This window comes from Pseudophryne corroboree, chromosome 3 (assembly GCF_028390025.1).
Source record: "Pseudophryne corroboree isolate aPseCor3 chromosome 3, aPseCor3.hap2, whole genome shotgun sequence".
NCBI lineage: Eukaryota > Metazoa > Chordata > Amphibia > Anura > Myobatrachidae > Pseudophryne > Pseudophryne corroboree.
In genome coordinates this window covers 141,530,454-141,601,423 of record NC_086446.1, presented here as the reverse complement: position 1 = coordinate 141,601,423, position 70,970 = coordinate 141,530,454, and the positions used below count along the sequence as shown (strand labels likewise).

Here is a 70,970-nt window from a genome sequence, read left to right as displayed (position 1 = left end):
AGGGGAAATGGGGAGTTGGAAAAATCAGAAATATCACAGCGGTGAGTGAAGACCAGATCCAGTGAGCTCCCATTCACATGGGAGGGTGAGGAGGTCCACTGGGAGAGACCAAGTGAAGAGGTGAGGTTAAGGAGTTTAGAGGCAGGGGATTGTGTGGGGATGTCAATAGGGATGTTGAAATCGCCTAGGATAATGGTGGGAATGTCAGAAGAGAGGAAGTGAGGAAGCCAGGAAGCAAAGTTGTCGATTAATTTGGAAGCAGTGCCAGGGGGGCGGTAAATGACAGCTACTCTAAGATGGACTGGTTGGAAGAGGCATATGGCGTGGACCTCAAATGTAGAGAATATAAGGGATGGTTCTGGTGGTATGAGTTGGTAGGAGTAACTAGAAGGTAAAAGGACCCCAACACCACCCCCATGGCGACCCCCAGGTCGGGGTGTGTGTGTGAATGTAAGGCCCCCAGCAGAGAGAGCAGCAGCAGAAGTAGTGTCAGAGGGCGTAATCCAAGTTTCGGTAATGGCTAGTAGGTGTAGGGAGTTGGAAATGAAAAGGTCATGAGTGGGGACCAGTTTGTTATAAACAGATCTGGCATTCCAGAGGGCACAGGATAGGGGGTATGAGTTTGTGGGAGAGATGTGAATTAGATTTTCAGGGTTGCTGTAGCGATGAGGTGGGATTAACTTTGAGGGCAGGGATGATGAGAGAGTAGTGTTGGTACGGGTGCCTGAGCTAGGAGGGGAAACTGCAGGAGGTGGGCAGGGAGGGAGGTCAGTGTGATGTGGATGGGGGTGTGGGGAGGTGACAGGGAAGGGAGAGAGGGAGCAGGGCTGAGTTGTGGGGTAGCAGGACCATGGGGCAGAGGTGAATGAAAGTGGGGTAACAGGAAAGGTGGGGGAAGAAAACAGAGGGATGGAGGGGAGACAGAGGAGGGGAGAGAGGAGGAGGTGGAGGAGACTAGGGGGGAAGGCTAAAGATACATTATTAGGTAGACACTGAGTGATGTGGGGAGTATAAGAAAACCTTGACATAGTGTTAAGTAGGTAAATAGGTTGAGGGAAAGTGGAAGTAGGAGAGGAGACTGTAAGGCAATCCGAGCAGAAGAATTGCAGAAATGCAGGTGAGAAAAGCAGTGTAGGCTCAAGGGGTGTAGATTTAGTATGAAATGAGTCAAAAGCATAGATAAAGTGGGTGCAGAAAAGTATTTGGAGTGTAAGAAATGAAAGGATTGTGAGAGGTTTAAGAAGCAATGGTAATTATGTTAGATGTTTTAAGTGTTTGCAGGTAAAATTGCATTGGTGCAGCTGTGCTTAAAAAACAAAATTACAATAATACAGATACAGGCATTTGTAGGTGAAATGGATGGTTTATGAAATGTCCAAGTAAGGTAGTTATGTGCTATGTAATCAGATGCAACAATCAGGAGGTGAGTGATCTGAGGAGTAAGTGACTCACATTTGTTATTAGTTCTTCAGTTTTCTTTGTTTTGTTAGATTGGTGTGCTTCTGTTTTCCTTCTTTTTCACTTCGATTGAACGCTGATTGAACACTGCTGTTATGTGTCAATTTTATCACGCTTTGATAAAAATGCACGCTTAGATCAATAAATGCACAGCCAAATGGCTTTGCACAGCCTACACCATTGGACTTAAGTAGAAGACTATCACAAGTGAAACCAATAATTGAAATCTGTAACCACACCCCACCCCCTCAAATGCCAGGCAATAAATTATCGTAAAAACAACAACCAGGCATTCCACAAAGATTAAACTGGGTCTATATCATTCAAAACTTTAAAAAAGTACTTCAAAATCACATACTATGCAATAATGTTTCAATTTGCATAACCCAGCAGAATTAGCTTTGCATATATAGATATAGTGCAGCAGAATATATTGGGGGTTGTAGTCAATTGTAATTACCTGTAGGTGACAAGAAGAGAAGAAACGTCAATTCACAATCAATATCAGCTGAAGATAAATTAACGCTGATTGAACGCTGCTGTTATGTGTCAATTTTATCACGCTTTGATAAAAATGCACGCTTAGATCAATAAATGCACAGCCTACACCATTGGACTTAAGTAGAAGACTATTACAAGTGAAACCAATAATTGAAATCTGTAACCACACCCCACCCCCTCAAATGCCAGGCAATAAATTACCTTAAAAACAACAACCAGGCATTCCACAAAGATTAAACTGGGTCTATATCATTCAAAACTTTAAAAAAGTACTTCAAAATCACATACTATGCAATAATGTTTCAATTTGCATTACCCAGCAGAATTAGCTTTGCATATATAGACATAGTGCAGCAGAATATATTGGTGGTTGTAGTCAATTGTAATTACTCAGCAGAATTAGCTTTGCATATATAGATATAGTGCAGCAGAATATATTGGTGGTTGTAGTCAATTGTAATTACCCAGCAGAATTAGCTTTGCAAATATAGATATAGTGCAGCAGAATAAATTGGTGGTTGTAGTCAGTTGTAATTACCCAGCAGAATTAGCTTTGCATATATATAGTGCAGCAGAATATATTGGTGGTTGTAGTCAATTGTAATTACCCAGCAGCAGCTCTACTGCACTCAACATCACCAGTGCTCACAATATATATAATGCTATATACTATGCCATAGTGGTGCTTACTATATAACACCTCCTACTGCGTTCCCCCTGGCAATGAGCATGACACCCAGAGAGTGAAACCCCTGGCAATGAGCATGACACCCAGCACGTGAAACTCTTGGCATTGAGCAGTTTTTGTAAAAGTAATTAGAAGCTTTACTGTAGGGCATAGTGTATCACAGATATTGTGGTGAGTGACATAATATGTTCCAAAGGGCATTAATGTGTGGGGCTTAACATGGTGGAAATTACTGTACTTTTTTCCCTGTGGTGGCCGAGGTCTGTTGGTGCAGGGTCAAGAACTGGGGTGTAAGGTAGTCTTTGCCTGCAAGGCTACGCCCATTTTATGGAGACCATACCCATTTTTGCGAGGTCACGCCCCCCCATCCCGTCCGGAGCGCTCACGCAAATATAGTTTTTTATATATATATATATATGGGGGAGGGGCACAATTTTTAATGCCAATGGTGGCGGGGGGCACGCATTTGAAGCCAAATTGTTTAGAAACACCCCTGCAAGAAAATATCTGCAAATCCAATGTTACCATAAGTGTGGCATATACCTGCGCTTGCTCGCGGGGTGAGAACATCTCCCTAATTGAATTCAGCGATATGAATAGAGGTTGTGCAGCAGCCACAGAAAGGGTTAATCTCTGCAGCTTGTCACGAAATTACATTGTTGCAATTTTAGCTGGGAGCTGCAATAATTACTCTAATACATAACACAGCCAACACTTCTATATTCACACAATATACTGCATGGTGAATATAGAAGTGGTGCTTACTAAACAGCACCTCCTACTGCATTCCACATCACCGCTGGTCACACTCATATCAGGCCCATAATGCTGTATACTATGCCATAGTGGTGCTTACTATATAACACCAGGTGCTGTGCAGTGGTCAAAACACACTAACTGGTCCCATGCTGTTGTTGAACTAAAGGCCTATACACACACGATGAGATTCGGTCTTTGCTAATAGGTTTAAAAAGGTTACATAAAAGCTACTTTATGTATTTATTCATTAAAGTTTTTAAGTTGTATTTTACAACCATACAATGATATGATATATAATGTATCGTATAATCATTACATAATGTTGATGGCATTGAATTGTCTCTGCCTTGACTAGTGGCAGCAGCTTCAGCACTAGGTGGAAGTGGATCTTGATCTTTCCCTATTTTCTCTGACGTCCTAAGTGGATGCTGGGGACTCCGTCAGGACCATGGGGAATAGCGGCTCCGCAGGAGACAGGGCACAAAAGTAAAAGCTTTAGGATCAGGTGGTGTGCACTGGCTCCTCCCCCTATGACCCTCCTCCAAGCCTCAGTTAGATTTTTGTGCCCGGCCGAGAAGGGTGCAATCTAGGTGGCTCTCCTAAAGAGCTGCTTAGAGTAAAAGTTTTGTTAGGTTTTTTTTATTTTCAGTGAGTCCTGCTGGCAACAGGCTCACTGCATCGAGGGACTTAGGGGAGAGAAGTGAACTCACCTGCATGCAGGATGGATTGGCTTCTTAGGCTACTGGACACCATTAGCTCCAGAGGGAGTCGGAACACAGGTATCACCCTGGGGTTCGTCCCGGAGCCGCGCCGCCGACCCCCTTGCAGATGCCGAAAAGTGAAGAGGTCCAGAAACCGGCGGCAGAAGACTTTTCAGTCTTCATAAGGTAGCGCACAGCACTGCAGCTGTGCGCCATTGTTGTCAGCACACTTCATAGCAGCGGTCACTGAGGGTGCAGGGCGCTGGGGGGGGCGCCCTGGGCAGCAATGATAGTACCTTATTCTGGCTAAAAATACATCACATATAGCCCCTGGGGGCTATATGGATGTATTTAACCCCTGCCAGGTCTCAGAAAAACGGGAGAAGAAGCCCGCCGAAAAGGGGGCGTGGCCTATTCTCCTCAGCACACAGCGCCATTTTCCCTCACAGAAATGCTGGTGGGAAGGCTCCCAGGCTCTCCCCTGCACTGCACTACAGAAACAGGGTTAAAACAGAGATGGGGGGCACTTATTTGGCGATATGACTATATATATTAAAATGCTATAAGGGAAAAACACTTATATAAAGGTTGTCCCTGTATAATTATAGCGTTTTTGGTGTGTGCTGGCAAACTCTCCCTCTGTCTCCCCAAAGGGCTAGTGGGGTCCTGTCCTCTATCAGAGCATTCCCTGTGTGTGTGCTGTGTGTCGGTACGTGTGTGTCGACATGTATGAGGACGATGTTGGTGAGGAGGCGGAGCAATTGCCTGTAATGGTGATGTCACTCTCTAGGGAGTCGACACCGGAATGGATGGCTTATTTAAGGAATTACGTGATAATGTCAACACGCTGCAAGGTCGGTTGACGACATGAGACGGCCGGCAAACCAATTAGTACCTGTCCAGGCGTCTCAAACACCGTCAGGGGCGTTAAAACGTCCTTTTACCTCAGTCGGTCGACACAGACACAGACACGGACACTGACTCCAGTGTCGACGGTGAAGAAACAAACGTATTTTCCTTTAGGGCCACACGTTACTTGTTAAGGGCAATGAAGGAGATGTTACATATTTCTGATACTACAAGTACCACAAAAAAGGGTATTATGTGGAGTGTGAAAAAACTACATGTGGTTTTTCCTGAATCAGATAAATTAAATGAAGTGTGTGATGATGCGTGGGTTTCCCCCGATAGAAAATTATTGGCGGTATACCCTTTCCCGCCAGAAGTTATGGCGCGTTGGGAAACACCCCTTAAGGTGGATAAGGCGCTCACACGCTTATCAAAACAAGTGGCGTTACCGTCTCCAGATACGGCCGCCCTCAAGGAGCCAACTGATAGGAGGCTGGAAAATATCCTAAAAAGTATATACACACATACTGGTGTTATACTGCGACCAGCGATCGCCTCAGCCTGGATGGGCAGCGCTGGGGTGGCTTGGTCGGATTCCCTGACTGGAAATATTGATACCCTTGACAGGGACAGTATTTTATTGACTATAGAGCATTTAAAGGATGCATTTCTATATATGCGAGATGCACAGAGGGATAATTGCACTCTGGCATCAAGAGTAAGTGCGATGTCCATATCTGCCAGAAGATGTTTATGGACACGACAGTGGTCAGGTGATGCAGATTCCAAACGGCACATGGAAGTATTGCCGTATAAAGGGGAGGAGTTATTTGGGGTCGGTCCATCGGACCTGGTGGCCACGGCAACAGCTGGAAAATCCACCTTTTTTACCCCAAGTCACATCTCAGCAGAAAAAGACATCGTCTTTTCAGCCTCAGTCCTTTCGTCCCCATAAGGGCAAGCGGGCAAAAGGCCAGTCATATCTGCCCAGGGATAGAGGTAAGGGAAGAAGACTGCAGCAGGCAGCCCATTCCCAGGAACAGAAGCCTTCCACCGCTTCTGCCAAGTCCTCAGCATGACGCTGGGGCCGTACAAACAGGTGCGGTGGGGGGTCGTCTCAAGAGTTTCAACACGCAGTGGGCTCACTCGCAAGTGGACCCCTGGATCCTACAAGTAGTATCCCAGGGGTACAGATTGGAAATTCGAGACGTCTCCCCCTCGCAGGTTCCTGAAGTTTGCTTTACCAACGTCTCCCTCCGACAGGGAGGCAGTATTGGAAACAATTCACAAGCTGTATTCCCAGCAGGTGATAATCAAAGTACCCCTCCTACAACAAGGAAAGGGGTATTATTCCACACTATATTGTGGTACTGAAGCCAGACGGCTCGGTGAGACCTATTCTAAATCTGAAATATTTGAACGCTTACATACAAAGGTTCAAATCAAGATGGAGTCACTCAGAGCAGTGATAGCGAACCAGGAAGAAGGGGACTATATGGTGTCCCTGGACATCAAGGATGCTTACCTCCATGTCCCAATTTGCCCTTCTCACCAAGGGTACCTCAGGTTCGTGGTACAAAACTGTCACTATCAGTTTCAGACGCTGCCGTTTGGATTGTCCACGGCACCCCGGGTCTTTACCAAGGTAATGGCCGAAATGATGATTCTTCTTCAAAGAAAAGGCGTCTTAATTATCCCTTACTTGGACGATCTCCTGATAAGGGCAAGGTCCAGAGAACAGTTGGAGGTCGGAGTAGCACTATCTCAAGTAGTTCTACGACAGCACGGGTGGATTCTAAATATTCCAAAATCGCAGCTGTCTCCGACGACACGTCTGCTGTTCCTAGGGATGATTCTGGACACAGTCCAGAAAAAGGTGTTTCTCCCGGAGGAGAAAGCCAGGGAGTTATCCGAGCTAGTCAGGAACCTCCTAAAACCAGGAAAAGTGTCAGTGCATCATTGCACAAGGGTCCTGGGAAAAATGGTGGCTTCTTACGAAGCGATTCCATTCGGCAGATTTCACGCAAGAACTTTTCAGTGGGATCTGCTGGAAAAATGGTCCGGATCGCATCTTCAGATGCATCAACGGATAACCCTGTCTCCAAGGACAAGGGTGTCTCTTCTGTGGTGGCTGCAGAGTGCTCATCTACTAAAGGGCCACAGATTCGGCATTCAGGACTGGGTCCTGGTGACCACGGATGCCAGCCTGAAAGGCTGGGGAGCAGTCACACAAGGAAAAAATTTCCAGGGAGTGTGATCAAGTCTGGAGACTTCTCTCCACATAAATATACTGGAGCTAAGAGCAATTTACAATGCTTTAAGCTTAGCAAGACCTCTGCTTCAAGGTCAGCCGGTATTGATCCAGTGGGACAACATCACGGCAGTCGCCCACGTAAACAGACAGGGCGGCACAAGAAGCAGGAGGACAATGGCAGAAACTGCAAGGATTCTTCGCTGGGCGGAAAATCATGTGATAGCACTGTCAGCAGTGTTCATTCCGGGAGTGGACAACTGGGAAGCAGATTTCCTCAGCACGACCTCCACCCGGGAGAGTGGGGACTTCATCGGGAAGTCTTCCACATGATTGTGAACCGTTGGGAAAGGCCAAAGGTGGACATGATGGCGTCCCGCCTGAACAAAAAACTGGACAGGTATTGCGCCAGGTCAAGAGACCCTCAGGCAATAGCTGTGGACGTTCTGGTAACACCGTGGGTGTACCAGTCGGTGTATGTGTTCCCTCCTCTGCTTCTCATACCTAAGGTACTGAGAATTATAAGACGTAGAGGAGTAAGAACTATACTCGTGGCTCCGGATTGGCCAAGAAGGACTTGGTACCCGGAACTTCAAGAGATGCTCACAGAGGACTCATGGCCTCTGCCGCTAAGAAAGGACTTGCTTCAGCAAGTACCATGTCTGTTCCAAGACTTAACGCGGCTGCGTTTGACGGCATGGCGGTTGAACGCCGGATCCTAAGGGAAAAAGGCATTCCGGAAGAGGTCATTCCTACCCTGGTCAAAGCCAGGAAGGAGGTGACCGCACAACATTATCACCACATGTGGCGAAAATATGTTGCGTGGTGTGAGGCCAGGAAGGCCCCACGAAGAAATTTCAACTCGGTCGATTCCTGCATTTCCTGCAAACAGGAGTGTCTATGGGCCTCAAATTGGGGTCCATTAAGGTTCAAATTTCGGCCCTGTCGATTTTCTTCCAGAAAGAATTGGCTTCAGTTCCTGAAGTCCAGAAGTTTGTCAAGGGAGTACTGCATATACAACCCCCTTTTGTGCCTCCAGTGGCACTGTGGGATCTCAACGTAGTTCTGGGATTCCTCAAATCACATTGGTTTAAACCGCTCAAATCTGTGGATTTGAAATATCTCACATGGAAAGTGACCATGATGTTGGCCCTGGCCTCGGCCAGGCGAGTGTCAGAATTGGCGGCTTTGTCTCACAAAAGCCCATATCTGATTGTCCATTCGGACAGGGCAGAGCTGCGGACTCGTCCCCAGTTTCTCCCTAAGGTGGTGTCAGCGTTTCACCTGAACCAGCTTATTGTGGTACCTGCGGCTACTAGGGACTTGGAGGACTCCAAGTTGCTAGATGTTGTCAGGGCCCTGAAAATATAGGTTTCCAGGACGGCTGGAGTCAGGAAAACTGACTTGCTGTTATCCTGTATGCACCCAACAAACTGGGTGCTCTTGCTTCTAAGCAGACGATTGCTAGTTGGATGTGTAGTACAATTCAGCTTGCACATTCTGTGGCAGGCCTGCCACAGCCAAAATATGTAAATGCCCATTCCACAAGGAAGGTGGGCTCATCTTGGGCGGCTGCCCGAGGGGTCTCGGCTTTACAACTTTGCCGAGCTGCTACTTGGTCAGGGGCACACCCTGGCTGAGGAGGACCTGGAGTTCTCTCACTCGGTGCTGCAGAGTCATCCGCACTCTCCCGCCCGTTTGGGAGCTTTGGTATAATCCCCATGGTCCTGACGGAGTCCCCAGCATCCACTTAGGACGTCAGAGAAAATAAGAATTTACTTACCGATAATTCTATTTCTCGTAGTCCGTAGTGGATGCTGGGCGCCCATCCCAAGTGCGGATTGTCTGCAATACTTGTACATAGTTATTGTTACAAAAATCGGGTTATTATTGTTGTGAGCCATCTTTTCAGAGGCTCCGCTGTTATCATGCTGTTAACTGGGTTCAGATCACAGGTTGTACAGTGTGATTGGTGTGGCTGGTATGAGTCTTACCCGGGATTCAAAATCCTTCCTTATTGTGTACGCTCGTCCGGGCACAGTATCCTAACTGAGGCTTGGAGGAGGGTCATAGGGGGAGGAGCCAGTGCACACCACCTGATCCTAAAGCTTTTACTTTTGTGCCCTGTCTCCTGCGGAGCCGCTATTCCCCATGGTCCTGACGGAGTCCCCAGCATCCACTACGGACTACGAGAAATAGAATTATCGGTAAGTAAATTCTTATTTTACCCTCCACCTTTTTGTTCTCCATTTTTTAATGTGTGGAATTATATGCCAGTAATATATCTGGAATTAGACGGTGGTAATGTCTGGAATTAGATACCACTAGATAGATACCAGATATCACTGCATACCCTCCAACATTTTACACACAAAAATCGGTACAAATTAGAAAAAGGGGCGTGGTCACAGGTAAAGGGGCGTGGTCACGCCCCTTTTCCTATACTTTCAATGGAAGTTTGGAGAGCCAAAAATAGGTACAGACCATGAAAAAAAGGTACTGTACCTATTAAAAAGATACAGTTGGAGGGTATGTCACTGTGACTGGAATGATGACATATGCACAGTGACAGGACACTACCACAGCACCCTACAGCAGCCATATGCGGCACAAGACACTGGAGTATTAGTAATGTACTGTAGTATACTGAGCACCACAAGACAATGAGCAGTGATACGGAGCACTGATGAGATTACTAGAACTGACACAGAGCAGCCAGATGCAGCACTGGACTATTAGTAATGTTCTGTAGTATACTGAGCACCACAATGCAGCACAAAACAATGAGCAGTGATACTGAGCACTGATGAGGATACTAGAACTGACACTGAGCAGCAAGATGCAGCACTGGACTATTAGTAATGTACTCTAGTATACTGAGCACCACAATGCAGCACAAGACAATGAGCAGTGATACTGAGCACTGATGAGGATACTACTGAGAACTGACACTGAGCAGGAGAGACACACTACAATTTCATCTTGCGCCTCTTTTTTTATTTATCTTTGCATCATGTGCTGTTTGGGGCTATTTTTTTAAGTGCCATCCTGTCTGACACTGCAGTGCCACTCCTAGATGGGCCAGGTGTTTGTGCTGCCCACTTGGGTCGCTTAGCTTAGTCATCCAGGGACCTTGGTGCAAATTTTAGGACTAAAAATAATATTGGGAGGTGTGAGGTGTTCAGAATAGACTGGAAAGGAGTAGAAATTGGTTATTGAGCTTAATACTATAGGATCAAAATTACCCCCAAATTCTATGATTTTAGCTGTTTGAGGTTTTAAAAAAAAATCACCCGAATCCAAAACCCGAAAGTGTGGTTTTGCCAAAACGCGTCCGTATCCAAAACACAACTGCGGATCCGAAACCAAAACCAAAACATGAAACACGAAAAATGCCCGCTGCACATCTCTAGTTAGGGGAGAAGCATGTAGCCTTGTAGACTATGCACAGCTATATCTAGAAAAATATACGATCTAATCTTTAACCAACCAATGCAAGAAAGTATTTAATGTGAAAATACGAAACACTAGACTAATTGGAGGTGCGCCCTAAAGCAAATTACAATGTTAGGATTAGGGGGTTCGGAAAGACCTCTAGTGTATACACTACTATATACATTTTAAGATAGGAAGGTACAAATTACATATTCACATTGCATCTATGGGCTGGATTCAAATGTCCCTTTCCTCCCTCAATCGTGCCCGTCAGCAGCTATTCTAATGTTGCTGCCAACGGGTGCGACATGTTTATTTCAGCTCGCTACCCCCAGGGGAAACAAGCTGAAATGTGTGCAAAGAGACCCATTTGGGCAACCAAACGGTGTCTTTTCACGATCGCGCCCATTACTTTATTCAGGTTTAGGTGCTTTGTGCACCTAAACCAGAGTGTAATGGGCGCAATAATTGAGGGCATTTGAATTTCCCTTATATGTGTGTGTGTGATATACACATAGACACACATACTGTATTTCTTTATATAATGGACACCTCAGTTTCTATTCATTCATGTCCTGCCCCCTACTCTGTCAGACCCCTTCCCCTCTACTTTTCTGACCCCAAACGCCACTCATTCTTGTTGAGTGCTGGTGGGCCCATTCAGAATTTTGCTATGGGGCCCACAAAGGTCTTGTTACGCCACTGGGCAGGGTTATAGAGGAGGCGGTGCAAGGCATCCTGGGAACAGTCAAAGCTTTAGCCTGTTGGTGCCTTGGATCAACATCCAACTCTACACCCCGATGTTAGTGTAGTGCCTTTTGGGGTTAAGGTTTTACAGAAAGTTACAGGTTTTTTTAATTTAGTAAAATATGCCCCATTTTAAAGATAGGGCATTTAAATTTGTTGCACCTGTGCAGTACATAGCAGCCTGCAGGGCATGTACAGTGGCTTCATTTGGGTGCACATACATTGCCGGCTCCTGGTCGCAAACTGAAATGATTGTGTGTAAGTGGAATAGCGGTGTTTATGTCATACAGGGGGGTGGGGGAGGTTTGTGGTTGGCGGGGGGCACGCTGTGCGATTATTATCCTGCATCTATACATACATGCGCTAACACCTGGACATACACTGATGTACCCACACCTAATATCCATACATACACGCCCTGACACCTGGACATACACCAACATTCCCACACCTGCATCTATACATACACATGCTGACACCTGGACATACACCAACATACAAGCACCTGCATCTATATATACACGCGCTGACAAATGGACATACACCGACGTACCCACACTTGCATCTATACATATATGCACTGACATCTGGACATACAAGCACCTGCATCTATACATACACGCGCTGACACCTGAACCTACACTGACGTTCCCACACCTGCATCTATACATACACATTCTGACACCTGGACATACACAGACGTACCCACACCTGCATCTATACATACACGCGTTGACACCTGGACGTACACTGACGTACACACACCTACATCTATATATGCATGGATGCAAATGTGGGTACGTCTGTATACGTCCAGTTGTTAGCATGTGTATGTATAGATGTTAGGTGTGGGTACATCAGTGTATGTCCAGGTGTCAGCACATGTATGTATAGATTCACATGTGGGTACGTTGGTGTACGTTTAGGGGTCAGCGTGTTTATGTATAGATGTTGGTGTGTGTATGTCAGTGTACGTACAGATATAGGTGTGTGTATGTATGTATGTATATGTATAGAGGAAGGTGTGATACATACATATAACACATACATGATAGATACATACATATATCACACACACGATAGATAGATAGATAGATAGATAGAACACATACCTACAAGATAGATACATACATACATACATGATAGAAACATATATACACACACATACGATAGATAGATAGATAGATAGATACATATATATATATCAAAAAATAGGGGAGAGTTTATTGCGCCACTTGTGTACAACACCAAATAATCTAGAGTCCACGTAAGAATTAACGACACTCCCTAGGAATTAGCACAGGGCGTCAGCTGTCCCCCAGAAAACACAGGGATGGTAGTTCCCTGAAACAACGAGTAATGCACACAGGGGGGTGGGGGATATAGCGACCGTCGGTGTCTTAAAAATAGTTCAGAAATTGTGGAGTTAAAATCGTATCTAAAATGAGTAACCAGATCTAGAAATTATTTAAAAAAGGGGGGTGATGTTTATTTAAACACTAAAACAGACAAATTAATTGCATACAATCTCTAAAATTTAAGCAGCAACAATTCTTAAAAAATGGGATAAAAACAATAAACACAATGCTATAAATACCAGTTAAAAGATATAAAACAATTTTAACTTAACTTGGTATGAGGTCACTGCCAGGTAGCGACCTCATACCAAGTTAAGTTAAAATTGTTTTATATCTTTTAACTGGTATTTATAGCATTGTGTTTATTGTTTTTATCCCATTTTTTAAGAATTGTTGCTGCTTAAATTTTAGAGATTGTATGTAATTAATTTGTCTGTTTTAGTGTTTAAATAAACATCACCCCCCTTTTTTAAATAATTTCTAGATCTGGTTACTCATTTTAGATACGATTTTAACTCCACAATTTCTGAACTATTTTTAAGACACCGACGGTCGCTATATCCCCCACCCCCCTGTGTACATATATATATATATATATAGAGAAAGCAATTCAGAGGGGGCACTCACCAGACTTCTTTATATTTTACCAAATGTTCATTTATTGAAGATAATACTTTACATGATCAGCAATTCCTCAAGCGCTTTCGGCCCAAAACAAGGGCCTTCCTCAGGAGGTACTGTATAAAGATCACCAATTCCACCAACCGTGAACAATGAATCCAGACATCCAGCAGCAACACTGGTTCTGCCTGACTGGCCCTAAATACCCCAATCACTTGAAAATAGCGCCAAAACCGAATATGATGTCATCAGAGAGCGACACAAGGTTTCTCCACTGTGTAATTACCCAACCCTATGAGGGAAAAAGATGCAACAAACTAAACTCACCCCCAACACAAGACACAGGTGAATAGGCTCATGTCCGCTTGGTCTGGAGCATCAAAGGATGCCACCATAGCACATCGTGCACCGCCGGGACTCTGGAGCGGCCACTTCCGGTCTGTGAAACGCACATGTCGCACGGCCGGAAGTGTGCCTATGGAACGCAAACAGGAAGTAAAGTTCCGTTTTATCGGACACCACTGAGCCACATCAGAATTTGATTCCAAATCAATCCACTGGGTATAATTAAAGTTATAGCGTCTATAAGTGATACAGTGCATATGACATGCACCCGTAGGGTACTAGAGCCAGGCAGTGCAGAATAGAGGATTCCTATTATAAAATCACATAACACATCAACAACAGACAGACAACATGCATATTTGTCCAGATCCTCAAGGTACAGTTTCTCCACTGTGTAATTTCCCTCATAGGGTTGGGTAATTACACAGTGGAGAAACCTTGTGTCGCTCTCTGATGACATCATATTCGGTTTTGGCGCTATTTTCAAGTGATTGGGGTATTTAGGGCCAGTCAGGCAGAACCAGTGTTGCTGCTGGATGTCTGGATTCATTGTTCACGGTTGGTGGAATTGGTGATCTTTATACATTACCTCCTGATGAAGGCCCTTGTTTTGGGCCGAAAGCGCTTGAGGAATTGCTGATCATGTAAAGTATTATCTTCAATAAATGAACATTTGGTAAAATATAAAGAAGTCTGGTGAGTGCCCCCTCTGAATTGCTTTCTCTATATTTGGATGCCTCGGTATCCGGGTTGACACCCCAGCGTATGCATAATTGGAAGATGTGAGTGCAATCATACATTGGATATATCTAAGGAAATGGCTTTTTAGAATAAGGACCGTCTCCTGATTAGTCACCCATCCGTTATTACACCTGAAACTACATCCTGGATAATTAGAGTCTTTGGACATCCAACACAGCAACTGCTGGTTTTTTGCAGTTGGTATTCCTTTTTGAATACCTTTATTTTTAACCAATTTTCTTGTTTTTGAGGTTTTTTTGCATCGGGCATGATAGGGCTAGTACCGTCCCATTGATTTTTATGTACTCTTTGTGATAGCAGCTTTTGTTTCATGATACATTGAATAGTGTCTATATTGTTTCTGTGGAGCTGAATGACTGCTATATGAAATGTCCCAGTCTGGCACGGTGGGTTTTGATGAGGGATTGTTATTTGCGGCAGAAAATCAGTTGGTATCACTAACTGACGATGATGCTGAGAAAGTATATTTCCATCACTTTGAGTTTACTAGCCTTCCAGCAGAAAAACCAATTGATCTCTTTCACAAGGTACTACGTTTAAAACGTAGAGAGGTGGAATTAACACTCCACGGCCAATTCTTATCCGAATACCACCGAACTAAACGCATACCACGTGGATTTCGAGTGAGCAACACCCCCACCATCGGTAGAACTAATGCAGCCTTCTGCAGTAAATGGTGTGGTGTTTTAAATAAATGCTCACTCGACTTAATCCTCTTGGTCATTGAAGAAGTGGGGATAGAATTGGTTAAAATCAGGGAGGAAATTGAGACCTTTGAGAAAAAATATCTACAAACCTTGAAGGCAGATAAAACGGAAACCTGGTGTGACAAATTGCAATCACAATTAGATACGTTCAAGGACCAGTTGGTGACTTTTAAAAGGAAAAAGTTACAAATTGTCACTCAGGATTACACTACCCATCAAGTCTATAGGTGGTTAACAGGTGGTACAGGGGTGACTAGACGCTTTAGACAGAATAGGCCCTATCACAATAGATTCCAACAGAATAGTGATTCCTCGACATCACAGTCAGCTTCAGATTCTGAAGCTAGAGGGACTCGCCCACCGAGTGGTTTTTTAGGCAGAGGTACGCGTCCACCTCCCTCAAGAGATCCAGCAGACCAAGAAGACCCCACCCAAGAAGAGGCAGCTTTAAAAAGAAGAGCGAGGAGAAAGAAGGATTGAACAGCATTTTCAATCTATCTGATCACGTTCTGACGAAAGGGGAGATTTCACTCCTGTCATTAGGTCTTTCTTTTGTACCCACCTCCAGACACGACGATTTCAACTTAGCGGTTGATCATTATAAATTTGGGCGTAAGCTGCGCTTACGCGAGTTCTTTGGGGACAAAATTATGAAAGAGGGTGTGGATTTAACTGACCCCAAAATACTTAAAAAACCCAGTCTGTTTGATCCCCCCTCATCCAGCCCAAGTATACGGACCTTTTTAAGGATGACCGAAAATGACTTTAGAAATGATACCTCTAGGGGATTCCCAAATTTGACACCTGACCAACGTACAGCTTTAAGATCTCTGAGAAATAATGATAAGATTATTATTCGGCCCGCTGACAAAGGCGGTGCCGTGGTGATTCAGAATCTTGATAGCTATGATGCTGAGGTCAGGCGGCAACTCGCGAATCCTGAAGTTTATTCTAAATGTACGCATAATCCCATGCCTCTGGTGAAAAGAAAGGTTGATACATTAATTGACAGATCGGTCAGCATGGGTTGGCTGACGGAACAGATGGCGACCTACTTAAAGGTAGATTTTCCTATCTGCCCGATGCTTTACACGCTTCCCAAGGTCCATAAGTCTTTGGTCAACCCCCCTGGCAGACCTATCATCTCTGCTAGGGGGTCGCTTCTACAACCTTTAGCCATATTCTTGGATGGTTTCCTTCAAGAATTAATACCATTTATACCAAGCTATCTTAAAGATACTGGTGACTTTCTGGACAGAATTGTGGACCTTGGGGACATTAAAGAGAATGTGTTACTTGCAACACTAGACGTATCGTCACTGTATACGATCATTCCCCATAGGCTAGGCCTAGAGGCAGTAAGGAATTTACTTGTATCTACTGACTTTGGTACCATTCCTATTGATTGTATTCTGGCATTCTTAGAGATGATATTAACTAACAATCATTTTATGTATCAAGGAGAGTACTATATGCAATGCTCAGGGACCGCCATGGGTTCAAACGTGGCGCCTGTTTATGCAGGTATATTTATGCATGAGTATGAAACGGTAAACATCATGCCGAAATATAGCACTAAGATTGTGTATTATAAGCGTTTCATAGATGATGTGTTTTTGCTATGGGACGGTACTGAACTTGAGTTTAATGAGATGTTAGAATATCTGAATAACCTGGATTCCACCGTGCGTCTTACGGGACATTCAGACATGAAGTCTGTCAATTTTTTGGACTTGACTATTTTTCGGGCCGGAACTAAATTGGGGACTACACTATTCAGAAAAGAGACGGACCGTAACACGATTCTGCACGCCACAAGTAACCATCCGCCAGCTTTAAGATCAAGCCTTCCAATCTCACAATTTATGCGAGTCTTGAGAAACAATACGAATCCAATGACTGCTGAAGAGCAGATTGAAGAGATGAAGGCTCGTTTTATTCAGAGGGGGTACAGCAATGACACCATCAGCAAATGTTTGGAAAGAGCACGATCACGCGTTGGTGAAGCTAAACCGACCAAAGAACAGCGGATGATATATGTCACACAATTTGACGCTAAGTCGCCAGCCATTAGATCATCACTAAGGAAGCACTGGCCTATCTTAAATTCAGATCCGAAATTTAAGAAAGTTTTGGAACATCCACCTATGCTAGCATTTAGACGTGGCCGAAACCTGAAACAGCTGTTGATGCACCCTACAAGACAGACTGGTGACTCGGCAAAGAATTGGTTACACAAAACAAGAAAAGGCTGCGTCAAATGTTTGGGTTGTGTGACATGTCGCTCAATGCTGGTCGGAGATAAGTTCCCACATCCGTTGAGTGGAAAACCAATTACCATCCGTTACCGGTTACACTGTCGGATGGACCATGTTGTCTATATGTTACTATGCCCATGTGGACTGCCATATGTGGGAATGACCACCTGTTCATTCAGGGAGCGAATGGCTAACCACCGCAGCTCAATTCATCAAGCGCTACAAACAGGCAGTACCGACAAACCGGTGGCCTTACACTTCCTGAAGGAAGGACACCAAGTGGCATCTTTAAAGTGCAGAATCATAGATTGGGTCCCCATCCCCACTAGAGGGGGAGATCGCTCACTCCTCCTTAGAAAACTTGAAGCAAGATGGATACACAGACTTGGTTCCGTAACACCGAATGGTCTGAATGAGTCCAACCCGCTTAATATATTTTTACGTTAGATTCTATTCTTAGGCCTTTTTTGCCCGATGCATGCTTTTTTATTGCTTTTTCTTTTGTAAAAAAATTTTTTATATATATTTTTTGGTGTTATTATACACAGTGTCAGTATTATAATGAATATTCCCACAACAGGGACACTGTATTGTGCTTATATAGATATATAAAAAACACTAAAAAATCTGTTTGGTTTTAATCATGCATGTTTGATTTGATCCCCTTGGTACAGTTTGAAATCTAGAAGGGTGCATTATATTACGGATTAGTAGCCCAGGAACGGGTGTATAAATTAATTAATAATAGCGGTGTCCGTGTTTTTACTGTACCTTGAGGATCTGGACAAATATGCATGTTGTCTGTCTGTTGTTGATGTGTTATGTGATTTTATAATAGGAATCCTCTATTCTGCACTGCCTGGCTCTAGTACCCTACGGGTGCATGTCATATGCACTGTATCACTTATAGACGCTATAACTTTAATTATACCCAGTGGATTGATTTGGAATCAAATTCTGATGTGGCTCAGTGGTGTCCGATAAAACGGAACTTTACTTCCTGTTTGCGTTCCATAGGCACACTTCCGGCCGTGCGACATGTGCGTTTCACAGACCGGAAGTGGCCGCTCCAGAGTCCCGGCGGTGCACGATGTGCTATGGTGGCATCCTTTGATGCTCCAGACCAAGCGGACATGAGCCTATTCACCTGTGTCTTGTGTTGGGGGTGAGTTTAGTTTGTTGCATCTTTTTCCCTCATAGGGTTGGGTAATTACACAGTGGAGAAACCTTGTGTCGCTCTCTGATGACATCATATTCGGTTTTGGCGCTATTTTCAAGTGATTGGGGTATTTAGGGCCAGTCAGGCAGAACCAGTGTTGCTGCTGGATGTCTGGATTCATTGTTCACGGTTGGTGGAATTGGTGATCTTTATACAGTACCTCCTGAGGAAGGCCCTTGTTTTGGGCCGAAAGCGCTTGAGGAATTGCTGATCATGTAAAGTATTATCTTCAATAAATGAACATTTGGTAAAATATAAAGAAGTCTGGTGAGTGCCCCCTCTGAATTGCTTTCTCTATATTTGGATGCCTCGGTATCCGGGTTGACACCCCAGCGTATGCATAATTGGAAGATGTGAGTGCAATCATACATTGGATATATATATATATATATATATATATATATGTATCTATCACAAACATATATGATTCATACATATATCACACACACATACATGATACATACATGAGAAAGACCTGGGATGGTGATGAGGCCCGGGCCCCCTGCTGATGTTGCGTTGAGGAAGGCAGTGTTCCAGGGCGGATGCCAGTCGGGGAGAGCGCCGCGCAGCCCGGGAAAAATACTGCTGAGGAGCTACATCTGGAAGAGCCCCAGGGAGGGAGAGTGTCACATGCCCCATCCTGCGCGGCACACTCTGCAGGCCTGCACATGGGAAGGGAGGTCTCTGGCCACACATACTCACCCTGCTGCTGAAGCCCCGCTGCTGTCCCCATCAGCGCTCTCCAGCGGGGAGCGGGGCCAGGATGAACCTCAACCTGTGAGAACTATCTTCATGATCAAGAGATCTCATATGCAAGATAAGTATATGTTGGGAAAGGGCTGGGGAGGGCGGCTGCTCGGGCACACCCTCGTCAAGTTAAGGAGATTTAACTCGTCTGGGGACAACAACTGCAGGGAGACCACATCTTTTCAGATGAACATGGGAGGGCGGAAGGCTGCCTAATACTGAAGCACCCTCAGACATTAAACCATATGCAACAACTATTGCAAGCATTCCTGGGGGAAGGTCTGCAGCAGACGGATTTGCATTCGGTGATGTCATCCAAGCAGTGGGCCAAAGTTGGCTGGAACCCTCATCTGTATATGAAAAGAGAAAAGGGGCATGCGGGGCATGGCGGTCTTTGCGGCGCTTGGATAACCCCAAGTTTGCATTAAACACCCCCACCCTCCTTCGGTGTGGGGCTCATGTTGGCCATGCCCAAGCCCCTGAAGCATTCAAGCTGATTTCTTGCAGCAGCTGGGCACTGTAACAGCTTCAGAGCTGCTCTACAAGACAAGTAAAAGGGTGTGGGCCCTGCAGCACCACCGGTAGTTTGCATACACACATATATAGGACAGCATCTCTTATATGCCTCAGGGTCAATAAAATAGTATCCTTGTCTAGGCTATCCATCCCCTCAGATAAGGCATTTGTCCATGCCGCTACAGCACTACACACCCTGGTCGACGCAATTGCCGGTCTGAGTAAGGTACCTGAATGTGTATAAATGGACTTCAGGGTAATCTCCTGTTTGCGGTCAGCACACTCTTTGAGGGTAGCCGTATCCTGGGACGGGAGGGCTACCTTCTTGGATAAGCGTGTTAATGCTTTGTCCACCCTAGGGGAGGATTCCCATCGTAACCTATCCGTTGATGGGAAAGGATACGCCATAAGAATCCTTTTGGAAATCTGCAGTCTTTTATCTGGAGATTTCCAAGCTTTTTCACATAACTCGTTCAGCTCGTGTGAGGGGGGAAAGGTTACCTCAGGCTTCTTTCCCTTGTACATATGTACCCTCTTGTCAGCGACAGGGGGTTACTCTGTGATGTGCAAAACCTTTTTTATTGCCATAATCATAAATCGAATGGATTTTGCCAATTTTGGCTGTAACTTTGCATCATCGTAATCGACACTGGAGTCAGAATCCGTGTCGGTATCTGTGTCACAAACTGGGATAGTGGGCGCTTATGAGACCCTGACAGTCCCTGCAACATAGGATCAGGCATGGGTTGAGACCCTGACTGTCCCAAAGCTTCTGCCTTGTCTAATCTTTTGTGCAATGAGTTTACACTAGCATTTAAAACATTCCACATATCCATCCAATCAGCTGTCGGCGGAGACACCACATTCATTTGCTCCCGCTCCTCTCTAATATAGCCTTCTTCCTCAGACATGTCGACACACGTGTACCGACACACCACACACACAGGGAATGCTTTTTCTGAAGACAGTTTCCCCACAAGGCCCTTTGGAGAGACAGAGAGGGAGTATGCCAGCACACACCCCAGCGCTATATAACCCAGGAATAAAACAGTAACTTAATGTTTGCCCAGTAGTGCTGCTGTATGTAATTTGCGAATTATGTGCCCCCCCCCCCCCTCTTTTCAACCCTCTTGTCTAACGTGGTATAAGCAGGGTAGAGTCCGGGGAGCTTCCTCTCAGCGGTGCTGTGGAGAAAAAATGGCGCTGGTGAGTGCTGAGGGAGAAGCCCCGCCCCCTCAGAGGCGGGCTTCTGTCCCGCTTAAACTGTAAAACTGTAAAATTGGTGGGGGCTCATACATATATACAGTGCCCAGCTGTATATATGTTATATTTTTGCGAAATTGGTTTATATTGCTGCCCAGGGCGCCCCCCCTGCGCCCTGCACCCTTACAGTGACCGGAGTATGTGAGGTGTATGGGAGCAAAGGCACACAGCTGCAGTGCTGTGCGTTACCTCAGTGAAGATCATGAAGTCTTCTGCCGCCTCTGAAGTCTTCTTTTCTTCTCATACTCACCCGGCTTCTATCTTCCGGCTCTGCGAGGGGGACGGAGGCGCGGCTCTGGGACGGACGGCGAGGGTGAGATCCTGCGTACCAATCCCTCTGGAGCTAATGGTGTCCAGTAGCCTAAGAAGCAGGACCTTGCAACTTGAGTCTGTTGCCAGCAGTGCTCCCTGAAAATTAAAAACCTAACAAAATACTTTCTGTCAGAAAGCTCAGGAGAGCTCATGAAAAGCACCCAGTCTCCACTGGGCACAGTATCAAACTGAGGTCTGGAGGAGGGGCATAGAGGGAGGAGCCAGTGCACACCCAGAACTAAAGTCTTTCTTAAAGTGCCCATGTCTCCTGCGGAGCCCGTCTATCCCCATGGTCCTTACGGAGTCCCCAGCATCCTCTAGGACTTTAGAGAAAATAGGATTTTAATACCTACTGGTAAATCCTTTTCTCTTAGTCCGTAGAGGATGCTGGGCACCCGTCCCAGTGCGTACTGTGTCTGCAGTTATTAAATGGCCCTTAACTCCAGAACATTTATGTGGAGACAACTTTCCTGACTTGACCATCTTCCTTGGATGTTTTCCCCCTGTGTGACCGCTCCCCAGCCTCGGAGGGTTGCATCCGTGGTCCCTAGGATCCCGTCCTGGATCCCAAACCATCGCCCCTCTAGGTGGTGAGAACTGTGCAGCCACCAATGGAGTGAGATTCTGGTCTTGGAAGACAGGATTATCCTCCGGTGCATGTGTAGGTGGGATCCGGACCACTTGTCCAACAGGTCCCACTGGAACACTCTGGCATGGAGCCTGCCAAACTGAATGGCCTCGTAGGCCGCAACCATCTTCCCCAGCAACCGAATGCATTGATGGATTAACACTCTTGCTGGTTTCAGAATTTGTTTGACCAGACTCTGGATCTCCAGAGCCATTCCACTAGAAGAAAACCTCTTCTGTGTCCAGTATCACTCCCAAAAACAACAACCGCGTCATTAGGACCAACTGCGATTTTGGCAAGTTTAGGAGCCAACCATGTTGTTAAAGAACTGTCAGGGAGAGTAGATGTTTTGCACCAACTGGTACCTGGATCTCGCCTTTATCAGGAGATCATCCAAGTACGGGATAATTGTGACTCCTTGCTTGCGAAGGAGAACCATCATTTCCGCCATCACCCTGGTGAAAATCCTCGGAGCCGTGGACAGACCAAACGGCAACGTCTGAAATTGGTAATGACAATCCTGAATTGCAAACCTCAGGTAGCTTGATGCAGTGGCTAAATGGGAACATGTAAGTAGGCATCCTTTATGTCTACCAAAACCAGGAAATCTCCTTTATCCCCCGGACTGGAGATCACTACCCTGAGAGATTCCATCTTGAAATTTAATTTCTTTAGGTAGAAATTAAGGGATTTCAGATTTAAGATTGGTCTGACTGAGCCGTCCGGCTTCGGGACCACGAAGAGGCTTGAATAAAAACCTTCTCCCTGCTGACTAAGGCTGATTTGAACAATCGGTGAGGGGGAACTTCTTGAAACCCCAGTTTGTACCCTTGGGACACTATTTGTAAAACCCACGAGTCCAGGTCCGAATGAATCCAGAACTGACTGAAGAGTTTTAGACGTGCCCCCCAGTGGTGGAACTAGCGAGCAGTGGGCCCATGTGCGACAAAATGGCTTGGGCCCCCCCCCCCCCCCATCCCTTCCCATCCAAGTCCACCCCCTCACCCCTGGAGAGGATCTGGTGAGGGGGGCCTGCTCAGGGAAGTGGATACCTAGCAACAGTGCCGTAACTAGACATTTTAGCAGTGTGTGCAAGAAACTGCATTGGAGCCCCACCCCTGCATGCAAAACAGGGGCAGTGCGCGCTGTAGGCGCGCGCAAAAAAACATAGTGGCGTGGCTTCGTGGTTAAGGGGTGTGGCCACAAAATAATACCAATTCATAAAACGGTGCACAGTAGTCTCCATTATTCAAATTACGCCGCACAGTAGCACCACTACACCAGGTAGAGACCCTTTTACACCTCACGGCGGACAGATTCCTCTTTTTACACATTACAGCAGACAGCGTCCTCTTTTTACACATTACAGCAGACAGCGTCCCCTTTTTACACATTACGGCAGACAGCATCCCCCTTTTTTACACAACGGCAGACAGCGTGCCCTTGTTACACATAGCGGCAGACAGCGTACATTTTTTTCACATAACGGCAGACAGCCTGCCCTTGTTAAACATAGCGGCAGACAGCGTACACTTTTTACACATAACGGCAGACAGCCTGCCCTTGTTAAACATAGCGGCAGACAGCGTACACTTTTTTCACATAACAGCAGTCAGCCTGCCCTTGTTACACATAATGGCAGACATCGTACACTTTTTACACATTACAGCAGACAGCTTGCCCTTGTTACACATTACAGCAGACAGCTTGCCCTTGTTACACATTATGGCAGACAGCGTGCCCTTGTTACACATTACGGCAGACAGCATCCCCCTTGTTACACATTACGGCAGGCAGATTCCCCCTTGTTACACATTGCGGCAAGCAGATTCCCCCTTTTTACACATTGCGGCAAGCAGCTTCCCCCTTTTTACACATTGCGGCAGGCAGATTCCCCCTTTTTACACATTGCGGCAGGCAGTCCCCCTTTTTACACATAGCTGCAGGCAGATTCCCCCTTTTTACACATAGCGGCAGGCAGATTCCCCCTTTTTACACATTGCGGCAGGCAGTCCCCCTTTTTACACATAGCTGCAGGCAGATTCCCCCTTTTAACACATAGCTGCAGGCAGATTCCCCCCTTTTACACATAGCTGCAGGCAGATTCCCCCTTTTTACACATAGCGGCAGGCAGATTCCCCCTTTTTACACATAGCGGCAGGCAGATTCCCCCTTTTTACACATAGCGGCAGGCAGATTCCCCCTTTTTACACATAGCGGCAGGCAGTCCCAACAAAGAAAGAAAGAGTCGAAAGAAAGAAAGAAAGAAAGAAAGAAAGAAGAATTATACTTACCCTCTCCGCTGGCTCAGGCTTCTCGTGCAGCTTGACGATTCCCGGGCAGTAGAGAAGGAGGAGGAGGGAGGTGGAGGAGGGAGCCGCAGCAGCGCTGTCTTATTGGTGGAGGCGCTGCTGCTGCTGCCCCTCTGCTTCACTATAGGCTGTTCTCGGAAGACAGCCTATAGTGAAGCAGAGGGGCAGCAGCAGCAGCGCCTCCACCAGTAACAAAGCGCTGCTGCGGCTCCTTCCTTCACCTCCCTCCTCCTCCTCCTCCCCCCCGTGCCGCTGCTCCTCTCATCTCCAAGCGACCCTCCTCCCTCTTCGTGTGTTACAGAGGCGGCAGCGTGTCTGGTGCTGCGGCTGCTGCCCGTAGTGCCCTGGCCTGATCTGTTCGTTACGACGGGCGGGCGGCGGGAGTCGCAGGACGCATACCTGACGGGAGCGCTGGTGTGCGGCTGCGGCATGATACAATGAGTCATTGTGACTCATTGTAATGCCGGCGGCTGTGGGCCCTTGAGTGCGGCGGGGCCCCAGTGCAATGCACTGCCTGCCCTGCCAGTAGTTTCGCCCCTGGTGCCCCCCACTGGTGTGGGCTCCTGCAAGAGAGCCCCAGCGTCATGCAGTGGATTTGGCAGAAGCAGAGGACTCTGCTCCTGCGATCTTGAAGAGGCTTCTTGGAGTCAGCATCAGCATTCCCTTGGTGAATCCACAATGCCCTCCTATCCGAGACTGCCATGAAATTGGCCCGTGAGCACTTGTGCCCGGTGTAGGATTTTTAAATATGTGTAGTTTACTGTATGCAAGGGTTTAAAACCTTTTAGGAACTGAGATCTAAGGTGTATTACATGTAGTTTAAAAAAAACAAAAAAGGTTTATTTTATGGCAGTAGTTTCCAAACTGGGGTTCTTGCACTGGTAGCATAGTTTGGTGGTCCAGGACCAATTAAAATTATTTATACTTTATTAAATTGGCAAAACCATTCCCTCACAACATAACTGAACCTGAGGATGACATGCTATAAACACAATTTACTTGATTTTATATTTTTTTCTGAATTTCTCAATAAAAAAAACTTTGGCCTAGGGGTGCCGTGAAACAAATTTTGATACTATTTATTTATATAGTGCTCTTTCTCCAACAGGACTTGAGATATGGCTTCTGGAACTGAACACAGGATTCTAAATGTGGCTGTACCAAGGACCTATACAGTGGCATTACAGGTTGAGTATCCCTTATCCAAAATGCTTGGGACCAGAGGAATTTTGGATATCGGATTTTTCTGTATTTTGGAATAATTGCATACCATAACGAGATATTATGGTGATGGGACCTAAATCTAAGCACAGAATGCATTTATGTTTCATATATACCATATACACACAGCCTGAAGGTCATTTTAGCCAATATTTTTTATAACTTTGTGCATTAAACAAAGTGTGTGTACATTCACAGAATTCATTTATGTGTCATATACACCTTATACACACAGTCTGAAGTTCATTTAATACAATATTTTTAATAACTTTGAGTATTAAACAAAGTTTGTGTACACTGAGCCATCAAAAAACAAAGGTTTCACTATCTCAGTCTCACTCAAAAAAGTCCGTATTTCGGAATATTCCGTATTTCGGAATATTTGGATATGGGATACTCAACCTGTATTACTTTTTTCTGCTACTGGTTCTTTACCTATGCAAACAAGCATCTGACTTGCCTTTCCTATTGCTTTGTTACATTGCTCACCTGAAATAGTAATACTTAGATAGCTTTCCTCTTGCCATTATAATGCCCTTAATATTATAGTTAGCCTTTGTATTTTTGAGACGTGTATGATTTTGCATTTTTTGGCATTAAATGTTGCCATGTTCTTGACCATTCCTCTAGTCCAGGGGCGGAACTGCCAGAGACAACGGAGTCAGTTGCCGCCGGGCTCCAGCCCTAAAGGGGCTTCCTCCATTGCCCTCCGGCTGTTACGTGCCCTTCCTACTAAATAGACAAAGGCGCTACCAGCAGGGTCTCGCAGTTTGTACATTCCATGCCGTAACACCCTTCTTTCCACCTTTTTCAAGACCCAGCCCAGCAGCCTCGCCGCTGCCACCACCGCTAGCTGCAGCACTGCCAGCGGTGGGGTGCCCCTGCTTCTTCTCACACCACAGATAGCTGGGCAGCACTGCAACTGCCTGCCTGATTGCTCCGCCCCCTTCCGGCTCCCAAGCACCTCTGCTGCCCAGTGATCCAGGAGCCTGCTGCTAGGAAGAAGTGGCCGAGCTTCAGCAAGCGAGTCTGGACACTGGCGGAGGAAGCCATGATAACCAGATAATGGGGAGTGGAGAGCCAGTTCCAAGGTAATACTTTATACAGCTGGTTGAGATCCTGGTCGGTGGATATGGATTCCAAGAAAACCCTGGAGGTGCTTCCTTTCAAGGGAGACACTCTCTTTGGAGAAGACCTCAATAAGATTGTAGCTGATCTGGCTACTGCTAAAACAGCTTGCCTACCTAGTATGACTCCTACCACGCAGAAGGCTAAAAGTACTTTCCCTTGGCCCTTTCATCCTCAAGGTAAAGCGTACCCAAGGTCAGGCATACCCAAAGCAAGCTCATGCTTCCAGACCTGCCAAGCCCAGACTGAAGCAAGCCTGGGCTGCCCATCAGCCTGCTTCCAAAACGGACAAGCCTGCCGCATGACGGTGCAGGCCTCCCTCTGGGGGATCCCAGGGTGGGGGGCCCGACTTCTAGGTTTGGCATAATTCTAAGCTAGAGAATTCTGTTTGGAGCTCACCTTGTACTTTGTGAAGAAATAATCAGCATTGTGGCTGAGCAGATACATGTAGTGTGTGGCTGCAAACTGCATGGATCTCCTGCGTTGTAATGCTGATACTTTTTTTTTCAAAGTACCAATAGCTTCATATAATGTTCACAATTTTTATGCAGGATCAAATAGCTCAATAGGTAGGGTGTTTGATTAGAATTCAACAGGTTATAGGTTTGAATCCTGGGTATGGTAGTTTGAGATGTGTTATTTAATAAAGTATGTTGTTCTGACTGCCGGCATCCTATCACCTGGGATATCATACTAAATAAATGGAGTTGATCAATTTTTTTTTATTTATTTTTTAAACCAGGGACAATTTCCAGATACTTTTCTTTATAACTGAGATTGCCCCCTGGAACTTCACATCAGTTGACAACTATGCATGAGTGAGCAGTGCTTGCTCTGGATCTGCCCACCCATTTATGTGCCGTCATAAAAGAAAGCACAACTGACAGTTATCCTGGGCGTACACTACACAATTATCTGTCAGGCTATCTATCCAGTCTGGATGGATGGAATGAAAATCTGGTAATGTATAGGAGCAAATGTCAATTAACCATTTGCTCCCAAACACTAGAAAAGTGGTCAAAAATGGTCATTACACAAATTGGTTAAACCCAAAATTTAACCAATTTGTTTAGGGGACCATTTTTGTCCATTTTCTAGTGTTTGAGAGTAAATCGTTGATGGTCATTTGCTCACATAGATAACCGGATTTCTATTCCAACCAGCCAGTGTTGGAGATATGGTCTGCCAGATTACATAATGCATACCAGAGCCATAACTAGACTTTTTGGTGCCCTGTGACAGATAATTATATGCCCCCCCCCCTCCCCATTTTTGCAATATGGACAAAAGGCGCATGCCTTGTGGGGAAGGGGCATAACAAGATTGGTCTCAGAGAAAGCACATGAGATATGAAGATATATCTAGTATACTTGACACTCAATGGTTTGTGGTATTGCCGGGGTGCCCTCCTTAAATGCATATACAGTCACACATGGCGTGTTTGTGCAAATGGCATATCAGCAGTCAGCACTAACTGGTGACATGCCATTTGTACAAGTAAGCCATGTGTGACTAATATATAAACATACTTTATTAAATAACACCTCAAACTATCATACCCAGGATTCAAACCTATAACCTGTTGAATTCTAATCAAATACCCTACCCATTGAGCTACTTGATCCTGCATCTATTCTAACCTCCAAAAACAGATTCAGTTGCATTTTCCAGCGTGTTTTGTTTGCGCCTTTGCAAATGTCTTACATCGACAAACTTATTCAGTACTATTTTGCAAATAGGGTTACATTGTCGCAACATTGTGTTCCCTAATTGCTTGATTTTTTTAAATGCAACAATTGATAAAGACACCTGATAATTGCTCTGTGGAGTCTTATTTTGTGTCTACTTCTAATCTACATTTAATTCCCTACCTCTAATCAAGGCATTTTTAAATGCTGGGGGCTGCCAGGACGTGAGGCCTACCTAGACTTTAGATCTGAATTTGAATGTACTTGTGAACTAACTTAATTTCCTACTTCTAAATTCATTCCTAAATTCACTACTTACATGAATCCTGTAGTTGGGCATTTTGGGACTTCGATTGTGGGCATTGTTTTGTGTCCAGACCAGCAGCAGGTGGTGTGCATTTGCTGGAAAGGCATCGAAGACCTCCGATATGCTGCATCTCCTGATGTGTGTCTCCCTCAAGTGTCTGTCAGCAAATGCCTGCTAGACACCCCATTCCAAGCTGATTGTGACATCACGGTACATGCATCATAGAACAGGCATGCTAGAACATGGGTCTTCAACCTGCGACCCTCCAGCTGCTGTGGAACTACACATCCCAGCATGCCCTGCCTCAGTTTTAGCATACCTTAATAGCAAAACTGTGGCAGGGCATGCTGGGATGTGTAGTTTCACAGCAGCTGGAGGGCCACAGGATGAAGACCCATGTGCTAGAGCCAAGCCGCAGGTACATTGAATGCTAGCAAGCTGAATATTTAAATCCTTTTTGTTCCGCAGCATTCCAATGTGGAAGATTCCATGGAACCAGAGATCCTTCCATTGAGAAGGACATGCTGCCTGGATGACTACACTGTGCAAATTAAATCACGGAGCCAGTTGGTTTGTGGGTGGCTCTGGTGACTGGGTGGTTGGGTGGGTGGTGTGTCGGAGGTGGAGCACATGCAAATGATTGTGTATCATCCAGCTAGTGAGAGAGAAAACTCATGCAGGAGTGTGCCTGCTTGTCAGTGGGTTATGCACCTTGCCAGACGTCAAATCTACATAGAGCAGCTGGAGGGGACAAGAGCAGGTTTGCAAAATATAGATAGAAGAGCATATATGCTGGCACATTCTCCATGATTGTGTCAGCTTATGTTTTGGTGCACTGCACTTTCCTCCACTAAGTTTTAGCCATTTTTGTTAAGCTCAAGTGTAGTTGCTTCTCGGCCTTTTGGCTGTGATCTTGTATCGTGGTTGAAGGGTCTGCTGGAGGGAGGGATTGTTTTCTTCATTGGCGAAAAACCAAAGATATTCCAGGATGGAAGGCTTGGGAACACTATCCGTTTTTCAGTTGTGGAAGAGCACAGAGGTCGGATTAGACTACATTCTATAGTAAAGGATACCTTTCTATTTATTGCCCCTCCCCTTATATGTGTCTGTGTTACAATAAAGCTTCGGTCTTGTGATTCCCTCACCCTCTTACACTCCACACACATAGCCTTATTAACTGTTGTATTATTGTATAGTTTAAATGTATAGTGCAGTTCATGATTTATAGTGTAGGCTGGCCTGTGCTGTAGTTCTTGAACTGTACTATACCGACAGCATTTGTATTGTGTTTTATCTGTGCTGCAACACAGTACTTATGTGTGTAATGTTTATGTATGTTTTTTTGCTTCTTTATGTCAATAAAGACTGCTTTTTCAATACAATATCTGAAAACAATCAATGTTTATCTTTGATGGCAATAGAAGTGGTATGATATTTGCTGCTTTTGAAAGGCAATATCTGATATGTCCCCTATCTGGGAACCATATATTAAATGGCTTTTCAGAAAAGGGAGATGGTAGAAGAGCTTTCAGTACTTGTAGGACCGATGCACATTTCCTATTCTAGCCTCCAAAAACAGATTCAGTTGCATTTTCCAGCGTGTTTTGGATGCGCCTTTGCAAATGTCTTACATCGACAAACTTATTCAGTACTATTTTGCAAATAGGGTTACATTGTTGCAACATTGTGTTCCCTAATTGCTTGATTTTTTAAATGCAACAATTGATAAAGACACCTGATAACTGCTCTGTGGAGTCTTATTTTGTGTCTACTTTTTATCTACATTGAATTCTCTACCTCTAATCAAGGCATTTTTAAGTGCTGGGGGCTGCCAGGACGTGAGGCCTACCTAGACTTTAGATCTGAATTTGAATGTACTTGTGAACTAACTTAATTTCCTACTTCTAAATTCATTCCTAAATTCACTACTTACATGAATCCTGTAGTTGGGCATTTTGGGACTTCGATTGTGGGCATTGTTTTGTCTCCAGACCAGCAGCAGGTGGTGTGCATTTGCTAGAAAAGGCATCGAAGACCTCCGATATGCTGCATCTCCTGATGTGTGTCTCCCTCAAGTGGCTGTCAGCAAATGCCTGCTAGACACCCCATTCCAAGCTGATTGTGACATCACGGTACATGCATCATAGAACAGGCATGCTAGAACATGGGTCTTCAACCTGCGACCCTCCAGCTGCTGTGGAACTACACATCCCAGCATGCCCTGCCTCAGTTTTAGCATACCTTAATAGCAAAACTGTGGCAGGGCATGCTGGGATGTGTAGTTTCACAGCAGCTGGAGGGCCACAGGATGAAGACCCATGTGCTAAAGCCAAGCCGCAGGTACATTGAATGCTAGCAAGCTGAATATTTAAATCCTTTTTATTCCGCAGCATTCCAATGTGGAAGATTCCATGGAACCAGAGATCCTTCCATTGAGAAGGACATGCTGCCTGGATGACTACACTGTGCAAATTAAATCACGGAGCCAGTTGGCTTGTGGGTGGCTCTGGTCACTGGGTGGTTGGGTGGGTGGTGTGTCGGAGGTGGAGCACATGCAAATGATTGTGTATCATCCAGCTAGTGAGAGAGAAAACTCATGCAGGAGTGTGCCTGCTTGTCAGTGGGTTATGCACCTTTCCAGACGTCAAATCTACATGGAGCAGCTGGAGAGGACAAGAGCAGGTTTGCAAAATATAGACAGAAGAGCTCTCCAGCCTAGTTTGCTGTCTGTTTCCACTTCTCTTTTCTTGAGCCGCTCCCTTCTATGCCCTTGCGCACTATCCTGACTTCTCCCATCTGCTTACTTTGTGCCTTCCAACGCACAATGCGAATTACAGGTAGTGCTGCAGGGCCCACACCCTTTTACTTGCCATACAGAGCAGCTCTGGAGCTGTTACAGTGCCCAGCTTCTGCAAGAAATCAGCTTGAATGCTTCAGGGGCTGGGGCATAGCCAACATGAGCCCCACACCGAAGGAGGGTGGAGGTGTTTAATGCAAACTATAGGTCATCCAAGCGCCGCAAAAGGCCGCCATGCCCTGCACGCCCCTTTTCTCTTTTCATATGCAGACGAGGGTTGAAGCCAACTTTGACCCACTGCTTGGATGACATCACCATATGCAAATCCATCTGCTGCAGGCCTTCCCGCAGGAATGCTTGCACTAGTTGTTGCATTTGGTTTGTTGTTTGGGGGTGCTTCAGTGTTAGGCAGCCTTCTGCCCTCCCATGTTCATCTGAAAATATGTGTTCTCCCTGCAGTTGTTGTCCCCAGATGAGAGTTCCCTTGTGCTGCCTAATGATTTTGAATTGAAGTGGTTCATGTAGGTGCTATTTTAATCTGATTTTATATATGCATTTTAGTATATTTTTTTTTTTGCTTTACCATATTTATCTTTTTATTCTAGAACCACTATTTGTCTGATCAGTTATTTAATATTGGAACCAGTAGATATAAGGTGGATTTTATATGTTAATTAAACACTTTTAATTGACTGTAAAGAAGTCTACGCCAGCTTATCTCTGATTACGGACATTGGAATAGAAGTATACTGAAGAGAGATGAGCGTTGTGCGGCAAGTTGTCATGACAACGGACTCCAAGACGACGTAACCGGAAGTGACGTATCGCTAGACCTAGCGACTACGAGAAAAAGATCTAGGACTCCGGAGGCGGAAGTGACGGAGTGGGAGTTCAGGTTGCTATGGTAACCCGGCGGTTTCCGAACATGACGCCAGGTGGAATCAATTTGGAATCTGGCTGTGATTTGCTATTTAAATCTGGATGTGTGGTGCAGTGAGTATTCAGCCTCGAAAAAGACTCCAGGAATAGGAGTTGAAACGCGTCGGCGTATTCCATCTGTGACTGGCATTTACGGTGGTCTGCACTTCTAAGAACCAGAGGACTTTCCAGCTCCAGCCCGGGCGGTTTTGGGATTTAAAAGAACTTGTTTGAGAACTTTTTTGGGTTCTCAAACCCTCTGGTAATTGCTCTGCATATCTCTTTGTGGCTGTCACATTTTGGAGAATCATTCTGCACATTTTTACCCTACCTGTTTATTGTGTTATGTCCATGTTCCCCGATATGTGTCATTAAAAAACTTTATTGCACATGTGGTTCCCCTCTCCCCTCTGTTTTACATGCTACTACATTGAGAGGAGGAGGAGTGAGGAGTAAGAACCTGGACTTTCACGGTGACCTTAAGGGTTGTATGTTTTGTTTTTTTATTGCATGCAAGCACTTTATGCATTCATTTATGCACTGTTACTAGGTGCCTGTTGGTACCCGCAGCCTAATTTGTTTATTGTTCATTCATTTCTGGTGCTCTGGAGAGGCACTTATCCTGGTTGCGGGGGCTATTGTGCAGCCTTGTTTTAGACTGCGCGACACGTGGATAAAACTAGACAGATTCTTTGTTATACATTCCCTGCATACCCCTTTTCTCTTTTCATATGCAGATGAGGGTTCCAGCCAACTTTGGCCCACTGCTTGGATGACATCACTGTATGCAAATACATCTTCTGCAGACCTTCCCCCAGGAATGCTTGTACTAGTTGTTGCATTTGGTTTGTTGTTTGGGGGTGCTTCAGTATTAGGCAGCCTTCTGCCCTCCCATGTTCATCTGAAAATATGTGTTCTCCCTGCAGTTGTTGTCCCCAGATGAGAGTTCCCTTGTGCTGCCTCAGTTGAATCTCCTTTACTTGACAGAGATGTGCCTGAGCAGCGGCCCTCCCCAGCCCTATCCCAAATCATACTTATTTTGCATAGGAGATATCATGGTAATGAAGACTGTTATCCCAGGGTGAGGTTCATTCATTGCATTCTGGGTATGCTGACCCCTGTGATTTCCCCAAATGTGGGAAACTTGACTGCATTATTTGTGGTAGTGGGGGACTGTGTTTGTGCTTTCCTCTGGTCAGCTCTGGTAAAAGTCAGATTTCTTTGTCTCAGATCTTCCTCTAGCCTTGTTCTTCTTTCGAGAGTTCCCTTGTGCTGACTCAGTTGGATCTCCTTCACTTGACAGGGAAGTGCCCGAGCAGCGACCCTACCCAGCTCTAGCCCAACTCCTACTTACCTGCCAGGTGAGATACTATGATCATGAAGGTGTTCTCCCAGGGCAAGGCTCACCCATTGCACTCTGGGTGTGCTGCTCTTGCGATTTCCCCAAATGTGGGAAACTTGACTGCATAATTTGTGTTTCCCCTGGTCGGCTCTCGTATAATTCAGATGTCTTTGTCTCAGGTCTCTCTCCAGCCTAGTTTGCTGTCTGTTTCCACTTCTCTTTTCTTGAGCCGCTCCCTTCTATGCCCTTGCGCACTATTATGACCTCTCCTGTCTGCTTACTTTGTGCCTTCCAACGTCAATGCAAACTACAGGTAGTGCTGCAGGGCCCACACCCTTTTACATGCTTTACAGAGCAGCTCTGGAGCTGTTACAGTGCCCAGCTGCTGCAAGAAATCAGCTTGAATGCTTCAGGGGCTGGGGCATAGCCAACATGAGCCCCACACCGAAGGAGGGTGGAGGTGTTTAATGTGAATTAGGGGTCATCCAAGCGCCGCAAAAGGCCGCCATGCCCTGCACATCCCTTTTTTCTTTTCATATGCAGACGAGGGTTGAAGCCAACTTTGACCCACTGCTTGGATGACATCACCATATGCAAATCCATCTGCTGCAGGCCTTCCCCCAGGAATGCTTGCACTAGTTGTTGCATTTGGTTTGTTGTTTGGGGGTGCTTCAGTATTAGGCAGCCTTCTGCCCTCCCATGTTCATCTGAAAATATGTGTTCTCCCTGCAGTTGTTGTCCCCAGATGAGAGTTCCCTTGTGCTGCCTCAGTTGAATCTCCTTTACTTGACAGAGATGTGCCTGAGCAGCGGCCCTCCCCAGCTCTATCCCAAATCATACTTATTTTGCATAGGAGATACCATGGTCATGAAGATTGTTCTCCCAGGTTGAGGTTCATTCATTGCATTCTGGGTATGCTGACCCCTGTGATTTCCCCAAATGTGGGAAACTTGACTGCATTATTTGTGGTAGTGGGGGACTGTGTTTGTGCTTTCCTCTGGTCAGCTCTGGTAAAAGTCAGATTTCTTTGTCTCAGATCTTCCTCTAGCCTTGTTCTTCTTTCGAGAGTTCCCTTGTGCTGCCTCAGTTGGATCTCCTTCACTTGACAGGGGGGTGCCCGAGCAGCGACCCTCCCCAGCTCTAGCCCAACTCCTACTTACCTGCCAGGTGAGATACTATGATCATGTAGGTGCTTCTCCCAGGGCAAGGCTCACCCATCGCACTCTGGGTGTGCTGCCCCTGTGATTTCTCCAAATGTGGGAAACTTGACTGCATAATTTGTGTTTCCCCTGGTCGGCTCTCGTATAATTCAGATGTCTTTGTCTCAGGTCTCTCTCCAGCCTAGTTTGCTGTCTGTTTCCACTTCTCTTTTCTTGAGCCGCTCCCTTCTATGCCCTTGCGCACTATCCTGACTTCTCCCGTCTGCTTACTTTGTGCCTTCCAACGCACAATGCGAACTACAGGTAGTGCTGCAGGGCCCACACCCTTTTACTTGCCTTACAGAGCAGCTCTGGAGCTGTTACAGTGCCCAGCTGCTGCAAGAAATCAGCTTGAATGCTTCAGGGGCTGGGGCATAGCCAACATGAGCCCTACACCGAAGGAGGGTGGAGGTGTTTAATGCGAACTAGGGGTCATCCAAGCGCCGCAAAAGGCCGCCATGCCCTGCACGCCCCTCTTCTCTATTCATATGCAGATGAGGGTTGAAGCCAACTTTGACCCACTGCTTGGATGACATCACCATATGCAAATCCATCTGCTGCAGGCCTTCCCCCAGGAATGCTTGCACTAGTTGTTGCATTTGGTTTGTTGTTTGGGGGTGCTTCAGTATTAGGCAGCCTTCTGCCCTCCCATGTTCAACTGAAAATATGTGTTCTCCCTGCAGTTGTTGTCCCCAGATGAGAGTTCCCTTGTGCTGCCTCAGTTGAATTTCCTTTACTTGACAGAGATGTGCCTGAGCAGCGGCCCTCCCCAGCTCTATCCCAAATCATACTTATTTTGCATAGGAGATACCATGGTCATGAAGATTGTTTTCCCAGGGTGAGGTTCATTCATTGCATTCTGGGTATGCTGACCCCTGTGATTTCCCCAAATGTGGGAAACTGGACTGCATTATTTGTGGTAGTGAGGGACTGTGTTTGTGCTTTCCTCTGGTCAGCTCTGGTAAAAGTCAGATTTCTTTGTCTCAGATCTTCCTCTAGCCTTGTTCTTCTTTCGAGTTGCTCCCTCGGTGTGGGGCTCATGATGGCTATGCCCCAGCCCCTGAAGCATTCAAGCTGATTTCTTGCAGCAGCTGGGCACTGTAACAGCTCCAAAGCTGCTCTGTAAGGCAAGTAAAAGGGTGTGGGCCCTGCAGCACTACCTGTAGTTTGCATTGTGCGTTGGAAGGCACAAAGTAAGCAGACAGGAGAAGTCAGGATAGTGCGCAAGGGCATAGAAGGGAGCAACTCAAGAAAAGAGAAGTGGAAACAGACTGCAAATTAGGCTGGAGAGAGACCTGAGACAAAGAGATCTGAATTATACGAGAGCCGACCAGGTGAAACACAAATTATGCAGTCAAGTGTCCAACATTTGGGGAAACCGCAGGAGTAGCACACCCAGAGTGCAATGGGTGAGCCTTGCCCTGGGAGAAGCACCTTCATGATCATAGTATCTCACCTGGCAGGTAAGTAGGAGTTGGGCTAGAGCTGGGGAGGGTCGCTGCTCGGGCACCCCCCTGTCAAGTGAAGGAGATCCAACTGAGGCAGCACAAGAGAACTCTCGAAAGAAGAACAAGGCTAGAGGAAGATCTGAGACAAAGAAATCTGACTTTTACCAGAGCTGACCAGAGGAAAGCACAAACACAGTCCCTCACTACCACAAATAATGCAGTCCAGTTTCCCACATTTGGGGAAATCACAGGGGTCAGCATACCCAGAATGCAATGAATGAACCTCACCCTGGGAAAACAATCTTCATGACCATGGTATCTCCTATGCAAAATAAGTATAATTTGGGATAGAGCTGGGGAGGGCCGCTGCTCAGGCACATCTCTGTCAAGTAAAGGAGATTCAACTGAGGCAGCACAAGGGAACTCTCATCTGGGGACAACAACTGCAAGGAGAACACATATTTTCAGATGAACATGGGAGGGCAGAAGGCTGCCTAATACTGAAGCACCCCCAAACAACAAACCAAATGCAACAACTAGTGCAAGCATTCCTGGGGGAAGGCCTGCAGCAGATGGATTTGCATATGGTGATGTCATCCAAGCAGTGGGTCAAAGTTGGCTTCAACCCTCATCTGCATATGAATAGAGAAGAGGGGCGTGCAGGGCATGGCGGCCTTTTGCGGCGCTTGGATGACCCCTAGTTCGCATTAAACACCTCCACCCTCCTTCGGTGTGGGGCTCATGTTGGCTATGCCCTAGCCCCTGAAGCATTCAAGCTGATTTCTTGCAGCAGCTGGGCACTGTAACAGCTCCAGAGCTGCTCTGTAAGGCAAGTAAAAGGGTGTGGGCCCTGCAGCACTACCTGTAGTTCGCATTGTGCGTTGGAAGGCACAAAGTAAGCAGACGGGAGAAGTCAGGATAGTGCGCAAGGGCATAGAAGGGAGCGGCTCAAGAAAAGAGAAGTGGAAACAGACAGCAAACTAGGCTGGAGAGAGACCTGAGACAAAGACATCTGAATTATACGAGAGCCGACCAGGGGAAACACAAATTATGCAGTCAAGTTTCCCACATTTTGGGAAATCACAGGGGCAGCACACCCAGAGTGCGATGGGTGAGCCTTGCCCTGGGAGAAGCACCTACATGATCATAGTATCTCACCTGGCAGGTAAGTAGGAGTTGGGCTAGAGCTGGGGAGGGTCGCTGCTCGGGCACCCCCCTGTCAAGTGAAGGAGATCCAACTGAGGCAGCACAAGGGAACTCTCGAAAGAAGAACAAGGCTAGAGGAAGATCTGAGACAAAGAAATCTGACTTTTACCAGAGCTGACCAGAGGAAAGCACAAACACAGTCCCCCACTACCACAAATAATGCAGTCAAGTTTCCCACATTTGGGGAAATCACAGGGGTCAGCATACCCAGAATGCAATGAATGAACCTCAATCTGGGAGAACAATCTTCATGACCATGGTATCTCCTATGCAAAATAAGTATGATTTGGGATAGAGCTGGGGAGGGCCGCTGCTCAGGCACATCTCTGTCAAGTAAAGGAGATTCAACTGAGGCAGCACAAGGGAACTCTCATCTGCGGACAACAACTGCAGGGAGAACACATATTTTCAGATGAACATGGGAGGGCAGAAGGCTGCCTAATACTGAAGCACCCCCAAACAACAAACCAAATGCAACAACTAGTGCAAGCATTCCTGGGGGAAGGCCTGCAGCAGATGGATTTGCATATGGTGATGTCATCCAAGCAGTGGGTCAAAGTTGGCTTCAACCCTCGTCTGCATATGAAAAGAAAAAAGGGATGTGCAGGGCATGGCGGCCTTTTGCGGCGCTTGGATGACCCCTAATTCACATTAAACACCTCCACCCTCCTTCGGTGTGGTGCTCATGTTGGCTATGCCCCAGCCCCTGAAGCATTCAAGCTGATTTCTTGCAGCAGCTGGGCACTGTAACAGCTCCAGAGCTGCTCTGTAAAGCATGTAAAAGGGTGTGGGCCCTGCAGCACTACCTGTAGTTTGCATTGACGTTGGAAGGCACAAAGTAAGCAGACAGGAGAGGTCATAATAGTGCGCAAGGGCATAGAAGGGAGCGGCTCAAGAAAAGAGAAGTGGAAACAGACAGCAAACTAGGTTGGAGAGAGACCTGAGACAAAGAGATCTGAATTATACGAGAGCCGACCAGGGGAAACACAAATTATGCAGTCAAGTTTCCCACATTTGGGGAAATCGCAAGAGCAGCACACCCAGAGTGCAATGGGTGAGCCTTGCCCTGGGAGAAGCACCTTCATGATCATAGTATCTCACCTGGCAGGTAAGTAGGAGTTGGGCTAGAGCTGGGTAGGGTCGCTGCTCGGGCACTTCCCTGTCAAGTGAAGGAGATCCAACTGAGTCAGCACAAGGGAACTCTCGAAAGAAGAACAAGGCTAGAGGAAGATCTGAGACAAATAAATCTGACTTTTACCAGAGCTGACCAGAGGAAAGCACAAACACAGTCCCCCACTACCACAAATAATGAAGTCGAGTTTCCCACATTTGGGGAAATCACAGGGGTCAGCATACCCAGAATGCAATGAATGAACCTCACCCTGGGATAACAGTCTTCATTACCATGATATCTCCTATGCAAAATAAGTATGATTTGGGATAGGGCTGGGGAGGGCCGCTGCTCAGGCACATCTCTGTCAAGTAAAGGAGATTCAACTGAGGCAGCACAAGGGAACTCTCATCTGGGGACAACAACTGCAGGGAGAACACATATTTTCAGATGAACATGGGAGGGCAGAAGGCTGCCTAATACTGAAGCACCCCCAAACAACAAACCAAATGCAACAACTAGTACAAGCATTCCTGGGGGAAGGTCTGCAGAAGACGGATTTGCATACAGTGATGTCATCCAAGCAGTGGGCCAAAGTTGGCTGGAACCCTCATCTGCATATGAAAAGAGAAAAGGGGTATGCAGGGAATGGCGGCTTTTTGCGGCGCTTAGATGACCCTTAGTTCGCATTAAACACCCCCACCCTCCTTCGGTGTGGGGCTCATGTTGGCAATGCCCCAGCCCCTGAAGCATTCAAGCTGATTTCTTGCAGCAGCTTGGCACTGTAACAGCTCCAGAGCTGCTCTGTAATGCAAGTAAAAGTTTGTGGGCCCTGCAGCACTACCTGTAGTTTGCATTGTGCATTGGAAGGCACAAAGTAAGCAGACAGGAGGAGAAGTCAGGATAGTGCACAAGGGTATAGAAGGGAGGGGCTCAAAAAAAAAAGAAGTGGAAACAGACTGCAAACTAGGCTGGAGAGAGACCTGAGACAAAGAGATCTGAATTATATGAAAGCCAACCAGTGGAAACACAAATTATGCAGTCAAGTTTCCCACATTTGGGGAAATCACAGGGGCAGCACACCCAGAGTGCAATGGGTGAGCCTTGCCCTGGGAGAAGCACCTTCATGATCATAGTATCTCACCTCGCAGGTAAGTAGGAGTTGGGCTAGAGCTGGGGAGGGTCGCTGCTCGGGCACCCCCCTGTCAAGTGAAGGAGATCCAACTGAGGCAGCACAAGGGAACTCTCGAAAGAAGAACAAGGCTAGAGGAAGATCTGAGACAAAGAAATCTGACTTTTACCAGAGCTGACCAGAGGAAAGCACAAACACAGTCCCCCACTACCACAAATAATGCAGTCAAGTTTCCCACATTTGGGGAAATCACAGGGGTCAGCATACCCAGAATGCAATGAATGAACCTCAATCTGGGAGAACAATCTTCATGACCATGGTATCTCCTATGCAAAATAAGTATGATTTGGGATAGAGCTGGGGAGGGCCGCTGCTCAGGCACATCTCTGTCAAGTAAAGGAGATTCAACTGAGGCAGCACAAGGGAACTCTCATCTGCGGACAACAACTGCAGGGAGAACACATATTTTCAGATGAACATGGGAGGGCAGAAGGCTGCCTAATACTGAAGCACCCCCAAACAACAAACCAAATGCAACAACTAGTGCAAGCATTCCTGGGGGAAGGCCTGCAGCAGATGGATTTGCATATGGTGATGTCATCCAAGCAGTGGGTCAAAGTTGGCTTCAACCCTCGTCTGCATATGAAAAGAAAAAAGGGATGTGCAGGGCATGGCGGCCTTTTGCGGCGCTTGGATGACCCCTAATTCACATTAAACACCTCCACCCTCCTTCGGTGTGGTGCTCATGTTGGCTATGCCCCAGCCCCTGAAGCATTCAAGCTGATTTCTTGCAGCAGCTGGGCACTGTAACAGCTCCAGAGCTGCTCTGTAAAGCATGTAAAAGGGTGTGGGCCCTGCAGCACTACCTGTAGTTTGCATTGACGTTGGAAGGCACAAAGTAAGCAGACAGGAGAGGTCATAATAGTGCGCAAGGGCATAGAAGGGAGCGGCTCAAGAAAAGAGAAGTGGAAACAGACAGCAAACTAGGCTGGAGAGAGACCTGAGACAAAGAGATCTGAATTATACGAGAGCCGACCAGGGGAAACACAAATTATGCAGTCAAGTTTCCCACATTTGGGGAAATCGCAAGAGCAGCACACCCAGAGTGCAATGGGTGAGCCTTGCCCTGGGAGAAGCACCTTCATGATCATAGTATCTCACCTGGCAGGTAAGTAGGAGTTGGGCTAGAGCTGGGTAGGGTCGCTGCTCGGGCACTTCCCTGTCAAGTGAAGGAGATCCAACTGAGTCAGCACAAGGGAACTCTCGAAAGAAGAACAAGGCTAGAGGAAGATCTGAGACAAATAAATCTGACTTTTACCAGAGCTGACCAGAGGAAAGCACAAACACAGTCCCCCACTACCACAAATAATGAAGTCGAGTTTCCCACATTTGGGGAAATCACAGGGGTCAGCATACCCAGAATGCAATGAATGAACCTCACCCTGGGATAACAGTCTTCATTACCATGATATCTCCTATGCAAAATAAGTATGATTTGGGATAGGGCTGGGGAGGGCCGCTGCTCAGGCACATCTCTGTCAAGTAAAGGAGATTCAACTGAGGCAGCACAAGGGAACTCTCATCTGGGGACAACAACTGCAGGGAGAACACATATTTTCAGATGAACATGGGAGGGCAGAAGGCTGCCTAATACTGAAGCACCCCCAAACAACAAACCAAATGCAACAACTAGTACAAGCATTCCTGGGGGAAGGTCTGCAGAAGACGGATTTGCATACAGTGATGTCATCCAAGCAGTGGGCCAAAGTTGGCTGGAACCCTCATCTGCATATGAAAAGAGAAAAGGGGTATGCAGGGAATGGCGGCTTTTTGCGGCGCTTAGATGACCCTTAGTTCGCATTAAACACCCCCACCCTCCTTCGGTGTGGGGCTCATGTTGGCAATGCCCCAGCCCCTGAAGCATTCAAGCTGATTTCTTGCAGCAGCTTGGCACTGTAACAGCTCCAGAGCTGCTCTGTAATGCAAGTAAAAGTTTGTGGGCCCTGCAGCACTACCTGTAGTTTGCATTGTGCATTGGAAGGCACAAAGTAAGCAGACAGGAGGAGAAGTCAGGATAGTGCACAAGGGTATAGAAGGGAGGGGCTCAAAAAAAAAAGAAGTGGAAACAGACTGCAAACTAGGCTGGAGAGAGACCTGAGACAAAGAGATCTGAATTATATGAAAGCCAACCAGTGGAAACACAAATTATGCAGTCAAGTTTCCCACATTTGGGGAAATCACAGGGGCAGCACACCCAGAGTGCAATGGGTGAGCCTTGCCCTGGGAGAAGCACCTTCATGATCATAGTATCTCACCTGGCAGATAAGTAGGAGTTGGGCTAGAGCTGGGGAGGGTCGCTGCTTGGGCACCCCCCTGTCAAGTAAAGGAGATCCAACTGAGGCAGCACAAGGGAACTCTCGAAAGAAGAACAAGGCTAGAGGAAGATCTGAGACAAAGAAATCTGACTTTTACCAGAGCTGACCAGAGGAAAGCACAAACACAGTCCCCCACTACCACAAATAATGCAGTCAAGTTTCCCACATTTGGGGAAATCACAGGGGTCAGCATACCCAGAATGCAATGAATGAACCTCACCCTGGGAGAACAATCTTCATGACCATGGTATCTCCTATGCAAAATAAGTATGATTTGGGATAGGGCTGGGGAGGGCCGATGCTCAGGCACATCTCTGTCAAGTAAAGAAGATTCAACTGAGGCAGCACAAGGGAACTCTCATCTGGGGACAACAACTGCAGGGAGAACACATATTTTCAGATGAACATGGGAGGGCAGAAGGCTGCCTAATACTGAAGCACCCCCAAACAACAAACCAAATGCAACAACTAGTGCAAGCATTCCTGGGGGAAGGCCTGCAGCAGATGGATTTGCATATGGTGATGTCATCCAAGCAGTGGGTCAAAGTTGGCTTCAACCCTCGTCTGCATATTAAAAGAGAAAAGGGGCATGCAGGGCATGGCGGCCTTTTGCGGCGCTTGGATGACCTATAGTTCGCATTAAACACCTCCACCCTCCTTCGGTGCGGGGCTCATGTTGGCTATGCCCCAGCCCCTGAAGCATTCAAGCTGATTTCTTGCAGAAGCTGGGCACTGTAACAGCTCCAGAGCTGCTCTGTATGGCAAGTAAAAGGGTGTGGGCCCTGCAGCACTACCTGTAGTTCGCATTGTGCGTTGGAAGGCACAAAGTAAGCAGATGGGAGAAGTCAGGATAGTGCGCAAGGGCATAGAAGGGAGCGGCTCAAGAAAAGAGAAGTGGAAACAGACATCAAACTAGGCTGGAGAGCTCTTCTGTCTATATTTTGCAAACCTGCTCTTGTCCTCTCCAGCTGCTCCATGTAGATTTGACGTCTGGAAAGGTGCATAACCCACTGACAAGCAGGCACACTCCTGCATGAGTTTTCTCTCTCACTAGCTGGATGATACACAATCATTTGCATGTGCTCCACCTCCGACACACCACCCACCCAACCACCCAGTGACCAGAGCCACCCACAAGCCAACTGGCTCCGTGATTTAATTTGCACAGTGTAGTCATCCAGGCAGCATGTCCTTCTCAATGGAAGGATCTCTGGTTCCATGGAATCTTCCACATTGGAATGCTGCGGAATAAAAGGATTTAAATATTCAGCTTGCTAGCATTCAATGTACCTGCGGCTTGGCTTTAGCACATGGGTCTTCATCCTGTGGCCCTCCAGCTGCTGTGAAACTACACATCCCAGCATGCCCTGCCACAGTTTTGCTATTAAGGTATGCTAAAACTGAGGCAGGGCATGCTGGGATGTGTAGTTCCACAGCAGCTGGAGGGTCGCAGGTTGAAGACCCATGTTCTAGCATGCCTGTTCTATGATGCATGTACCGTGATGTCACAATCAGCTTGGAATGGGGTGTCTAGCAGGCATTTGCTGACAGACACTTGAGGGAGACACACATCAGGAGATGCAGCATATCGGAGGTCTTCGATGCCTTTCCAGCAAATGCACACCACCTGCTGCTGGTCTGGACACAAAACAATGCCCACAATCGAAGTCCCAAAATGCCCAACTACAGGATTCATGTAAGTAGTGAATTTAGGAATTAATTTAGAAGTAGGAAATTAAGTTAGTTCACAAGTACATTCAAATTCAGATCTAAAGTCTAGGTAGGCCTCACGTCCTGGCAGCCCCCAGCACTTAAAAATGCCTTGATTAGAGGTAGAGAATTAAATGTAGATAAAAAGTAGACACAAAATAAGACTCCACAGAGCAGTTATCAGGTGTCTTTATCAATTGTTGCATTTAAAAAATCAAGCAATTAGGGAACACAATGTTGCAACAATGTAACCCTATTTGCAAAATAGTACTGAATAAGTTTGTCGATGTAAGACATTTGCAAAGGCGCATCCAACACACGCTGGAAAATGCAACTGAATCTGTTTTTGGAGGCTAGAATAGGAAATGTGCATCGGTCCTACAAGTACTGAAAGCTCTTCTACCATCTCCCTTTTCTGAAAAGCCATTTAATATATGGTTCCCAGATAGGGGACATATCAGATATTGCCTTTCAAAAGCAGCAAATATCATACCACTTCTATTGCCATCAAAGATAAACATTGATTGTTTTCAGATATTGGATTGAAAAAGCAGTCTTTATTGACATAAAGAAGCAAAAAAACATACATAAACATTACACACATAAGTACTGTGTTGCAGCACAGATAAAACACAATACAAATGCTGTCGGTATAGTACAGTTCAAGAACTACAGCACAGGCCAGCCTACACTATAAATCATGAACTGCACTATACATTTAAACAATACAATAATACAACAGTTAATAAGGCTATGTGTGTGGAGTGTAAGAGGGTGAGGGAATCACAAGACCGAAGCTTTATTGTAACACAGACACACATAAGGGGAGGGGCAATAAATAGAAAGGTATCCTTTACTATAGAATGTAGTCCAATCCGACCTCTGTGCTCTTCCACAACTGAAAAACGGATAGTGTTCCCAAGCCTTCCATCCTGGAATATCTTTGGTCTTTCGCCAATGAAGAAAACAATCCCTCCCTCCAGCAGACCCTTCAACCACGATACAAGATCACAGCCAAAATGCCGAGAAGCGACTACACTTGAGCTTAACAAAAATGGCTAAAACTTAGTTGAGGAAAGTGCAGTGGACCAAAACATAAGCTGACACAATCATGGAGAATGTGCCAGCATATATGCTCTTCTATCTATATTTTGCAAACCTGCTCTTGTCCCCTCCAGCTGCTCTATGTAGATTTGACGTCTGGCAAGGTGCATAACCCACTGACAAGCAGGCACACTCCTGCATGAGTTTTCTCTCTCACTAGCTGGATGATACACAATCATTTGCATGTGCTCCACCTCCGACACACCACCCACCCAACCACCCAGTCACCAGAGCCACCCACAAACCAACCGGCTCCGTGATTTAATTTGCACAGTGTAGTCATTCAGGCAGCATGTCCTTCTCAATGGAAGGATCTCTGGTTCCATGGAATCTTCCACATTGGAATGCTGCGGAACAAAAAGGATTTAAATATTCAGCTTGCTAGCATTCAATGTACCTGCGGCTTGGCTCTAGCACATGGGTCTTCATCCTGTGGCCCTCCAGCTGCTGTGAAACTACACATCCCAGCATGCCCTGCCACAGTTTTGCTATTAAGGTATGCTAAAACTGAGGCAGGGCATGCTGGGATGTGTAGTTCCACAGCAGCTGGAGGGTCGCAGGTTGAAGACCCATGTTCTAGCATGCCTGTTCTATGATGCATGTACCGTGATGTCACAATCAGCTTGGAATGGGGTGTCTAGCAGGCATTTGCTGACAGACACTTGAGGGAGACACACATCAGGAGATGCAGCATATCGGAGGTCTTCGATGCCTTTCCAGCAAATGCACACCACCTGCTGCTGGTCTGGACACAAAACAATGCCCACAATCGAAGTCCCAAAATGCCCAACTACAGGATTCATGTAAGTAGTGGATTTAGGAATGAATTTAGAAGTAGGAAATTAAGTTAGTTCACAAGTACATTCAAATTCAGATCTAAAGTCTAGGTAGGCCTCACGTCCTGGCAGCCCCCAGCATTTAAAAATGCCTTGATTAGAGGTAGAGAATTAAATGTAGATAAGAAGTAGACACAAAATAAGACTCCACAGAGCAGTTATCAGGTGTCTTTATCAATTGTTGCATTTAAAAAATCAAGCAATTAGGGAACACAATGTTGCAACAATGTAACCCTATTTGCAAAATAGTACTAAATAAGTTTGTCGATGTAAGACATTTGCAAAGGCGCATCCAAAACACGCTGGAAAATGCAACTGAATCTGTTTTTGGAGGCTAGAATAGGAAATGAGCATCGGTCCTACAAGTACTGAAAGCTCTTCTCCCATCTCCCTTTTCTGAAAAGCCATTTAATATATGGTTCCCAGATAGGGGACATATCAGATATTGCCTTTAAAAAGCAGCAAATATCATACCACTTCTATTGCCATCAAAGATAAACATTGATTGTTTTCAGATATTGGATTGAAAAAGCAGTCTTTATTGACATAAAGAAGCAAAAAAACATACATAAACATTACACACATAAGTACCGTGTTGCAGCACAGCCAAAACACAATACAAATGCTGTCGGTATAGTACAGTTCAAGAACTACAGCACAGGCCAGCCTACACTATAAATCATGAACTGCACTATACATTTAAATACAATAATACAACAGTTAATAAGGCTATGGGTGTGGAGTGTAAGAGGGTGAAGGAATCACAAGCCCGAAGCTTTATTGAAAGACAGACACATATAAATGGAGGATTAATAAATACAAAGATATCCTTTACTATAGAATGTAGTCCAATCCGGTCTTTCAACTCTTCCACAACTGAAAAACGGATAGTGTTCCCAAGCCTTCCATCCTGGAATATCTTCAGTCTCTCGCCAATGAAGAAAACAATCCCTCCAGCAGACTCTTCAACCACGATACAAGATCACAGCCAAAAGGGCGAGAAGCAACTACACTTGCGTTTAACCAAAATGGCTAAAACTTAGTGAAGGAAAGTGCAGTGCACCAAAACATAAGCTGACACAATCATGGAGAATGCGCCAGCATATATGCTCTTCTATCTATATTTTGCAAACCTGCTCTTGTCCCCTCCAGCTGCTCCATGTAGATTTGACGCCTGGCAAGGTGCATAACCCACTGACAAGCAGGCACACTCCTGCATGAGTTTTCACTCTCACTAGCTGGATGATACACATTCATTTGCATGTGCTCCACCTCCGACACACCGCCCACCCAACCACCCAGTCACCAGAGCCACCCACAAGCCAACTGGCTCCGTGATTTAATTTGCACAGTGCAGTCATCAAGGCAGCATGTCCTTCTCAATGGAATAATCTCTGGTTCCATGGAATCTTCCGCATTGGAATGCTGCGGAACAAAAATGATTTAAACATTCAGCTTGCTAGCATTCAATGTACCTGCGGCTTGGCTCTAGCACATGGGTCTTCATCCTGTGGCTCTCCAGCTGCTGTGAAACTACACATCCCAGCATGCCCTGCCACAGTTTTGCTATTAAGGTATGCTAAAACTGAGGCAGGGCATGCTGGTATATGTAGTTCCACAGCAGCTGGAGGGTCGCAGGTTGAAGACCCATATTCTAGCATGCCTGTTCTATGATGCATGTTCCGTGATGTCACAATCAGCTTGGAATGGGGTGTCTTGCATGCATTTGCTGACAGCCACTTGAGGGAGACACACATCAGGAGATGCAGCATATCGGAGGTCTTCGATGCCTTTCCAGCAAATGCACACCACCAGCTGCTGGTCTGGACACAAAACAATGCCCACAATTGAAGGCTCAAAATGCCCAACTACAGGATTAATGTAAGTAGTGAATTTAGGAATGAATTTAGAAGTAGGAAATTAAGTTAGTTCACAAGTACATTCAAATTCAGATCTAAAGTCTAGGTAGGCCTCACGTCCTGGCAGCCCCCAGCATTTAAAAATGCCTTGATTAGAGGTAGGGAATTAAATGTAGATAAGAAGTAGACACAAAATAAGACTCCACAGAGCAATTATCAGGTGTCTTTATCAATTGTTGCATTTAAAAAAATCAAGCAATTAGGGAACACAATGTTGCGACAATGTAACCCTATTTGCAAAATAGTACTAAATAAGTTTGTCGATGTAAGATATTTGCAAAGGCGCAAACAAAACACGCTGGAAAATGCAACTGAATCTATTTTTGGAGGTTAGAATAGATGCAGGATCAAGTAGCTCAATGGGTAGGGTATTTGATTAGAATTCAACAGGTTATAGGTTTGAATCCAGGGTATGATAGTTTGAGGTGTTACTTTATTAAATATGTTTATATATTAGTCACACATGGCTTACTTCAGTGGTTTCCAAACTTTTTTGAATCACGGCGCCCTAGAATATCAGAATTTTTTTCACGGCACCACTAGGCCAAAAATTTCTTATTGAGAAATTTAGAAAGAAATATTACATTAAGTTGATCACGTTTATATGTCATCCTAAAGGTCAGTTGTGTGATGAGGGACAAGATTTGATTCTGTTTGGCCACATATTTTATGACTGGCAGCCACCAGCACTGGTTTTGCCTATTATATTGACCATGAATAATTTGAATTGGTCCTGGACCACCAACCCAGGGCACCCCTGCAAGTGTCCCGAGGCACCCCAGGGAGCCACGGCACACAGTTTGGGAACCTCTGGCTTACTTGTACAAATGGCATGTCACCAGTTAGTGCTGACTGCTGATATGCCATTTGCACAAACACGCCATGTGTGACTGTATATGCATTTAAGGAGGGCACCCCGGCAATACCACAAACCATTGAGTGTCAAGTATACTAGATATATCTTCATATCTCATGTGCTTTCTCTGAGACCAATCTTGTTATGCCCCTTCCCCACAAGGCATGCGCCTTTTGTCCATATTGCAAAAATGGGGAGGGGGGGGGGCATATAATTATCTGTCACAGGGCACCAAAAAGTCTAGTTATGGCTCTGGTATGCATTATGTAATCTGGCAGACCATATCTCCAACACTGGCTGGTTGGAATAGAGATCCGGTTATCTATGTGAGCACATGACCATCAACGATTTACTCTCAAACACTAGAAAATGGACAAAAATGGTCCCCTAAACAAATTGGTTAAATTTTGGGTTTAACCAATTTGTGTAATGACCATTTTTGACCACTTTTCTAGTGTTTGGGAGCAAATGGTTAATTGACATTTGCTCCTATACATTACCAGATTTTCATTCCATCCATCCAGACTGGATAGATAGCCTGACAGATAATTGTGTAGTGTACGCCCAGGATAACTGTCAGTTGTGCTTTCTTTTATGACGGCACATAAATGGGTGGGCAGATCCAGAGCAAGCACTGCCCACTCATGCATAGTTGTCAACTGATGTGAAGTTCCAGGGGGCAATCTCAGTTATAAAGAAAAGTATCTGGAAATTGTCCCTAGTTTAAAAAAAAAATAAAAAAAAATTGATCAACTCCATTTATTTAGTATGATATCCCAGGTGATAGGATGCCGGCAGTCAGAACAACATACTTTATTAAATAACACATCTCAAACTACCATACCCAGGATTCAAACCTATAACCTGTTGAATTCTAATCAAACACCCTACCTATTGAGCTATTTGATCCTGCATAAAAATTGTGAACATTATATGAAGCTATTGGTACTTTGAAAAAAAAAGTATCAGCATTACAACGCAGCAGATCCATGCAGTTTGCAGCCACACACTACATGTATCTGCTCAGCCACAATGCTGATTATTTCTTCACAAAGTACAAGGTAAGCTCCAAACAGAATTCTCTAGCTTAGAATTATGCCAAACCTAGAAGTCGGGCCCCCCACCCTGGGATCCCCCAGAGGGAGGCCTGCACCGTCATGCGGCAGGCTTGTCCGTTTTGGAAGCAGGCTGATAGGCAGCCCAGGCTTGCTTCAGTCTGGGCTTGGCAGGTCTGGAAGCATGAGCTTGCTTTGGGTATGCCTGACCTTGGGTACGCTTTACCTTGAGGATGAAAGGGCCAAGGGAAAGTACTTTTAGCCTTCTGCGTGGTAGGAGTCATACTAGGTAGGCAAGCTGTTTTAGCAGTAGCCAGATCAGCTACAATCTTATTGAGGTCTTCTCCAAAGAGAGTGTCTCCCTTGAAAGGAAGCACCTCCAGGGTTTTCTTGGAATCCATATCCACCGACCAGGATCTCAACCAGCTGTATAAAGTATTACCTTGGAACTGGCTCTCCACTCCCCATTATCTGGTTATCATGGCTTCCTCCGCCAGTGTCCAGACTCGCTTGCTGAAGCTCGGCCACTTCTTCCTAGCAGCAGGCTCCTGGATCACTGGGCAGCAGAGGTGCTTGGGAGCCGGAAGGGGGCGGAGCAATCAGGCAGGCAGTTGCAGTGCTGCCCAGCTATCTGTGGTGTGAGAAGAAGCAGGGGCACCCCACCGCTGGCAGTGCTGCAGCTAGCGGTGGTGGCAGCGGCGAGGCTGCTGGGCTGGGTCTTGAAAAAGGTGGAAAGAAGGGTGTTACGGCATGGAATGTACAAACTGCGAGACCCTGCTGGTAGCGCCTTTGTCTATTTAGTAGGAAGGGCACGTAACAGCCGGAGGGCAATGGAGGAAGCCCCTTTAGGGCTGGAGCCCGGCGGCAACTGACTCCGTTGTCTCTGGCAGTTCCGCCCCTGGACTAGAGGAATGGTCAAGAACATGGCAACATTTAATGCCAAAAAATGCAAAATCATACACGTCTCAAAAATACAAAGGCTAACTATAATATTAAGGGCATTATAATGGCAAGAGGAAAGCTATCTAAGTATTACTATTTCAGGTGAGCAATGTAACAAAGCAATAGGAAAGGCAAGTCAGATGCTTGTTTGCATAGGTAAAGAACCAGTAGCAGAAAAAAGTAATACAGGTTGAGTATCCCATATCCAAATATTCCGAAATACGGAATATTCCGAAATACGGACTTTTTTGAGTGAGACTGAGATAGTGAAACCTTTGTTTTTTGATGGCTCAGTGTACACAAACTTTGTTTAATACTCAAAGTTATTAAAAATATTGTATTAAATGAACTTCAGACTGTGTGTATAAGGTGTATATGACACATAAATGAATTCTGTGAATGTACACACACTTTGTTTAATGCACAAAGTTATAAAAAATATTGGCTAAAATGACCTTCAGGCTGTGTGTATATGGTATATATGAAACATAAATGCATTCTGTGCTTAGATTTAGGTCCCATCACCATAATATCTCGTTATGGTATGCAATTATTCCAAAATACAGAAAAATCCGATATCCAAAATTCCTCTGGTCCCAAGCATTTTGGATAAGGGATACTCAACCTGTAATGCCACTGTATAGGTCCTTGGTACAGCCACATTTAGAATCCTGTGTTCAGTTCCAGAAGCCATATCTCAAGTCCTGTTGGAGAAAGAGCACTATATAAATAAATAGTATCAAAATTTGTTTCACGGCACCCCTAGGCCAAAGTTTTTTTTATTGAGAAATTCAGAAAAAAATATAAAATTAAGTAAATTGTGTCTATAGCATGTCATCCTCAGGTTCAGTTATGTTGTGAGGGAATGGTTTTGCCAATTTAATAAAGTATAAATAATTTTAATTGGTCCTGGACCACCAAACTATGCTACCAGTGCAAGAACCCCAGTTTGGAAACTACTGCCATAAAATAAACCTTTTTTGTTTTTTTTAAACTACATGTAATACACCTTAGATCTCAGTTCCTAAAAGGTTTTAAACCCTTGCATACAGTAAACTACACATATTTAAAAATCCTACACCGGGCACAAGTGCTCACGGGCCAATTTCATGGCAGTCTCGGATAGTAGGGCATTGTGGATTCACCAAGGGAATGCTGATGCTGACTCCAAGAAGCCTCTTCAAGATCGCAGGAGCAGAGTCCTCTGCTTCTGCCAAATCCACTGCATGACGCTGGGGCTCTCTTGCAGGAGCCCACACCAGTGGGGGGCACCAGGGGCGGAACTACTGGCAGGGCAGGCAGTGCATTGCACTGGGGCCCCGCCGCACTCAAGGGCCCACAGCCGCCGGCATTACAATGAGTCACAATGACTCATTGTATCATGCCGCAGCCGCACACCAGCGCTCCCGTCAGGTCTGCGTCCTGCGACTCCCGCCGCCCGCCCGTCGTAACGAACAGATCAGGCCAGGGCACTACGGGCAGCAGCCGCAGCACCAGACACGCTGCCGCCTCTGTAACACACGAAGAGGGAGGAGGGTCGCTTGGAGATGAGAGGAGCAGCGGCACGGGCGGGAGGAGGAGGAGGAGGGAGGTGAAGGAAGGAGCCGCAGCAGCGCTTTGTTACTGGTGGAGGCGCTGCTGCTGCTGCCCCTCTGCTTCACTATAGGCTGTCTTCCGAGAACAGCCTATAGTGAAGCAGAGGGGCAGCAGCAGCAGCGCCTCCACCAATAAGACAGCGCTGCTGCGGCTCCCTCCTCCACCTCCCTCCTCCTCCTTCTCTACTGCCCGGGAATCGTCAAGCTGCACGAGGAGCCTGAGCCAGCGGAGAGGGTAAGTATAATTCTTCTTTCTTTCTTTCTTTCTTTCTTTCTTTCTTTCTTTCTTTCTTTCTTTCTTTCTTTCTTTCGTCTCTTTCTTTCTTTGTTGGGACTGCCTGCCGCTATGTGTAAAAAGGGGGAATCTGCCTGCCGCTATGTGTAAAAAGGGGGAATCTGCCTGCCGCTATGTGTAAAAAGGGGGAATCTGCCTGCCGCTATGTGTAAAAAGGGGGAATCTGCCTGCAGCTATGTGTAAAAGGGGGGAATCTGCCTGCAGCTATGTGTTAAAAGGGGGAATCTGCCTGCAGCTATGTGTAAAAAGGGGGACTGCCTGCCGCAATGTGTAAAAAGGGGGAATCTGCCTGCCGCTATGTGTAAAAAGGGGGAATCTGCCTGCAGCTATGTGTAAAAAGGGGGACTGCCTGCCGCAATGTGTAAAAAGGGGGAATCTGCCTGCCGCAATGTGTAAAAAGGGGGAAGCTGCTTGCCGCAATGTGTAAAAATGGGGAATCTGCTTGCCGCAATGTGTAACAAGGGGGAATCTGCCTGCCGTAATGTGTAACAAGGGGGATGCTGTCTGCCGTAATGTGTAACAAGGGCACGCTGTCTGCCATAATGTGTAACAAGGGCAAGCTGTCTGCTGTAATGTGTAACAAGGGCAAGCTGTCTGCTGTAATGTGTAAAAAGTGTACGATGTCTGCCATTATGTGTAACAAGGGCAGGCTGACTGCTGTTATGTGAAAAAAAGTGTACGCTGTCTGCCGCTATGTTTAACAAGGGCAGGCTGTCTGCCGTTATGTGTAAAAAGTGTACGCTGTCTGCCGCTATGTTTAACAAGGGCAGGCTGTCTGCCGTTATGTGAAAAAAATGTACGCTGTCTGCCGCTATGTGTAACAAGGGCACGCTGTCTGCCGTTGTGTAAAAAAGGGGGATGCTGTCTGCCGTAATGTGTAAAAAGGGGACGCTGTCTGCTGTAATGTGTAAAAAGAGGACGCTGTCTGCTGTAATGTGTAAAAAGAGGAATCTGTCCGCCGTAAGGTGTAAAAGGGTCTCTACCTGGTGTAGTGGTGCTACTGTGCGGCGTAATTTGAATAATGGAGACTACTGTGCACCGTTTTATGAATTGGTATTATTTTGTGGCCACACCCCTTAACCACGAAGCCACGCCACTATGTTTTTTTGCGCGCGCCTACGGCGCGCACTGCCCCTGTTTTGCATGCAGGGGTGGGGCTCCAATGCCGTTTCTTGCACACACTGCTAAAATGTCTAGTTACGGCACTGTTGCTAGGTATCCACTTCCCTGAGCAGGCCCCCCTAACCAGATCCTCTCCAGGGGTGAGGGGGTGGACTTGGATGGGAAGGGAAGGGGGGGGGGCCCAAGCCATTTTGTCGCACATGGGCCCACTGCTCGCTAGTTCCACCACTGGGGGGCACGTCTAAAACTCTTCAGTCAGTTCTGGATTCATTCGGACCTGGACTCGTGGGTTTTACAAATAGTGTCCCAAGGGTACAAACTGGGGTTTCAAGAAGTTCCCCCTCACCGATTGTTCAAATCAGCCTTAGTCAGCAGGGAGAAGGTTTTTATTCAAGCCTCTTCGTGGTCCCGAAGCCGGACGGCTCAGTCAGACCAATCTTAAATCTGAAATCCCTTAATTTCTACCTAAAGAAATTCAATTTCAAGATGGAATCTCTCAGGGTAGTGATCTCCAGTCCGGGGGATAAAGGAGATTTCCTGGTTTTGGTAGACATAAAGGATGCCTACTTACATGTTCCTGACACAGAAGAGGTTTTCTTCTAGTGGAATGGCTCTGGAGATCCAGAGTCTGGTCAAACAAATTCTGAAACCAGCAAGAGTGTTAATCCATCAATGCATTCGGTTGCTGGGGAAGATGGTTGCGGCCTACGAGGCCATTCAGTTTGGCAGGCTCCATGCCAGAGTGTTCCAGTGGGACCTGTTGGACAAGTGGTCCGGATCCCACCTACACATGCACCGGAGGATAATACTGTCTTCCAAGACCAGAATCTCACTCCATTGGTGGCTGCACAGTTCTCACCACCTAGAGGGGCGATGGTTTGGGATCCAGGACGGGATCCTAGGGACCACGGATGCAACCCTCCGAGGCTGGGGAGCGGTCACACAGGGGGAAAACATCCAAGGAAGATGGTCAAGTCAGGAAAGTTGTCTCCACATAAATGTTCTGGAGTTAAGGGCCATTTAATAACTGCAGACACAGTACGCACTGGGACGGGTGCCCAGCATCCTCTACGGACTAAGAGAAAAGGATTTACCAGTAGGTATTAAAATCCTATTTTCTCTAAAGTCCTAGAGGATGCTGGGGACTCCGTAAGGACCATGGGGATAGACGGGCTCCGCAGGAGACATGGGCACTTTAAGAAAGACTTTAGTTCTGGGTGTGCACTGGCTCCTCCCTCTATGCCCCTCCTCCAGACCTCAGTTTGATACTGTGCCCAGTGGAGACTGGGTGCTTTTCAGGAGCTCTCCTGAGCTTTCTGACAGAAAGTATTTTGTTAGGTTTTTAATTTTCAGGGAGCACTGCTGGCAACAGACTCCCTCATCGAGGGACTGAGGGGAGAGAAGCAGCCCTACTCTCTGAGTTGCAAGGTCCTGCTTCTTAGGCTACTGGACACCATTAGCTCCAGAGGGATTGGTATGCAGGATCTCACCCTCGCCGTCCGTCCCAGAGCCGCGCCTCCGTCCCCCTCGCAGAGCCGGAAGATAGAAGCCGGGTGAGTATGAGAAGAAAAGAAGACTTCAGAGGCGGCAGAAGACTTCATGATCTTCACTGAGGTAACGCACAGCACTGCAGCTGTGTGCCTTTGCTCCCATACACCTCACATACTCCGGTCACTGTAAGGGTGCAGGGCGCAGGGGGGGCGCCCTGGGCAGCAATATAAACCTCTTTCGCAAAAATATAACATATATACAGCTGGGCACTGTATATATGTATGAGCCCCCACCAATTTTACAGTTTAAGCGGGACAGAAGCCCGCCTCTGAGGGGGCGGGGCTTCTCCCTCAGCACTCACCAGCGCCATTTTTTCTCCACAGCACCGCTGAGAGGAAGCTCCCCGGACTCTACCCTGCTTATACCACGTTAGACAAGAGGGTTGAAAAGAGGGGGGGGGGGGCACATAATTCGCAAATTACATACAGCAGCACTACTGGGCAAACATTAAGTTACTGTTTTATTCCTGGGTTATATAGCGCAGGGGTGTGTGCTGGCATACTCCCTCTCTGTCTCTCCAAGGGGCCTTGTGGGGAAACTGTCTTCAGAAAAAGCATTCCCTGTGTGTGTGGTGTGTCGGTACACGTGTGTCGACATGTCTGAGGAAGAAGGCTATATTAGAGAGGAGCGGGAGCAAATGAATGTGGTGTCTCCGCCGACAGCTGATTGGATGGATATGTGGAATGTTTTAAATGCTAGTGTAAACTCATTGCACAAAAGATTAGACAAGGCAGAAGCTTTGGGACAGTCAGGGTCTCAACCCATGCCTGATCCTATGTTGCAGGGACTGTCAGGGTCTCATAAGCGCCCACTATCCCAGTTTGTTGACACAGATACCGACACGGATTCTGACTCCAGTGTCGATTACGATGATGCAAAGTTACAGCCAAAATTGGCAAAATCCATTCGATTTATGATTATGGCAATAAAAAATGTTTTGCACATCACAGAGTAACCCCCTGTCGCTGACAAGAGGGTACATATGTACAAGGGAAAGAAGCCTGAGGTAACCTTTCCCCCCTCACACGAGCTGAACGAGTTATGTGAAAAAGCTTGGAAATCTCCAGATAAAAGACTGCAGATTTCCAAAAGGATTCTTATGGCGTATCCTTTCCCATCAACGGATAGGTTACGATGGGAATCCTCCCCTAGGGTGGACAAAGCATTAACACGCTTATCCAAGAAGGTAGCCCTCCCGTCCCAGGATACGGCTACCCTCAAAGAGTGTGCTGACCGCAAACAGGAGATTACCCTGAAGTCCATTTATACACATTCAGGTACCTTACTCAGACCGGCAATTGCGTCGACCTGGGTGTGTAGTGCTGTAGCGGCATGGACAAATGCCTTATCTGAGGGGATGGATAGCCTAGACAAGGATACTATTTTATTGACCCTGGGGCATATAAGAGATGCTGTCCTATATATGTGTGTATGCAAACTACCGGTGGTGCTGCAGGGCCCACACCCTTTTACTTGTCTTGTAGATCAGCTCTGAAGCTGTTACAGTGCCCAGCTGCTGCAAGAAATCAGCTAGAATACTTCAGGGGCTTGGGCATGGCCAACATGAGCCCCACACCGAAGGAGGGTGGGGGTGTTTAATGCAAACTTGGGGTTATCCAAGCGCCGCAAAAGACCGCCATGCCCCACATGCCCCTTTTCTCTTTTCATATACAGATGAGGGTTCCAGCCAACTTTGGCCCACTGCTTGGATGACATCACCGAATGCAAATCCGTCTGCTGCAGACCTTCCCCCAGGAATGCTTGCAATAGTTGTTGCATATGGTTTAATGTCTGAGGGTGCTTCAGTATTAGGCAGCCTTCCGCCCTCCCATGTTCATCTGAAAAGATGTGGTCTCCCTGCAGTTGTTGTCCCCAGACGAGAGTTCCCTTGTGTTCCTCAGTTAAATCTCCTTAACTTGACGAGGGTGTGCCCGAGCAGCCGCCCTCCCCAGCCCTTTCCCAACACATACTTATCTTGCATATGAGATCTCTTGATCATGAAGATAGTTCTCACAGGTTGAGGTTCATCCTGGCCCCGCTCCCCGCTGGAGAGCGCTGATGGGGACAGCAGCGGGGCTTCAGCAGCAGGGTGAGTATGTGTGGCCAGAGACCTCCCTTCCCATGTGCAGGCCTGCAGAGTGTGCCGCGCAGGATGGGGCATGTGACACTCTCCCTCCCTGGGGCTCTTCCAGATGTAGCTCCTCAGCAGTATTTTTCCCGGGCTGCGCGGCGCTCTCCCCGACTGGCATCCGCCCTGGAACACTGCCTTCCTCAACGCAACATCAGCAGGGGGCCCGGGCCTCATCACCATCCCAGGTCTTTCTCATGTATGTATCATGTATGTGTGTGTGATATATGTATGAATCATATATGTTTGTGATAGATATATATATATATATGTATCTATCTATCTATCTATCTATTTATCTATCTATCGTATGTGTGTGTATATATGTATCTATCATGTATGTATGTATGTATGTATCTATCTTGTATGTATGTGTTCTATCTATCTATCTATCTATCTATCTATCTATCTATCGTGTGTGTGATATATGTATGTATCTATCATGTATGTGTTATATGTATGTATCACACCTTCCTCTATACATATACATACATACATACATACATACACACACCTATATCTGTACGTACACTGATATACACACACCAACATCTATACATAAACACGCTGACCCCTAAACGTACACCAACGTACCCACATGTGAATCTATACATACATGTGCTGACACCTGGACATACACTGATGTACCCACACCTAACATCTATACATACACATGCTAACAACTGGACGTATACAGACGTACCCACATTTGCATCCATGCATATATAGATGTAGGTGTGTGTACGTCAGTGTACGTCCAAGTGTCAACGCGTGTATGTATAGATGCAGGTGTGGGTACGTCTGTGTATGTCCAGGTGTCTGAATGTGTATGTATAGATGCAGGTGTGGGAACGTCAGTGTAGGTTCAGGTGTCAGCGCGTGTATGTATAGATGCAGGTGCTTGTATGTCCAGATGTCAGTGCATGTATGTATAGATGCAAGTGTGGGTATGTCGGTGTATGTCCATTTGTCAGCGCGTGTATATATAGATGCAGGTGCTTGTATGTTGGTGTATGTCCAGGTGTCAGCATGTGTATGTATAGATGCAGGTGTGGGAATGTTGGTGTATGTCCAGGTGTCAGGGCGTGTATGTATGGATATTAGGTGTGGGTACATCAGTGTATGTCCAGGTGTTAGCGCATGTATGTATAGATGCAAAATAATAATCGCACAGCGTGCCCCCCGCCAACCACAAACCTCCCCCACCCCCCTGTATGACATAAACACCGCTAATTCCACTTACACACAATAATTTCAGTTTGCGACCAGGAGCCGGCAATGTATGTGCACCCAAATGAAGCCACTGTACATGCCCTGCTGGCTGCTATGTACTGCACAGGTGCAACAAATTTAAATGCCCTATCTTTAAAATGGGGCATATTTTACTAAATTAAAAAAACCTGTAACTTTCTGTAAAACCTTAACCCCAAAAGGCACTACACTAACATCGGGGTGTAGAGTTGGATGTTGATCCAAGGCACCAACAGGCTAAAGCTTTGACTGTTCCCAGGATGCCTTGCACCGCCTCCTCTATAACCCTGCCCAGTGGCGTAACTAGACCTTTGTGGGCCCCATAGCAAAATTCTGAATGGGCCCACCAGCACTCAACAAGAATGAGTGGCGTTTGGGGTCAGAAAAGTAGAGGGGAAGGGGTCTGACAGAGTAGGGGGCAGGACATGAATGAATAGAAACTGAGGTGTCCATTATATAAAGAAATACAGTATGTGTGTCTGTGTGTATATCACACACACACATATAAGGGAAATTCAAATGCATTCAATTATTGCGCCCATTACACTCTGGTTTAGGTGCACAAAGCACCTAAACCTGAATAAAGTAATGGGCGCGATCGTGAATTGAAAAGACACCGTTTGGTTGCCCAAATGGGTCTCTTTGCACACATTTCAGCTTGTTTCCCCTGGGGGTAGCGAGCTGAAATAAACATGTCGCACCCGTTGGCAGCAACATTAGAATAGCTGCTGACGGGCACGATTGAGGGAGGAAAGGGACATTTGAATCCAGCCCATAGATGCAATGTGAATATGTAATTTGTACCTTCCTATCTTAAAATGTATATAGTAGTGTATACACTAGAGGTCTTTCCGAACCCCCTAATCCTAACATTGTAATTTGCTTTAGGGCGCACCTCCAATTAGTCTAGTGTTTCGTATTTTCACATTAAATACTTTCTTGCATTGGTTGGTTAAAGATTAGATCGTATATTTTTCTAGATATAGCTGTGCATAGTCTACAAGGCTACATGCTTCTCCCCTAACTAGAGATGTGCAGCGGGCATTTTTCGTGTTTCATGTTTTGGTTTTGGTTTCGGATCCGCAGTTGTGTTTTGGATACGGACGCGTTTTGGCAAAACCACACTTTCGGGTTTTGGATTCGGGTGATTTTTTTTTAAAACCTCAAACAGCTAAAATCATAGAATTTGGGGGTAATTTTGATCCTATAGTATTAAGCTCAATAACCAATTTCTACTCCTTTCCAGTCTATTCTGAACACCTCACACCTCCCAATATTATTTTTAGTCCTAAAATTTGCACCAAGGTCCCTGGATGACTAAGCTAAGCGACCCAAGTGGGCAGCACAAACACCTGGCCCATCTAGGAGTGGCACTGCAGTGTCAGACAGGATGGCACTTAAAAAAATAGCCCCAAACAGCACATGATGCAAAGATAAATAAAAAAAGAGGCGCAAGATGAAATTGTAGTGTGTCTCTCCTGCTCAGTGTCAGTTCTCAGTAGTATCCTCATCAGTGCTCAGTATCACTGCTCATTGTCTTGTGCTGCATTGTGGTGCTCAGTATACTAGAGTACATTACTAATAGTCCAGTGCTGCATCTTGCACTCAGTGTCAGTTCTAGTATCCTCATCAGTGCTCAGTATCACTGCTCATTGTTTTGTGCTGCATTGTGGTGCTCAGTATACTACAGAACATTACTAATAGTCCAGTGCTGCATCTGGCTGCTCTGTGTCAGTTCTAGTAATCTCATCAGTGCTCCGTATCACTGCTCATTGTCTTGTGGTGCTCAGTATACTACAGTACATTACTAATACTCCAGTGTCTTGTGCCGCATATGGCTGCTGTAGGGTGCTGTGGTAGTGTCCTGTCACTGTGCATATGTCATCATTCCAGTCACAGTGACATACCCTCCAACTGTACCTTTTTAATAGGTATTTTCTCTGACGTCCTAGTGGATGCTGGGACTCCGTAAGGACCATGGGGAATAGCGGCTCCGCAGGAGACAGGGCACAAGAATAAAAGCTTTAGGATCAGGTGGTGTGCACTGGCTCCTCCCCCTATGACCCTCCTCCAAGCCCCAGTTAGATTTTTGTGCCCGAACGAGAAGGGTGCAGGCTAGGTGGCTCTCCTGAGCTGCTTAGAATAAAAGTATATTTTAGGTTTTTTATTTTCAGTGAGTCCTGCTGGCAACAGGCTCACTGCATCGTGGGACTAAGGGGAGAAGAAACGGACTCACCTGCGTGCAGAGTGGATCGGGTTTCTTAGGCTACTGGACATTAGCTCCAGAGGGACGATCACAGGTTCAGCCTGGATGGGTCCCGGAGCCGCGCCGCCGGCCCCCTTACAGAGCCAGAAGAGCGAAGAGGTCCGGTGAAATCGGCGGCAGAAGACGATCCTGTCTTCAGACTAAGGTAGCGCACAGCACCGCAGCTGTGCGCCATTGCTCTCAGCACACTTCACACTCCGGTCACTGAGGGTGCAGGGCGCTGGGGGGGAGCGCCCTGAGACGCAATATAACATGATATACCTTAGATTGGCTAAAGAATACATCACATATAGCTCTGGGGCTATATGGATGTATTTTAACCCCTGCCATTTTTTACAGAAAAAGCGGGAGATAAGGACGTCGTGAAGGGGCGGAGCCTATCTCCTCAGCACACAAGCGCCATTTTCCCTCACAGCTCCGCTGGAAGGACGGCTCCCTGACTCTCCCCTGCAGACTTGCTACTGAATCAGGGTAAAAAAGAGAAGGGGGGGCACTATTGGCAGCTAAAAACTATATAAACAGCAGCTATAAGGGATTAACACTTATATAAGGTTATCCCTGTATATATATATAGCGCTTGGTGTGTGCTGGCAGACTCTCCCTCTGTCTCTCCAAAGGGCTTGTGGGGTCCTGTCCTCTATCAGAGCATTCCCGGTGTGTGTGCTTTGTGTCGGTACGTGTGTGTCGACATGTATGAGGAGGAAAATGATGTGGAGGCGGAGCAATTGCCTTGGTTAGTGATGTCACCCCCTAGGGAGTCGACACCTGACTGGATGATCGTATTTAAAGAATTAAGTGATAATGTCAGCACTTTGCAAAGAACGGTTGATGACATGAGACAGCCGGCAAATCAATTAGTGCCTGTCCAGGCGTCTCAGACACCGTCAGGGGCCCTAAAACGCCCGTTACCTCAGTGGGTCGACACAGATCCAGACACAGATACTGAGTCTAGTGTCGTCGGTGAGGAGACAAACGTAATGTCCAGTAGGGCCACACGTTACATGATCACGGCAATGAAGGAAGCATTGAACATTTCTGACACTACAAGTACCACAAAGAAGGGTATTATGTGGGGTGTGAAAAAACTACCAATAGTTTTCCCTGAGTCAGATGAGTTAAATGAGGTGTGTGATAAAGCGTGGGTTTCCCCCGACAAAAAACTGCTAATTTCTAAAAAATTATTGGCACTATATCCTTTCCCGTTAGAGGTTAGGACACGTTGGGAAACACCCCCTAGGGTAGATAAGGCGCTCACACGTTTATCTAAACAAGTAGCGTTACCATCTCCTGATACGGCCACCCTCAAAGAACCAGCAGATAGAAGGCTGGAAAATATTCTTAAAAGTATATACACACATACTGGTGTTATACTGCGACCAGCAATCGCTTCAGCCTGGATGTGCAGTGCTGGCGTCGCGTGGTCGGATTCCCTGACTGAAAATATTGATACCCTGGATAGGGACAATATACTGTTAACTATAGAGCATTTGAAGGATGCATTACTATATATGCGTGATGCACAGAGGGATATTTGCACCCTGGCATCAAGAGTAAGTGCTATGTCCATTTCTGCCAGAAGAGCGTTATGGACGCGACAGTGGTCAGGCGATGCGGATTCCAAACGACATATGGAAGTATTGCCGTATAAAGGGGAGGAGTTATTTGGGGCTGGTCTATCGGACCTGGTGGCCACGGCAACGGCTGGAAAATCCACCTTTTTACCCCAGGTCACTTCACATCAGCAGAAAAAGACACCGTCTTTTCAAACTCAGTCCTTTCGTTCCCATAAGTACAAGCGAGCTAAAGGCCTTTCCTTCCTGCCCCGGGGCAGAGGAAGGGGAAAAAGACTGCACCATGCAGCCGCTTCCCAGGAGCAGAAGCCATCCCCTGCTTCTGCCAAGTCTTCAGCATGACGCTGGGGCTTTACAAGCAGACTCAGACATGGTGGGGGCCCGTCTCAAGAATTTCAACGCGCAGTGGGCTCACTCGCAAGTGGACCCCTGGATTCTACAGGTGGTATCGCAGGGGTACAAACTGGAATTCGAGGCGTTTCCCCCTCGCCGGTTCCTGAAGTCTGCTCTACCAAAGTCTCCCTCCGACAGGGAGGCAGTTTTGGAAGCCATTCACAAGCTGTATTCCCAGCAGGTGATAATCAAGGTACCCCTCCTACAACAGGGAAAGGGGTATTATTCCACGCTGTTTGTGGTACCGAAGCCGGACGGCTCGGTGAGACCAATTTTAAATCTAAAATCCCTGAACACTTACATAAAGAGGTTCAAATTCAAGATGGAATCACTCAGAGCGGTGATAGCAAACCTGGAAGAAGGGGACTATATGGTGTCTCTGGACATCAAGGATGCTTATCTCCACGTCCCAATCTACCCGTCTCACCAAGGGTACCTCAGGTTTGTAGTACAAAACTGTCATTATCAGTTTCAGACGCTGCCGTTTGGGTTGTCCACGGCACCTCGGGTCTTTACCAAGGTAATGGCCGAAATGATGATTCTTCTTCGAAGAAAAGGAATCTTAATTATCCCTTACTTGGACGATCTCCTGATAAGGGCAAGGTCCAGGGAACAGTTAGAAGTCGGAGTAGCACTATCTCAGGTAGTGTTACGTCTGCACGGGTGGATCCTAAATATTCCAAAATCGCAGCTGATTCCAACGACACGTCTACTGTTCCTAGGAATGATTCTGGACACAGTCCAGAAAAAGGTGTTTCTCCCGGAGGAGAAGGCCAGGGAGTTATCCGAGCTAGTCAGGAACCTCCTAAAACCAGACCAGGTGTCAGTGCATCAGTGCACGAGGGTCCTGGGAAAAATGGTGGCTTCTTACGAAGCGATTCCATTCGGAAGATTCCATGCAAGAACGTTTCAGTGGGATCTACTGGACAAATGGTCCGGATCGCATCTTCAGATGCATCAGCGGATAACCCTGTCGACAAGGACAAGGGTGTCTCTTCTGTGGTGGCTGTAGAGTGCTCATCTACTAGAGGGCCGCAGATTTGGCATTCAGGATTGGGTCCTGGTGACCACGGACGCCAGCCTGAGAGGCTGGGGGGCAGTCACACAGGGAAAAAATTTCCAGGGCTTGTGGTCAAGCATGGAAACATCTCTTCATATAAACATTCTGGAACTAAGGGCCATTTACAATGCCCTAAGTCAAGCGAAACCCCTTCTTCAGGGTCAGGCGGTATTGATCCAATCGGACAACATCACGTCAGTCGCCCACGTAAACAGACAGGGCGGCACGAGAAGCAGGAGGGCAATGGCAGAAGCTGCAAGGATTCTTCGCTGGGCGGAAAATCATGTGGTAGCTCTGTCAGCAGTGTTCATTCCGGGAGTGGACAACTGGGAAGCAGACTTCCTCAGCAGACACGACCTTCACCCGGGAGAGTGGGGACTTCACCCAGAAGTCTTCCACCTGATTGTAAACCGTTGGGAAAAACCAAAGGTGGACATGATGGCGTCACGTCTAAACAAAAAACTAGACAGATATTGCGCCAGGTCAAGGGACCCTCAGGCAATAGCGGTGGACGCTCTGGTGACACCGTGGGTGTACCAGTCAGTGTATGTGTTCCCTCCTCTGCCTCTCATACCAAAAGTACTGAGAATCATAAGAAGGAGAGGAGTAAGAATGATACTCGTGGTTCCGGATTGGCCAAGAAGGACTTGGTACCCGGAACTTCAAGAGATGCTCACGGAAGACCCGTGGCCTCTACCTCTAAGAAAGGACCTGCTCCAACAGGGGCCTTGTCTGTTCCAAGACTTACCGCGGCTGCGTTTGACGGCATGGCGGTTGAACGCCGGATCCTGAAGGAAAAAGGCATTCCAGATGAAGTCATCCCTACCCTGGTCAAAGCCAGGAAGGATGTAACCGCAAAACATTATCACCGCATTTGGCGAAAATATGTTGCGTGGTGTGAGGCCAAGAAGGCCCCTACAGAGGAATTTCAACTGGGTCGTTTCCTCCATTTCCTGCAAACAGGACTGTCTATGGGCCTAAAATTAGGGTCCATTAAGGTTCAAATTTCGGCCCTGTCGATTTTCTTCCAGAAAGAACTGGCTTCAGTACCTGAAGTTCAGACATTTGTAAAAGGGGTACTGCATATACAACCTCCTTTTGTGCCTCCAGTGGCACCTTGGGAACTCAATGTTGTTTTGAGGTTCCTTAAGTCACATTGGTTTGAACCACTCACCACTGTGGACTTAAAATATCTCACATGGAAGGTGACGATGCTGTTAGCCCTGGCTTCAGCCAGGCGTGTGTCAGAATTGGCGGCTTTATCATATAAAAGCCCTTACTTAATTTTTCATTCTGACAGGGCAGAATTGAGGACTCGTCCTCAATTTCTCCCTAAGGTGGTTTCTGCTTTTCACATGAACCAACCTATTGTGGTGCCTGCGGCTACTAGGGACTTGGAGGACTCCAAGTTACTTGACGTTGTCAGGGCTCTGAAAATATATGTTTCCAGGACGGTGGGAGTCAGAAAGTCTGACTCGCTGTTTATCCTGTATGCACCCAACAAGCTGGGTGCTCCTGCTTCTAAGCAGACTATTGCTCGTTGGATTTGTAGTACAATTCAACTTGCACATTCTGTGGCAGGCCTGCCACAGCCAAAATCTGTGAAAGCCCATTCCACAAGGAAAGTGGGCTCATCTTGGGCGGCTGCCCGAGGGGTCTCGGCTTTACAACTTTGCCGAGCAGCTACTTGGTCAGGGGCAAACACGTTTGCTAAATTCTACAAATTTGATACCCTGGCTGAGGAGGACCTGGAGTTCTCTCATTCGGTGCTGCAGAGTCATCCGCACTCTCCCGCCCGTTTGGGAGCTTTGGTATAATCCCCATGGTCCTTACGGAGTCCCAGCATCCACTAGGACGTCAGAGAAAATAAGATTTTACTTACCGATAAATCTATTTCTCGTAGTCCGTAGTGGATGCTGGGCGCCCATCCCAAGTGCGGATTGTCTGCAATACTTGTACATAGTTATTGTTACAAAAATCGGGTTATTATTGTTGTGAGCCTTCTTTTTAGAGGCTCCGCTGTTATCATGCTGTTAACTGGGTTCAGATCACAGGTTGTACAGTGTGATTGGTGTGGCTGGTATGAGTCTTACCCGGGATTCAATATCCTTCCTTATTATGTACGCTCGTCCGGGCACAGTATCCTAACTGAGGCTTGGAGGAGGGTCATAGGGGGAGGAGCCAGTGCACACCACCTGATCCTAAAGCTTTTATTCTTGTGCCCTGTCTCCTGCGGAGCCGCTATTCCCCATGGTCCTTACGGAGTCCCAGCATCCACTACGGACTACGAGAAATAGATTTATCGGTAAGTAAAATCTTATTTTTTCATGGTCTGTACCTATTTTTGGCTCTCCAAACTTCCATTGAAAGTATAGGAAAAGGGGCGTGACCACGCCCCCTTTACATGTGACCACGCCTCTTTTTCTAATTTGTCCCGATTTTTGTGTGTAAAATGTTGGAGGGTATGCAGTGATATCTGGTATCTATCTAGTGGTATCTAATTCCAGACATTACCACCGTCTAATTCCAGATATATTACTGGCATATAATTCCACACATTAAAAAATGGAGAACAAAAAGGTGGAGGGTAAAATAGGGAAAGATCAAGATCCACTTCCACCTAGTGCTGAAGCTGCTGCCACTAGTCAAGGCAGAGACAATTCAATGCCATCAACATTATGTAATGATTATACGATACATTATATATCATATCATTGTATGGTTGTAAAATACAACTTAAAAACTTTAATGAATAAATACATAAAGTAGCTTTTATGTAACCTTTTTAAACCTATTAGCATAGACCGAATCTCATCGTGTGTATAGGCCTTTAGTTCAACAACAGCATGGGACAGTTAGTGTGTTTTGACCACTGCACAGCACCTGGTGTTATATAGTAAGCACCACTATGGCATAGTATACAGCATTATGGGCCTGATATGAGTGTGACCAGCGGTGATGTGGAATGCAGTAGGAGGTGCTGTTTAGTAAGCACCACTTCTATATTCACCATGCAGTATATTGTGTGAATATAGAAGTGTTGGCTGTGTTATGTATTAGAGTAATTATTGCAGCTCCCAGCTAAAATTGCAACAATGTAATTTAGTGACAAGCTGCAGAGATTAACCCTTTCTGTGGCTGCTGCACAACCTCTATTCATATCGCTGAATTCAATTAGGGAGATGTTCTCACCCCGCGAGCAAGCGCAGGTATATGCCACACTTATGGTAACATTGGATTTGCAGATATTTTCTTGCAGGGGTGTTTCTAAACAATTTGGCTTCAAATGCGTGCCCCCCGCCACCATTGGCATTAAAAATTGTGCCCCTCCCCCATATATATATATATATAAAAAAAACTATATTTGCGTGAGCGCTCCGGACGGGATGGGGGGGCGTGACCTCGCAAAAATTGGTATGGTCTCCATAAAATGGGCGTAGCCTTGCAGGCAAAGACTACCTTACACCCCAGTTCTTCACCCTGCACCAACAGACCTCGGCCACCACAGGGAAAAAAGTACAGTAATTTCCACCATGTTAAGCCCCACACATTAATGCCCTTTGGAACATATTATGTCACTCACCACAATATCTGTGATACACTATGCCCTACAGTAAAGCTTCTAATTACTTTTACAAAAACTGCTCAATGCCAAGAGTTTCACGTGCTGGGTGTCATGCTCATTGCCAGGGGTTTCACTCTCTGGGTGTCATGCTCATTGCCAGGGGGAACGCAGTAGGAGGTGTTATATAGTAAGCACCACTATGGCATAGTATATAGCATTATATATATTGTGAGCACTGGTGATGTTGAGTGCAGTAGAGCTGCTGCTGGGTAATTACAATTGACTACAACCACCAATATATTCTGCTGCACTATATATATGCAAAGCTAATTCTGCTGGGTAATTACAACTGACTACAACCACCAATATATTCTGCTGCACTATATCTATATTTGCAAAGCTAATTCTGCTGGGTAATTACAATTGACTACAACCACCAATATATTCTGCTGCACTATATCTATATATGCAAAGCTAATTCTGCTGAGTAATTACAATTGACTACAACCACCAATATATTCTGCTGCACTATATCTATATATGCAAAGCTAATTCTGCTGGGTAATGCAAATTGAAACATTATTGCATAGTATGTGATTTTGAAGTACTTTTTTAAAGTTTTGAATGATATAGACCCAGTTTAATCTTTGTGGAATGCCTGGTTGTTGTTTTTAAGGTAATTTATTGCCTGGCATTTGAGGGGGTGGGGTGTGGTTACAGATTTCAATTATTGGTTTCACTTGTAATAGTCTTCTACTTAAGTCCAATGGTGTAGGCTGTGCAAAGCCGTTTGGCTGTGCATTTATTGATCTAAGCGTGCATTTTTATCAAAGCGTGATAAAATTGACACATAACAGCAGCGTTCAATCAGCGTTAATTTATCTTCAGCTGATATTGATTGTGAATTGACGTTTCTTCTCTTCTTGTCACCTACAGGTAATTACAATTGACTACAACCACCAATATATTCTGCTGCACTATATCTATATATGCAAAGCTAATTCTGCTGGGTAATGCAAATTGAAACATTATTGCATAGTATGTGATTTTGAAGTACTTTTTTAAAGTTTTGAATGATATAGACCCAGTTTAATCTTTGTGGAATGCCTGGTTGTTGTTTTAAAAGGTAATTTATTGCCTGGCATTTGAGGGGGTGGGGTGTGGTTACAGATTTCAATTATTGGTTTCACTTGTAATAGTCTTCTACTTAAGTCCAATGGTGTAGGCTGTGCAAAGCCATTTGGCTGTGCATTTATTGATCTAAGCGTGCATTTTTATCAAAGCGTGATAAAATTGACACATAACAGCAGTGTTCAATCAGCGTTCAATCGAAGTGAAAAAGAAGGAAAACAGAAGCACACCAATCTAACAAAACAAAGAAAACTGAAGAACTAATAACAAATGTGAGTCACTTACTCCTCAGATCACTCACCTCCTGATTGTTGCATCTGATTACATAGCACAGAACTACCTTACTTGGACATTTCATAAACCATCCATTTCACCTACAAATGCCTGTATCTGTATTATTGTAATTTTGTTTTTTAAGCACAGCTGCACCAATGCAATTTTACCTGCAAACACTTAAAACATCTAACATAATTACCATTGCTTCTTAAACCTCTCACAATCCTTTCATTTCTTACACTCCAAATACTTTTCTGCACCCACTTTATCTACGCTTTTGACTCATTTCATACTAAATCTACACCCCTTGAGCCTACACTGCTTTTCTCACCTGCATTTCTGCAATTCTTCTGCTCGGATTGCCTTACAGTCTCCTCTCCTACTTCCACTTTCCCTCAACCTATTTACCTACTTAACACTATGTCAAGGTTTTCTTATACTCCCCACATCACTCAGTGTCTACCTAATAATGTATCTTTAGCCTTCCCCCCTAGTCTCCTCCACCTCCTCCTCTCTCCCCTCCTCTGTCTCCCCTCCATCCCTCTGTTTTCTTCCCCCACCTTTCCTGTTACCCCACTTTCATTCACCTCTGCCCCATGGTCCTGCTACCCCACAACTCAGCCCTGCTCCCTCTCTCCCTTCCCTGTCACCTCCCCACACCCCCATCCACATCACACTGACCTCCCTCCCTGCCCACCTCCTGCAGTTTCCCCTCCTAGCTCAGGCACCCGTACCATCACTACTCTCTCATCATCCCTGCCCTCAAAGTTAATCCCACCTCATCGCTACAGCAACCCTGAAAATCTAATTCACATCTCTCCCACAAACTCATACCCCCTATCCTGTGCCCTCTGGAATGCCAGATCTGTTTATAACAAACTGGTCCCCACTCATGACCTTTTCATTTCCAACTCCCTACACCTACTAGCCATTACTGAAACTTGGATTACGCCCTCTGACACTACTTCTGCTGCTGCTCTCTCTGCTGGGGGCCTTACATTCACACACACACCCCGACCTGGGGGTCGCCATGGGGGTGGTGTTGGGGTCCTTTTACCTTCTAGTTACTCCTACCAACTCATACCACCAGAACCATCCCTTATATTCTCTACATTTGAGGTCCACGCCATATGCCTCTTCCAACCAGTCCATCTTAGAGTAGCTGTCATTTACCGCCCCCCTGGCACTGCTTCCAAATTAATCGACAACTTTGCTTCCTGGCTTCCTCACTTCCTCTCTTCTGACATTCCCACCATTATCCTAGGCGATTTCAACATCCCTATTGACATCCCCACACAATCCCCTGCCTCTAAACTCCTTAACCTCACCTCTTCACTTGGTCTCTCCCAGTGGACCTCCTCACCCTCCCATGTGAATGGGAGCTCACTGGATCTGGTCTTCACTCACCGCTGTGATATTTCTGATTTTTCCAACTCCCCATTTCCCCTCTCTGACCACCACCTGCTCTCCTTCAACCTATCTCTCTCGACTTCCCCATCTTACCTCCTAAGGCTACCATCACTAAGCGTAACATTGAAGCTATTGACACCACATTCCTTTCCACCCTGTTTGACTCACTTCTCTCTCCTATTCTCTCTCTCTCATGCCCTGAACAAGCCACTTCCACATACAATGCTTCCCTTACTTCTGCTCTTGACTCTGTTGCTCCACCAACCACTATTCACCCTCACAAATTAACACCTCAACCCTGGCACACCAAATGCACCAGATATCTGCAAAAATGCTCACGTACGGCTGAGCGACACTGGAAGAAATCACGCTCTAAGGCAGACTTCCTCCATTTCAAACTTATGCTCTCATCCTTCAGTGCTGCCCTTTCTCTTGCTAAACAGTCATACTTCAAGAACCTCATCTCCTCCCAGTCTTCCAACCCCCGGCGCCTCTTTGCCACTCTCAACTCACTCCTCTGCCCACCTCCACCTCGTCTCCCTTCCTCACTCTCTGCTCTTGACTTTGCCACTTACTTCACATCCAAAATTGACTCCATACGTCAGGACATCACATCACACCAGAC

At 46.2% G+C, this 70,970-nt stretch overlaps 17 non-coding genes across 17 annotated transcripts; 5 read left to right on the top strand and 12 right to left on the bottom strand.

The window, feature by feature from the left end:
* The first annotated feature begins 33,526 nt into the window (after window positions 1-33,526).
* LOC134899120 (U1 spliceosomal RNA) lies at window positions 33,527-33,690 on the top strand. Its single transcript, XR_010172803.1, has one exon. It is a non-coding gene; the product is annotated as a U1 spliceosomal RNA (small nuclear RNA).
* A 152-nt stretch (window positions 33,691-33,842) lies between these two features.
* Window positions 33,843-34,004, top strand: LOC134899396 (U1 spliceosomal RNA). Its single transcript, XR_010173072.1, has one exon. It is a non-coding gene; the product is annotated as a U1 spliceosomal RNA (small nuclear RNA).
* Window positions 34,005-34,674: 670 nt separating this feature from the next.
* On the top strand, window positions 34,675-34,838 carry LOC134898930 (U1 spliceosomal RNA). Its single transcript, XR_010172619.1, has one exon. It is a non-coding gene; the product is annotated as a U1 spliceosomal RNA (small nuclear RNA).
* Window positions 34,839-34,990: 152 nt separating this feature from the next.
* Window positions 34,991-35,153, top strand: LOC134899601 (U1 spliceosomal RNA). The gene has a single exon (XR_010173254.1). It is a non-coding gene; the product is annotated as a U1 spliceosomal RNA (small nuclear RNA).
* A 671-nt stretch (window positions 35,154-35,824) lies between these two features.
* On the top strand, window positions 35,825-35,988 carry LOC134898977 (U1 spliceosomal RNA). The gene has a single exon (XR_010172665.1). It is a non-coding gene; the product is annotated as a U1 spliceosomal RNA (small nuclear RNA).
* Window positions 35,989-36,345: 357 nt separating this feature from the next.
* LOC134899541 (U1 spliceosomal RNA) lies at window positions 36,346-36,508 on the bottom strand. The gene has a single exon (XR_010173212.1). It is a non-coding gene; the product is annotated as a U1 spliceosomal RNA (small nuclear RNA).
* A 152-nt stretch (window positions 36,509-36,660) lies between these two features.
* Window positions 36,661-36,824, bottom strand: LOC134898976 (U1 spliceosomal RNA). Its single transcript, XR_010172664.1, has one exon. It is a non-coding gene; the product is annotated as a U1 spliceosomal RNA (small nuclear RNA).
* A 671-nt stretch (window positions 36,825-37,495) lies between these two features.
* LOC134899581 (U1 spliceosomal RNA) lies at window positions 37,496-37,658 on the bottom strand. The gene has a single exon (XR_010173235.1). It is a non-coding gene; the product is annotated as a U1 spliceosomal RNA (small nuclear RNA).
* A 152-nt stretch (window positions 37,659-37,810) lies between these two features.
* LOC134899049 (U1 spliceosomal RNA) lies at window positions 37,811-37,974 on the bottom strand. Its single transcript, XR_010172735.1, has one exon. It is a non-coding gene; the product is annotated as a U1 spliceosomal RNA (small nuclear RNA).
* A 670-nt stretch (window positions 37,975-38,644) lies between these two features.
* LOC134899291 (U1 spliceosomal RNA) lies at window positions 38,645-38,807 on the bottom strand. Its single transcript, XR_010172971.1, has one exon. It is a non-coding gene; the product is annotated as a U1 spliceosomal RNA (small nuclear RNA).
* A 152-nt stretch (window positions 38,808-38,959) lies between these two features.
* Window positions 38,960-39,123, bottom strand: LOC134899175 (U1 spliceosomal RNA). Its single transcript, XR_010172857.1, has one exon. It is a non-coding gene; the product is annotated as a U1 spliceosomal RNA (small nuclear RNA).
* A 675-nt stretch (window positions 39,124-39,798) lies between these two features.
* On the bottom strand, window positions 39,799-39,961 carry LOC134899476 (U1 spliceosomal RNA). The gene has a single exon (XR_010173149.1). It is a non-coding gene; the product is annotated as a U1 spliceosomal RNA (small nuclear RNA).
* A 152-nt stretch (window positions 39,962-40,113) lies between these two features.
* On the bottom strand, window positions 40,114-40,277 carry LOC134899048 (U1 spliceosomal RNA). The gene has a single exon (XR_010172734.1). It is a non-coding gene; the product is annotated as a U1 spliceosomal RNA (small nuclear RNA).
* Window positions 40,278-40,947: 670 nt separating this feature from the next.
* LOC134899290 (U1 spliceosomal RNA) lies at window positions 40,948-41,110 on the bottom strand. Its single transcript, XR_010172970.1, has one exon. It is a non-coding gene; the product is annotated as a U1 spliceosomal RNA (small nuclear RNA).
* Window positions 41,111-41,262: 152 nt separating this feature from the next.
* Window positions 41,263-41,426, bottom strand: LOC134899174 (U1 spliceosomal RNA). The gene has a single exon (XR_010172856.1). It is a non-coding gene; the product is annotated as a U1 spliceosomal RNA (small nuclear RNA).
* A 675-nt stretch (window positions 41,427-42,101) lies between these two features.
* LOC134899424 (U1 spliceosomal RNA) lies at window positions 42,102-42,264 on the bottom strand. Its single transcript, XR_010173100.1, has one exon. It is a non-coding gene; the product is annotated as a U1 spliceosomal RNA (small nuclear RNA).
* Window positions 42,265-42,416: 152 nt separating this feature from the next.
* LOC134898816 (U1 spliceosomal RNA) lies at window positions 42,417-42,580 on the bottom strand. The gene has a single exon (XR_010172507.1). It is a non-coding gene; the product is annotated as a U1 spliceosomal RNA (small nuclear RNA).
* Window positions 42,581-70,970: the final 28,390 nt, after the last annotated feature.